Source organism: Berghia stephanieae, chromosome 6 (genome assembly GCF_034508935.2).
Source record: "Berghia stephanieae isolate SIO BIC M18660-M18661 chromosome 6, UCSD_Bste_1.3, whole genome shotgun sequence".
Taxonomy (NCBI): Eukaryota; Metazoa; Mollusca; class Gastropoda; order Nudibranchia; family Aeolidiidae; genus Berghia; species Berghia stephanieae.
The window spans coordinates 29,920,122-29,992,210 of record NC_088365.1 but is presented as its reverse complement, the minus strand read 5'-3'; the positions used below and the strand labels follow the sequence as shown (position 1 = coordinate 29,992,210).

The following is a 72,089-nucleotide window of genomic DNA, read 5'->3' as shown; positions in this document are numbered from 1 at the left end:
TTCCCATATGAAGGACATGTTCATCTACACTTCCCATTTTGTTTTAAAACTCGCTCTCCACTGATTATCACAGGTATCTGAAACAAATAATATAATCATTCAGACATGACGTTGGGGATATCAATATTAATTATTTATTTTAAAATTTATTGGTCATTGAACATTTAAGAAGTAAACAATTTAAACCTGTGCATACAAAACCGGAAAAAAAATAGAGAAAATCTGATTCTGTGATTATGACACTCTTCTGCAATGAAGGGCCAAAGAGAGGAGGGTAAGGGATATAAAAAGGCAGAAAAAAGTACAGCAAAAGTACTTGTATTTCTCTTCCATCCCAATCGCCATTGTTAAAGAATCTTTGTTAAATGTATTGCACATGATCTCAGGTAGCACAAATGCATGGTCTTTATCTTCTATATACCCATCGTAATGTGTGGTCTGAGCAAGTGAGCCTGCCCTATCCAAAATAGTGTTATTGGCTATTCTCATACCCAGACAGTGTGATGCGCATTCTTTAAAATATTCCAATGGAATTACATTAATTCATCACATCTTCTCTTCTAAAAGGCTAACTAGGATAATATATATTTTCAATGCCTTATACATGACATGATATTGAAACAATCTGAATATATTACCTTTGTTTTTGATGACAAACTTTAATCATATTCATATTTTAATAAATTCAATTACTTGTCAAACAATTTCGTACTAGAACTAGCATTTTTTGTTTCAAATATACAGTCTACCCCGGATAATCATGACTCAGTTAATTGCAACTTTCAGTTAATCGCAACTTTTCCCAATAAATGGAATTAATTCTATATAAAAGTCACTGGTTAATTGCAACAAATTTTCGACATGAAAAGGGGCAAATTCAAGAAATCAATCAAACACAATTTCATGATTAAATTTCATCATCGACGAAGCCATAACAGGTTGAAGAACCAAGAGTGGGCGGGGTTTAATGCTACAGTAGTGTGTCACCACTCTATAAGAGGCAAAAGAGGGCGGGATTTTGCAGTATTGGTTTGTGCAGTCATCTGTGACCACTCGATAGGAAACTAGGGGGCTGGGAAGAGTCTAGACAACAGGTAGACAATGACAGTTGTGTGGAGAGACTGAGTGATATCCTTTGTTTTGGGATTGACAACTGTGCATAGTGACCAGTGGGTTTGGTGAGAGTTTAATGTTTCTCATCACAGCTTGTGTGACTCTTACAAATGTTGAGAGTGAAAGTTAATCCAATCTGAATAAGAAGTCGGCTTGCATAAAAGCTGCCATTGTTTGTGTTTGTCAAAATCTATATAGGGCTGCCTTATGGTTTTTGTTTCAATCAAATTGCTCAGTCTGTGATTAACTAAGAACAATATTTACATCAACCGGTTTGAGTTTACCATATAATATAGTTGGAAGCTGATAAGTGGTCAAATCAAATTTGTAATAAAAATTAAAAATTAGTGGTGGTGAAAACAGTGTCGCATCATTTTATATGAAATCGACCAAAGATACCGCAGCTTGGAAAAAAAAAAAAAAAACACAAATAGGAACGATATCACATTACAGAAAAAAAATTAAAATCATCAATGAGTTCAATTCGATCTCCTAAACCAACTCCGACAGACCTTGTCATAAAACACAGCATCTCCAAAAATGTTGCAATAGTGGACAGGAAACTCAACTTCAGTTAATCGTATCTTCAGTTAATTGCAACATTTTCGCTGATCCCAAGGTGTTGGGATTATCCGGAGTGGACTGTAATGCTATTCCAAATATTAACAATATGAACTAAAGAATTTTGTCTCAATTTAGTTCTAGACCATGAGATATAAATTTTAAATATATTCATAAACATGAAAAGGGTTTTAAAAGGTACTTCTGTTTGTTGTTTTGTTTTGCTTTTTTTTTTTTTTTTTTTTTGGGGGGGGGGGGGGGGGGAGGGGATGATAAGGTTGTATTACCCGAGGTCAAGTTGTTTCTTTGAATAGATAAATCTTTAATTCGTGAGTAACTAGAAATGTATAGTTACTGTTTGCCATGTAAGTGGAGGACACATTTGGAATTTTTCAACAATTAAATTAATTTTTTTAAAAACAATGGATCACGACTGGTTTATTTTGTTCCATCCAACGTGTACTTATTGCAGGTCTGATGAAAGAACGCAATTATGGGCTTGATTAAATTATTGCTGTCATGGACAATATTTTGTGTTGGTGTGAGAGAATTTCCATTACAAAAATGAGCCAATAACAAGTTGGGTTATCAGACCTGCAAATAGCTACACGTCGGTTCCACCCGGTGTAAATTTATTGAGGTAGGTACCTACCTACCCACCAGCAATCTAAGTGATGTTTCGTTAGTTCACGTTAGTTCAAATACCAACTCTAGATAGAATAACAAAATTTTTAAAACATTTTTTTCTGACGGGTTTATTTGAATATTATTTTTTAGCTCCAATGAAAACATGAATATAGACCAATAACTATGACTATGACTGTTTTCCTTGATCTATAAATTATAAAATGCCATTATAAAGATTTACAGCTGATGTTAAATTGCTTAATGTTTTCATTTTCATAATAAAAAAACATGAGGGCCGAGTGCTTATTCAATGATTTCAATTCTGCAACATGTCTGATGATTTGTTTTTCTAGGGCCGAGGCAAGGTCGTCAAAACAAACAAAATCAATCTCTTTTCAAATTAATAGAATGAAAAAAAAATGATACTGAAAAAAACATGTCTATGAACTGTTTTTTGACCAAAAAGTTTACCTCTTCTTTTTTAATCTTAACCAAGCGGTTGTGTTCTTGTTTGTGCTTTGACCTTCGCAGTTGTAAGTTGTGTAAATGAAACGAGTGTTAGAAAGACAGTGGTTGAAAATGAACTAAGTTAGCGAACGGTAAAAAGCAAACGAAACGCTAACACTAACACACACTCACAATCAACCTAATGTCAACGCGTTATTATTCAACAGTCAACACATACACATACACCGCCTATACATGACCTTAGAATAAGGTCATTGCACACAGCAGCACACAGCTGACTATTGACCCCTGACCTACTTGCGAATACAATTTAATAATAGAACTTTATTGTCCAAAGAATTGGAAATCCATTTAGACCTCAAGGTTCATATTGATGCCAAAATAAAATACAATTATTTATCATATAAGCCTAGGCTACATACACATGCACATACAACCACACACATGCACACACAACCACATACATGTACAATTGACTTGAATAGAATGTAATAAGTCCTCAATCAAGTAGATTTTTGTTTTTTGTTTTTATAATTTAATATCATCATCATCATCATCATCATCATCATCATCATCATCATCATCATCATCAGCAGCAGCAGCAGCATTGTCATAATAATAATAATAATAATAATAATAATAATAATAATAATAATAATAATAATAATAATAATAATATAATAATGATGATGATGATGATGATGATGATGATGATGATGATGATGATGATGATGATGATGATGATGATGATGATGACGACGACGACGACGACGAATATAATAATAATAATAATAATAATAATAATAATAAAATAATAATATAATAATAATAAAGAAGAAGAAGAGAAGAAGAAGAAGAAGAAGAAGAAGAAGAAGAAGAAGAAGAAGAAGAAGAAGAAGAAGAAGAAGAAGAAGAAGATGATGATGATGATGATGATGATGATGATGATGATGATGATGATGATGATGATGATGATGATGATGATGATGATGATGAAGAAGAAGAAGAAGAAGAAGAAGAAGAAGAAGAAGAAGAAGAAGAAGAAGAAGAATCAGCAGCAGCAGCAGCAGCAGAAGCGGCAACAGCAGCTTCATCATCGTCATCATAATCATCCTCATCATCACCATCATCATGAGCGGCAGCAGAAGCTTCATCATCATCATAATCATCATCATCAGTGTAACATGTATGGTAGTTGTTTGGCTGTGTGTGAATGTAGTTGTTTGGCTGTGACTGTGAGTGATTATGTTAAGAGTTCTTGGAAATTATAGATTAACACATTTTGTGTTGTGCATGATTTGCATGTGAGTATGAATGTTGACGGTCGAAGTTTAAGCACTCTTTGTTCCTTAGGAACATCGTAAGACGAATGTTTTTGTTAGTTACAGAAAGAACCCCGTACGAGCTGGTCGCTGTATATATTTATTATAAAATTTACTTCATCATTGATAATAAACAAGTTGAAATAACGGAGTCGGAGCTTAGTCGTTACAATCATCATCGTCATCATCATCATGGTCCCCGTAGTAGTCATGATCATCATTACTACCGTCATCATCTATGTGTGGCTATGTGGTCTAGTGGTATGACGCTCGCTTTCGGATCGGAGGGTCATGGATTCGAGCCTCGCGCTCGGCGCATAGTTGAGTCCTTGGAAAAGGCTCCTTACTCACATTCTCTCACCGTACTCAGGTGTAAAATGAGTACATGGCCGTTAACAGCGTTGTCTTTGTCCGAAAAATTGCAATATCGCCTAACAGGCGTCATATCCCGTCCTACATGTTTAATGTTGCATTGACCAGGGACCCCTTGTAAAGCGCTTTGAGCACATTTACTAGTGGATATTGCCCTATATAAAGCTCAACTTTTTAAAGTTCAATCATCTTCATGATTATTTGTTTAGTTTTATAAAATCATGTTTTCTTCTCTGCTGCGCAGACTCGATTGATGATTTTAATCAGGAGTCAATTGTCTGTGTGTGTGTGTGTGTGTGTGTGTGTGCGTGTGTGTGTGTGTGTGTGTGCTTGTGTATGTATCATCATTGTATTTTATATTGGCATGGGAGTGAACCAAAGTGAATTTACATTTCTTTGGACTATTATCATTATTATCATTATTATTATTATTATTATTATTATTATTATTATTATTATTATTATTATTATTATTATTATTATTATTATTATTATTATTAATAAATAAAAAATTTATTATTATAAAAAGTCAAAATAATTTTATAATAATCCAAGCATATGAGTACGCGTAGACTTGACTAATTTGAGGTCGCCTCTTACGAATCTGCAATTTTTAAAAAAATTTTAAAGTAAAAAAAAAAAGAAAAATATTTTAAGGAATGTCTCCCAAGTGAGCCACGAATACCGGAAATGTCAACCATCCGACCTCGACGATAGCAGGTGAAAGTGAAAGGGTCCTTGAGTCCTTGGAAAAGGCTCCTTACTCACATTCTCTCACCGTACTCAGGTGTAAAATGAGTACATGGCCGTTAACAGCGTTGTCTTTGTCCGAAAAATTGCAATATCGCCTGCAAGAAATCAAGCACTACATTTGTTCTCCCTCGACACTCTCGTTCTTCCCGTTGAGCAAGCGATTATTTTCCCTGTGAGAGCCCATCGTCCGGTCCAAACGCCACGTGTAAATGGCCCATTAGCATAATCAAGATAGCATTGGCCATTAGACATTGACCTTCATTACACTTTCTCTCCAGGAAAATGCCACCGCATCCTCATTTTTGCGGACATATAGTTTTGCCTCCCACGTCTTTGCCGCATATTTCGTCTTTTTATATTTCAAAAAGCATTCTTTTATTTTTAAAATTGGAGTTATAGTTAATAGAAAAGTTTTGTAAACACCTGACACGATTCGTAGCAAAATCCTAGTGTGGATGGTTAAATTACTGGGTGACAAGCATGGTGACGGACAGTCAGTAAAAAATCCGGCTGGTCCAATATTTTCCTGAGCGATCGACGATCGGGGGATAGGATGGCAGTATAACAAAGTGGACAATTTTTTTCTCGGATTTTCGCTGTTTTGACTTCAGATTCTTGATCAGTGTCAAATTTACAAATTGGCATGGCGATTTTTTGTTTTTGTTTTTTTTTTCTTTTTCATCGCTTGCGGTTGCGTTGCAGCTGCAAAATACGCAATTTAAAAAAATTCCCTGATTTGCATTGCGGACACAAAATCTGCAGCTTTTTGCAATTTCTTTTTTGCAAATTTTCGAGATTTTATAAGTGTGTGGGAGTAACTTCCGTCATTTGTGCAGTTACTATAATTTATTTGTTTTTTGAAGGGACTTTTTTATCCACTGTAACTGTAAGTAACAAGGGAAATAATTGCACAAACATCATTATAAAAAAAAAGTAGCTCCATATTCACCATACTGTTGCAACTGTATGGGTTACTTATTTTCTGATCAGCCGATTAATAAGAGGCGGGGCCCTCGTGTTACTCACTAAAACAAATCGGAATTTAAGTACGGATTGACAGAGCACCAGTGGGGATTGAACCAGAGACTATTTGAGAAGGAGATTCGTGGAGATAAAATCCATGATAATGGGTGGTCGATATTAGCGGGGAGGAAACCTTGTTGATTCTGGTTTCTACAGTGTGAAATAGACAATAGCAATTGTTTGTTATCCTTTGAATAGGACACTAGTATGTGGCAAAGTTTGTTTGTTTTTAAGGGTTTTACGGTGCTTGCAACACATTTTAGGTCCTAACAGCGTCAGTAAAAAGGAAAAAATGGGATAGTCAATTAAAAAATAAATTCTTGAATTACAATTAAAGCGCCCAAGAAAAAGCAAGGCAAAGGGAAACAGTTCAAATAGGGAACAGATGTAGATTCCAGGAGTACACAAAAGGCGTCCTTAGTTTGATATCACCCAAAAGTCTCATCCACGCACACTAAGAGGATTTGACTCAAATGTTTACTAACCAGTATATATTCAAAAGAAAAATATTAACAATACAGAGAGATGATTTACAAAGAAAAAAATATCACCTAAAAAAAACTAACACTATTCTTTTGACTGTTTCCCTCTTAGCCAAGGACTCCAGCAATGGCACAGACAAAACCAAGTAATCCCATTTCAACACAAAGACAGAAAGCAACTCAGAAAACATATATATATAAGTGACCTCCTGCCCACCATGGGTGATCAAAAGACCCCATCCAGCTATCGCAAAGTACTTTCCACCAGATCTAACAGACCCAGCAACTTAATCACTGCTGGGTGGACAGGGAGGTCATAAAAAAAAATTGGACTCCACCCGATTCGAATAATAATACTCCCTTTGCATGTGAAGCAGGTGCTTTATCAACTGAGCTATCAGGACCTCCAAAGTTTTAAAAACTATCACTAATTTTAACTTGAAAAAAATGTAGGTAACCCTATGCACTTGTAATAACATGAAACGAATATCCAATGTGCTATATCTAAAATTAAGGCTTCAATCTTAACTTATCTTCTTTTTGTCAATAGATTAGATGGTTACCTACACCATGATTGGTTAGTTAGGTCAGTTAGACTTGATAGAAAGTACTTTGTAACAGAAAAAAATCCCTATCCAAAACACAGCAAGCTCAAAGAGGATTACAACTTTTTTTGGGGGTCTGAATTTGAAGAATCCACTGTTAGAAAAAATATTATACCAATGTGCACTCACGTATCAATATTTCTTTTTTTTCCCCACAAGTTGCTGCTGTGATTTACACTTTTCATTCACAATAAAACATTTCAACTCAATCATGTAACAAATCATAATCATTTTATTCATCTTGCTATGAGTTTCCGTGAGGGAATCACTTTAAAAGCTTCAGGCCATGATTTCGCATTCTTGACAGCGGACAGGATGGACATGATTTGATTCAAGGTCAGGGCTTTGCTTCCAATGTTCCATCTGCAACACAAAAGTTGTAATAATAATAATAATAATAATAATAATAATAATTATTATTATTATTATTATTATTATTATTATTATTATTATTATTATTATTATTATTATTATTATTATCATTATTATTATTATTATCATGATAATCATTAATAATAATAATAATAATAATAATAATAATATAATAATAATAATAATAATAATAATAATAATAATAATAATGATGATGATGATGATGATGATAATATAATAATAATAATAACAACAATAATAATAAAAATTAAAATAACAACAATTATAACACTGTTGATAATAATAATAATCATCATCATTATCACCATCATTATCTAAATCATAAAACCAATAATTATAAAAATAATAATGATGATGATAATTATATCAATAATGAATGAATATGGCTGCGCAGTCTCTATGGACGCTTGCCGTGAATTTGTGCGTCACTTCGACTTTGTCAAGTCAAACTGTTTCTATTATCCAGTTAGTAATTTGCCTTCATAAATCTCTGTCTAGTGCAAGTGTTCTTAGCTTTAGAATGTCGTCATGTGTGTTAAGGTGCTGTGGCAGTTGGATGTTTCCTTGTGTTGTTGAAATCAGTTCTTCAGTTGTTGTTTCTAATGTATTTGATATTTTTTGAGATCTTGATTCAATGTTGTTGGAAGTGAAGTTGGTGTACGCCCTCTGTATTTGGCTCCTTGTTTGAGGTTTGTGCTGGAATATTTTCATCTGGTCGGAGCACGTGTCTGAACAGTTTTCATCTTTGTTTCTTTACACGCATACTGACTGGTTGTATTCTGCATCTGTCATATAGCTCCTCATTACTGATTTTGTCTGGCCAATGTACCCCAATAACTCATCTCAATTATTTGCGATGAAGGGAGTCCAGGGTGTCCAAATTCGTTTTTGTAAGATTCCACGTACCACAGTTGTACATAAGGATTGGCAGTACTAGTGCTTCGTAAAGGCGTATTCTTTTAATCTCATTAATAATGTTCGTCATGTTCCAAACATTGTGTAGTTCTCTGAATGCAGTTTTAGCTAGCATTTTTCTCTGTTTGATGCCGTCATTCTCATTAATCAAGTTTCCGAGTTTTCTTACACTTTTCCATTCCGCTTGTTTCTTGTTAACCAATGTAATTTCTGTTTTGGATTCGTTGACCTTAAGATTCCAATGTGCTGCTTCGCCAGGTATGCTGTATCAAATATGATATCAACATCATCTTGCGTAAATCAGTTCGTGGGTAAGGATTTGAGGAATCGGGAGTTTTTTAATAATAATAATAATAATAATCATCATCATCATAAAATATCTTTATTGTCCATGAAGGCAATTTTTCAGTTGCTTACAGTATATACATAATATACACAAACAGACATAATGAAACAAAAAAGTGCAAAACCACACATACACACACACACACTCACACTTAAATAGGCTTCGTGTAAACTATCTAAAAGGCATATTAATATTTTTGTAAAATTTTAAAAATAAATATTCCATAATCAGGCAATGTCTACTAACACATAAGATATTATATACATTAATTCTTTTCATTTAATACTCTTACCGCTGTGGGTATAAAAGAGCTTTTTGTATCTATTAGTTCTAGCTTTAATGTCTTCGAAACATCTACCAGATGGTAACAACTTAAATAAATGATATAGGGAGTGGGATGGTTGGGTTGATATAGAATTTGCTATTCTGAGGATACTTTTGAAGTGGAGTTCAGATGCTCTTAAAAAATTACAACCAAACGATTTTCCCAGCAATATTTATTGTATGTTGGATTTTATTCTTCTCTTTCACCCCACAGTTACCGTACCACATCACAATACCAAAGGAAATTACACTTCTTATAAGTTATACATTAGGATCATTGTCTTTTCACTAATTTCAAAAGATCTGAATTTCCTCAAGAGATGAAATCTCCTCCCCACTTTTTGGTTAATAAAATCTATCTGTTTTTTGAAAGTGAGAGAGTTGTCAATATTCACTCCAAGGGACTTCAATTCATCTACTACTTCTACCTCCTTGTTTTTGATATTTAGTTTCACATGTCCATTTTGTTCTTTAAGTGCAAAGTCAAAAATCTGTTCTTTAGTCTTTGTGATATTTAACTGAAGCACCATTTAGTGAATAAATCAACTTGATCAAAATATTTATTTATGCTATCATCATAATGGTTGAGAAGACCTACAGTCGCTGTGTCGTCAGCTTATTCAATTAGTTGGCAGTTTGAATGGAGTGGTCAACAGTCATTGGTGCATAGAATGTATAGAAAAGGTGACATTACACACCCCTGGGACATCCGTTTGATAGTGTTCTCTCATTTGAATACTTTGACCCAAGGAGGACTCTTTGAGGTCTTTTATCAAGGAAGTTTTAAATCCATTTCAAAATCTTCCAATCTCTTGTAATTTGTTAATTAATAATTGTGAGTTCATAGCATTAGAGGCTGATAAGAAATCTACATAGAGGATTCTGTCATAATTTCCCGATGCTTTGTTTAGGTTGGATGTTAAGGTCTGTTTAGAGTCACAAGTGAATCGTCAACTCCTGGTGAGTGTTAGTAGGAAAATTGGAGTGGATCCAATGTTTTGTTAATTTCATTGAGAAGAACAAATTTTATTATTTTCTTCAGACATTTCATGGTGATGCAACAAAGCAACAAGTCTGAAATAATTTAATGTTGATGACAAGGGGATTGGTGATGTTTTCCATATTGTTGGAATTTTGCCATAATCCAATGGATTTTTAAATATTTCTCTAAAAACTGGTGCTAATTGATCGGAATTTAAGCCTTTGGGATAATTTGTCTAGTGACACAAGAAACTCAATTAGAGCTCACAAACCAGTGATTTCCAGAAATCGTTATTTAATCATCTGAATCAATTTTTAACAAGTTCTGACTTTTGCATGAATTTATGTTTAAGAATCAATAATATTTTGATTTTCTAATTAAAATTTACTTTTCACATAAAAATAATGGTAACTAGACAATTTAAGCTTCTGGCTCCAACTTTTAATCCCAATTTTCTCAATTTGTAGACTGTCTATTTCACGACAATTGAATAAAATCACCCGTTCTATTGATGATCATGTGATAATCTCTGTGACTGATTCCCCTTTCCACCCACACATTGCATTTGTAATTATGTTTTAAATTTCTTATTTAGCCCCCTCCCTATTACTACTAACAAACTGCAATTTATCACTTACTGTAGATATCGATCCAAGGGAAGCCTCTGACATTGTATGCCCTGTTCCTTCGCCCTTGCATAGGATATGGGCTTTTGAGTCGTCTTATCGTTGTAAGCCCCAACAATGTACACTGCATTAGGATCAAATTCTCCCATGACCTGGTTTGATGAGATCAAACTTTTATATTAAATTATTTCGTCATGCATAAAAGATAATTCAATAAATGAACAGACACAATACATGAAATAGATCTCATCCTTGATAGGGATGTTTAAAAAAGAAGAAGAAAAAAAAAAAAAGAAAAAAAAATAAAAGGAAAAAACGCCAATAAATAAATAAAAATACAAAGGACTTTTTCTCTGGGGGGGGGGGGGGGGGGGGGGGGGGGGGGGGGGGGTCAATTGCTCATAAGTAATTAGCAACACAATCAATGTAAGTTGTCTCCCTTGATCACGAATCTGTTGACTTTGATCTGTTTTAAATTCAATATTAAGAGGTCATTTACTTGAGGGTTTTTTCTTTCTTGCATTTTTATTTTGCTTTTTTTACTTTTCAAGAAGTTACAAGAACAAAACAAAGAAACAAGTTGGGGGGAAGAGAGTACAGAAAATAAGCGAAATTATTGTTTTTTGTTTTTGCTTAGTCTCTCCAACAATTGAGGTTATATGAGAGACGCTGAAACATTAGCTTGATGTAGCCTATAATGTTTCAGTGTGCTGCACAAATAATAAGGCACTCAATAGATCTAAATTTGCAACATTTTATAAGTTAAAGCGTGAATAGTACACATACTCAGATAAGAAAAGAAAAAAAAGTTGATGGCCCTGCCGTTCGATTCATTGAGAAGTTGAAGAGAAATATGATTAAATGACTTAACGCAATGCACCAAAAAATAAGATTCATTAGACATCCACATTAACGAAAAAAATATTATATAAATAGTGCACATGTGTTGTGTTTGTTGCTTTAGTCTCTTCCAACAATTGAGGTTATATGAGAGACCGCTGAACAAAAACAAGCAATTAACAAAATATACAATGTAAATCAAAATCTACCTAAAGATATCATAAGCTAATTATAAATAACCAAGAACAAACAGGCAGAAGATTTACAGAAAAAAAATATCCTTCAAAATACAATCACAAACCAAAGAAGCAGGATAGGCTAGTAAAGAGAAGAAGAAACGACATCACTATCGGATCGTACACAGATCGAATGACATAAATATAGATATGGAGGATAATCTTGAAGTATGCTGAGTTGAGTGTAATGCAAAAGCTTGAGCAAAGTTAATTTTCTAAAAATCCTTTGGCAAAAATCAGCCTTAACTTCAAAGACTAATTTTTAAAGATCCAACTATTTTACCATATGTTGTATCACCATCACCATGTAAGCATCAAGTTTATCATCATCATCCTCATTGTCGTCAACATTATTGTCATCGCTATTTTTATAATCATCACTATCATCAAATTGTCATCATGTCATCCATCATCACTACAATCACCATCTCCTTCACCATAGGCATCACCAACAACAGCATTATCCATATCATCATTGTCATTTCCATAATGGTCACCATTACTGCCACCAAATGTTGATTCCATCATTGTTGATATCACCATCAACACTTCATGGGGCGGGGAGTTCATCCAGCCAATGGTTTGAGATGCGATAAGTTACAGGCTGCTTTACAACCCTCCTCTCAAACCTACTTACTTACTTAATCCTCATCAAGCCATGGGGTGCATAGGGTATCGACTAAAGACTTCCATTTCTGTCTGTCAGCTGCCTGTCTTGGCCTGCCTCTCCATCTTTTAGAGTCTTAACCGAGTGCATAATGGAAACTCAAAGGGAAATTTAATTTAAAACATATATTGGAGCTTAGAGTAACTCAGCATTAAAAAACCGAATCCATGTATAACCTCTGTCCGACTATTGGTGTTCTTCATGATTCCTAGGGTTTGTGCTTATGAACTGAGACTGTGCTGTACTTGCCTGTTTTCCATCAGGAGACAAATAGATCAATTTATCTTTATCAAACAACGATACATGAGGGCACAGTGCTGAAATGAGTTGATCTATTTCGTAAACTAAAACTGCTTGTGAATAACTATTAGACAGTAGAGAAAACAGATCTTAAGAAGTATACCATTCATCAAAAGAAACGTTGAGCCAATCAGCACTGTCTGAGCTTAAATATACAGTGGTAAATAGAATTGGGTACAGTCAGGTAACTTCGCCAGTAGGTAAATTTGACCTCGTAACTCTGGCACTGTAGGCAGAAAAGACATTTGAACGTATTGCACTATTATCGACTTTGTACTGCATTAACTTCCCACTTTTAAAGCAACTGAGATGATAAACTATCATCATTGATACCCTAGCTTACTAGTGGAGACTGGAAAACTGCATCCATTTGTTCCAACACACAAAAAGTTGATTGGGTGACATGAAATTTTTTTAAAAGGAGGCAATTCCTCAGCTGACTCCAAAATCACAGACTTCCGCGGATCCAAGGAAAAACATCAGCACTGTTAAAAAACAGTCAACATTTTGATGAAGGGGGCATTGGAAATACTAGGTTAAGTCCATTTTTTCTTTGATCTTACAAATACTTTAAATATTATTTATTTTCATCTGAAATCACAGATTTAAAAAGTATATTGGCATTGTATTCTGCCACAAACAATATAACTAAAATACCTGTATATAGGGTTATTTTCAGGACATCCAGTGAAATGGAGGTGAAATGGCAATTGCTCATCAGACCTATTGAGACAGTACAAGTCTAGAAGTTGATCAGCTGTATTCTTTATATCTCTGTTTGGCATGAGATCTCCATAATTCATATCAATTACTAATGGGATTCCAAACTGTAATGATGTAGACAGTCGGTGATTCAACCATCTGGAAAAACCAAAGAGATATATAAATAATAAGAAAACAGCTAGATGAAAGAAAAATTGTTAAATCAAATGCAATTCCAATTTATTTTTATTTCTCTTCATTGTTATTTACTAATCAACTTTCAGTAGGTTGAGGTGGTGCTGATTTGAATTTTTTAAAGTGCAGGAATTAAAAGGGCCTACATGTCCTTGACACTATGTGTGCTGAACTTATTGCATTATTCAAGGTTCATATATTGTACGCTACTGTTCCACTGATAATTGATCATTTGAGAGAGACAGAGAGACAGAGAGAGAGAGAGAGAGAGAGAGAGAGAGAGAGAGAGAGAGAGAGAGAGAGAGAGAGAGAGAAACAGAGACACACAGAGAGGGGTGATAGACAGATAATTAGAAAAATCAGAGACTGACAGAACACAGACAGACAGAAAAACAGACTGAACACAATGAAAGAAGCAACCAGAATTCAGGGTTTTGTTTTTCTTGACCTTTCTGTCAGTTGGGCGTAATGGTTTAAGGAATATGAAGACTCAAATATGCAGCACATAAATTAATTGAATTAATATAATATATACTGAACCATGAACTGACCTTTTTATTGTTGAGGTATAAACTCGTAACAAGATTTTGTTATACTCCATGTGTTTTACTTCTTCAATTTCACTCGGCTCAGTGATTCCAACCTTTGTTTTGAGCAGGGATTTCTTCTTTTTATTATTGACCTTGAATGTTTTCTTCTGACATGCAATATAATACTTCAGTCTTCTATTCTTTGAGGAAAGGTTAAGTGCCTCTAACCAATTTTCACTAGTCATTTCATTGGAGCTCTGAAAAATTCAATCACAGATTATGATTATATATGGAAATAAGTGTTTATAAACCGAAATAGAATACTATATTATATAAAATGGAAATAACTGTTTATAAACCGAAATAGAATACTAAATTATAGAGAAAAAAAAGTCTGTCGATGATTCTTAGTTGGTTTTGTTTTGTTTTTTACTTCAGTACCTTCCTGATTTTGAAAAATTAAAAGCAACATTTAAAATTTTAACGGGAACTGGTTCGTAAGTTTTTAAAATTTTAATTTTAATTAATAATAATAATAATATAGCAATAATAATAATAATAATAAGTTTGTGAGTGTGCGACGGTGTGTGTATCAAGGAATTGTCAAATTGAAATTCTTTTTGATTCAGTGGTAATTTTACTTCAGTCTTGATTTCTATTCTACAGAATTCTTTCATGGCTCTCCTCACTATCACTCTCATCTCAATCAGACCTATTTTAGTCTCCTGCTTAAAAATGGTCTGAATGTAAAATTCACATAAGATAACTTCTATTATGATTTAAACCTCTTCAAGAAAGGCTCCCCCCCCCCAAAAAAAAAAACGCCTATAAAAGCAGAGTCGTCCATATTGAATGCAAGGACATCTAGCTCATATGTCTTGAGGGACAGATTGTCTATGTGTGTGTGTGTGAGAGAGAGAGAGAGAGAGAGAGAGAGAGAGAGAGAGAGAGAGAGAGAGAGAGAGAGAGAGAGAGAGAGAGAGAGAGAGAGAGAGTGAGAGAGAGAGAGAAAGAGAGTGAGAGAGAGAGAGTGAGAGAGAGAGAGTGAGAGAGAGAGTGAGAGAGAGAGAGTGAGAGAGAGAGAGAGAGAGGAGATGAAATTGGGGGATAGAGAGAGAGAGGGAACATGAAGTAGGGAGAGAGAACAAGTGTTTGCTATGTTTTTTGTGTGTGTCTGATTGTGATCATGGCAAATGAGAGCAGGGGTATAGAAAGGGATATATTGAATTAACTTGGAGAGCAATAGAACAGAGTGATTATCACCAACTCCAAAACAAGAATTTAAATGCTGAGTATGAGTAACACAACCACATCATACTAGGACTTTAACACAATTTTTACACATAACTATTATTATTATTATTATTATTATTATTATTATTATTATTATTATTATTATTATTATTATTATCATTATTATTATTATTATTATCATTATTATTATTATTACATTACATGGACTCCTGATAAGACGATGCTTAGAGAAACCTGAAAAAAATCGACTTTAAGCGAAAATCAATTTAACCGGAGTGTAACCAAATGAGCAAAAATGCAAAGGAACAAAGCAAGCCAATCTAGAATAAGTATGGCCCTTCATGTTGCATTTTCCGCTGACATTGCTCAGTCGCAATCGAATTGACCAGAGAAGTAGAGGCCCCTGTAGTGGTCATGCTTCTTGTAAATCGTTTAGACTGATTTGGCTGGTATGCCAATTTCCTCTGTATGATTTTCTGTCGCATGCCAGACTTTCAACTGCATCGATCAGTTTGATCTGTCTTTTCAGTGATAGGGTTGTCATTTCTGTTTGCCATTGTACTTCTGTCATCTGCATTTTTTGCGGCCGCAAATATCAGGGTGATCCGCAAATTTTGGCAAATTTCCCAAAATTGGCAAATCGCGTGGCAAATTTTGGGGGGAAAAAGGAGCGAAAACAAAATAACAAAAAATAAAGTTCGAAACTTGAGAAATGTTGCAGCTTTGCCTGGGCCCAAACCAAGGGAAGCTACTCTCTACGGATAATGATCCTTTAAAATCTTTGTAACAACGCTATTCACAGTCATTTCATTTCTCAAGTCAAATAAATCGAGTCACTTACACTTTCAACTTCAGTCATGGATTAGTTTTCCTTTACTACAATAAGTTTATCGATGCCTCTTTTTTGAGTAGTAAAAGAAAACTAGACCTTTGATGAGTCTGACTGAAAGTGTACGTTTGTGTGTGTGTGTGTGTGTGTGTTTGTGTGATTGTCTGAAAGTTTGGGCGCATAATCGCTTTACATTGTGTAAATTAATAAATGTAGCCTCTTTAAATGTAATAAATTGTCTTTTATATATATTTTTTTCTGTATCGCATGTTAATTTTTACTGAAACGCTTAGTTCTCCTCTGCAGATTTTTGGACAAATTTTGGTCTTTTTGGCAAATTTTAGGTCCCAATTTGGCAAAAAATGCAGATGACAGGTAGTTGTAGACTTGACTTGAATTCTTGATAAAATTTATATTGATTAAGAGGGTCCTTAGATAGGATGGCCTGGGATTAGAAAAATAAAAATCTTGACTTGAAGTTGCGACGATGTAAAATGTGAGATGGATAGATCAAAGCTATTCGATACTGCTTATGTACATTGAGCACCTATGTCACATCAGTGTGCACCAATCGGACATGGTATTTTTAGCCAATGAAAATTCTTACTGATAGCTTTTTTAACTTGTTTATTTGTGATTTTATTGTGGTCATGAGTGATAAGAACATCGACTTATGTGGAGTGTTTTTTATTTTTGACGTGTGTTTTATAGGAAGAAGGGGGAGGGACCAAGAAAAAAAATCCAACTAGGGTAAAATTTGACTTAAGCAACCTCGATGTATCCAGAGTGCACTGTATATATCATTATTTTAGTTTAATTTCATGTTGATATTGTTAATTCAACTTCACGGACACAGAAGTGGTAGATTTGTTCAGCCAGAAAAATAATAAATACCTTTATTTTACGTATTTTGTGTATGGAGAATAGCTTCTGATAAAAGCTGTCAAAATAGCAAATCAATTATCTGATGCCGATTGACATCAAAATCAAATTCTAAATCTTTGAGATTCAAAATTTAAACTAGCAACTAGCAACAGTGTTCAAGTTATAATACGAACTGCTGTCAACTGCAAAGGTGTTATTCCCATTGCATTATTATAGACTTGGGGTGTACAGCATTTGATTTTTCATTTGCAAATGTGTCTCTTCATTTTCCAAAACACAAGCTAATAAATGGATGGTGACACCATTGAGCAGCGATTCAGCAGTGAATAAATGACTTTAATAAATGTCATTATTCATCAGTAGTGATTTGGTAGTCAGTATTGTCAGTCTGAACTTATTTCTTTTATTTTTAGACTAGCTTTTTTAAGGGGGGGGGGGGGGGGGGGGGGGGGGGGGATAAGGAGAGACTTTTTAGAATAAAATTTCAAAATAAGATTTTTTTTCTACCTTTTAACTTTTATAAGTTATTTTCTCCCTTCATGCTGACTTGGTACTGCTCGAGACATTTGCGTACAAAAATCATTGAGCATCCACAAGTCTGGCGTTGGAATAATTTGCTGGGCCTACTGTTCAAGCAAAGATTACAAACTGCTAACAATTAACTCAACCCCACCTTACATATTTACCACCACTCCATCAAAGTTGTTGACAATTTAAAAATTAATTGTAAATCAGTCAACGTGCACCGTTTATGAGATGACACTATACTGTAAAGCTTTACTATACTCAGTGATGATAATGGCAATTTTACAAAAAGGAGGAAAATGTATTGTCAACTAATATTAACAGTCCTTTTCAAGACCACAACATTCTAATGCGGCCACAGGCAGTCCCAAGCCTGTATAAATGCAGAGGGAAATGTTGCTAAATAAAAAAGTATGAATACTAGGGGGGAAGTCCCCCCTGAACCCCCCCCCCCCCCACCCACCAAAGTGTTGGTAAATAAAATATTATGAATACCAGTAAGTCATAATTGTCATTGACTTGTCGGAAATTTTGTGGACCCCCAAAAAACTGTTTGGGCCATCTTGCAGCCCAGCTACTACTTATGTCCTGCCTTATAACACACAAAAAGGGGGTTGGGAACAAAAGAAATCAATGGCATACGCTAAAGTGCACAAATCTTACTGCCCCCTCGCCCCTCCCAACCAGTGTTGGGAACAGTAGAATTTAACAATATATTCCCAACCGATGTTGTGAATAGTAGAATTGGGCTATTCCCAACCAGTGTTGTCTTTTGTAAGCTAGCCCACGACCAAGACAGCGATATTTTGTTTAGTCACGTGATCGGATTTCATTGTTTCATTGCAACTTCGTTGTAGCTCCTCGTTCTAGCATTTCCTTCAATTTGAATTTTCACCATGGAGCTTTTGTCAGGCATTTATTTATGGAGCGTCCATGTACATGGTAACCAGACATCTAGCCTCAGGATATAGTAACATCACGGTCACCTTGTATCGACTTGGCTGTGCTTATTCCCAACCAGTGTTGGGGATAGTAAAATTTGCCTAATCCCAACCGGTGTTAGGGAGATTGTAGTACAATTTGTGTATTCCCAACCAATGTGGTGATGATTAAATTGGCCCATTTTCAAATGGCTAAATGGAACACTTTATATTCTATACTGATAGAACTACGTATAATAAACAGAAAAAAGTTTTGGAAAGGATGCATCATTGATGCCCGCTTGGCATTTTTAATTCCATTTGTTTTTGAAATTCTTTGGAAAGTGATGCCTAGAAATCACAAACTTGTAATGCTGGGAATAAAAATTTAATTTTCAGTGTCTTTAAGAACAATTTAAATAATTTCAGCCTAGCCAGTGCTTTACTTTTCTCCTTTTTCCCATTGATAGGCGAAGCAGATCAGGATGGGGGTTGGTTGTGGGAGGGTGGTCAATTTGTGCATTGTTGTGCCAGGCAAAGTGACATAGCCCACAGGCCTCACTTAGCCACGGAACATGCCAGTTGGTAATTGGTAAATCGTCAACTCTTAACTGCCACAGAGTATGGAGTGATAAGTTAATAACTGGTACTTTCATTCTCTCTCTCTCTCTCTCTCTCTCTCTCTCTCTCTCTCTCTCTCTCTCTATCTCTCTCTCTCTATCTCTCTCATATTTCCTCTTTTTGACATGGACCATTCCAGTTGGTAAATTCTCAACTATCTACTATTAAAAGCCACAGACTGATGTTGTGCGTGATTTGTTCCTTATGTGCTAGGTAGTAAAAACACACACAAAACCTTGGACAGAGTACAAAACCAAGCCCTTCGCTTCATCTCCGGTGCCCTGAGATCGACACCCACAGCAGCATGTGAAATACATACTAATGTGGACTTTGCAGATAATCAGCAGTGCTTGAAATGGTTGAAAGATACAAACGAAAAGAGGAAAACAATCCAAACAGAATTCTGGCAGAGAAATGGAAACCAAGAACAAGATTAAAACAAAAATCCCTGCTAAACATTGCTAACAACTTGAATGAAAGACACAGACTCCCAGAAAACAGAGAAAAATCTATTTTAATCAGTCAAAAACCTCCATACGCCCAACTAAAACTTCCAAAAATCAAGACTAACCTCGTAGAAGAAACAACAAGAAATAAAAACAAATCAGATATACAAACATTAGCAATGAAGACAATACAAGAATACCCAGACAACTGGATACATGTTTACACAGATGGATCTGCCCACAAAGGAACTAAAAATGCTGGATATGGGTTGTAGTAGAATACCCAGATAAAATCTGTGATAAAATCCACAATTCTTGCGGAAGCTCCTGCTCAAATGACGAGGCAGAGGCAGTTGCAATAGAAGCCTCACTGCGACACCTCTCTTCTGTTTTCCAGCTAAACCCTTCAAAACTTCAAAACACTGTCATCTCCACAGACTCCAAATCTGTTCTCCAAGCTCTCAATTTAGATAAACTCTCCTCAACGTTCAATAGTTTAAGATCTCAACTAGATGAATTCCTTACAACACACAGAGTAGAATTATGTCTCCAGTGGATACCGGGACATTCAAATATACCAGGAAATGACAATGCAGACAGACTAGCCAGACTCGGATCAACACTTTTACAACCATCAATTCCAGTATCCTTAGACACAGCAAAACAAATAATCAAAACAAATAAGAGAGAAGAATGGATGAACAGTTGGGCAATGAGCACCACGGGTAGATGTATGTTTTCCCATATGACCACTCCTGTAAAGACTGATTGCCTAAATAAGCTCAGAAGACACCAGCAAAGCATCATCTTTCAACTAAGAACACAACACATACGCTCAACAACCATTTAATTAAGCAAAATTACAAAAGACACATCCCCTTCCTGCCCCCAATGTCAACACCCAATGAAACAGTAACACACCACTTGCTTGAATGTCAACCTCTTGAAGACATGAGATGCACATTCCTCCCACCAAATCCAAGCATCAGTAACACACTTTATAGTCACCAGGAACAACTACAAAAGACGTCTAACTTCTGCGTCATGGCACAAGACCGAAGGGCTAGAGCTCAGGTGGTCGCTGGTTCGGATAAGTAAGTAAGTTCCTTATGTGCAGTGTCTTTAAAACAAAGGAAATCCTACTTTTATCTTTAATCTATCAGAAATTGGCAGGGATTTGCCACTTTGTTCTTCTGTTTGTGTTTATTGTTGAATCCGAAAATAACAGTAATTTTTGTTTTGATATGATTTTAACCCGTTTTTTTAATTTGTGAAAAGCAAATGCCGACGAGTGTGGACTCAAACTCAAACCTTTCCACGATTGATAAGAATTTCTGACTTTGGCTTGAACCGCCGTAACTACATTTCTAATCAAGATAGAAACAAAGACAAACTGTATTGTAATCAGTCTTGCTTGCTCTTTCATTAGGGAGTTTAATAGAAATTCTAAATCTACCTCACACACTTGAAACCAATGTCATATGAAAGAACTGGCAACACAGATTACAAAACAGTTTGAATTTTGTTTCTATCTTGATTAGAAATATAGTTACGGCAGTTCAAAGTCTGAAATTTCAGACCGATTTTAACCCCAAAATTACCATTGCAAAGTTGTGACCGAAAACGCGTGGTGTTAATAAAAAATGGTTAAAACAGTCAATATGGAGTTCTTATCATATATTGTATACCAAAATGTTCGTCTTATCGAGGACAATGCATTTACATTAATAAAGAGGAAGATAAACATTTCAAATTAACACATTATTACATAATATGACGCAAATGTTACATAATCTAAAACTCAGCTAGACGTAAGAAAGAATTTGCTCTATCACTTTTGGAGTTATCCCCAATATCTCACTGAAACAATTGCAAATAATTAACCTCTTTTAATTAATACATAGAGAATAAAAAAGTGTTTGAGAGTATTTAAATGAAAAGATATAACATGTTGTGTAATGACATAATGAGTTTATTTTTACCTATGGCAATTTAATTGCATATAAATAAAATGGTAGATTGAAAAAGTTCAAATAAATTGAAACAGATTCCCTATTATGATTAGAAGGAAAGTTCTGGCTTTTAATACTTTAAAAAATTCTGCTGAATCACTTTGGTCATTTGAACTGACAATTAATATAATTTTATCCCCCCCCCCCCCCCCTTCTCTCTCAATGTATGGGGGTGTCAAAACTAATAGAACTTCTTACCCTAATAATTATTAAGGCTAAGGCCTTTAAAATATGGATACAAATGATAAACATATCTAAACATATGGGAAAGAAACTTGATGACTTGATGGCATAGTAAAATAAAATTAAATTAAAGCAATTGGTATTCTTAAAATATCGATATTATTAATATCGGATTTCACAAAGAGAAGAAATATAGAGCAGTATAATTAGGTGCCCCAAACGTAAACAAAGGTCTAGAAGCACATGGCAAACCACATGTTCCTGTCTTGACAGCTCACGTTCCAATGTAAATTATAGAAAAAAATAACCTTTAAAATTTGGCTGTTAGGTGGCAAAAGAAACACATATTCATAATAACTCGATCATGCATCAAATAATGTCTAGATATGGATATTTTATGGAACAAAAGGTAAAATTTATCAAAAGTTACAGTCTATCTATTTTTAGACCAGAGCAAATTATTGCGCTGGTGTGAACAAAACGAAAATTATTCGGAGCCTGATTTTCAGAATAATTTAGCCTTATATTATTATTTCTGCAACTGTTAGATTTTATGTAAACATATTTTCAATACTGAAAGTGTATTGCCTACAACTCAAACTACAAAATTGGGAGACCTATATTGTGCGTAAATTTTTCCGGTCCCTAACGAAAATCACCAGCAACTTGTTATTGTTTACGTTTGGGGCACCTAATTATACTGCTCTATACGAACTTTTAAAACAAAAACTATAAAATGCCTATAAATAAAGTTGGAAAGTATGTATTCAAAATAAAAACATAGTAAATAATAGTACTGAAAATATTATGGACTAAATTTAACATAATACATAACTAAATTTAAAATATTGATATGAAGATCGATATCGCCCAGCAGCCATGATGAGAAGATAATGTAAACAAGGCATTTCGGCGCAGAGTTAAAAGGTGTCTGCGCATCCATATAGAGCCCTGAAATTTGGCATGAATAAAGTTTAGATGTTATTCTAAAAACAAGCGTTTAAATTTTAAAAACACACGCGGTAAATAAAAAAAATAAATGCATTTGAAAATTGCCACATTTTAACTTCATATAACTTCTGGAATTATTAATGGATTTTTCCTTAATTGGCACCATTTAAAAGGAAATTGAAAGACGAAAATAATGATACCAAAATATCTGCGATATTCCTCTTTATAACGAAGTTATGCATCTTTAATTGAACCCCCCAAAACGCGAACGGCATTTTCCAGTCACAACTTTCCTATGGGCGAGTTGGGTCAAAATTTGACTGCCACTGCTGCTGCTCACTAAACTGCCTACTTTCATATGATTATGACTAGAGAGCTGAGCCGGTGTTACCAATACTTAGCTTCTATAACCAGGACAAATAATTCGTTTGGACAGAAAAATAAATAAAAACTTACCGCTTACCGTCAAAAGCAGTTTAGATTTGAAGATACATTTGTTTTCTATAAAAAAACATTCGGTACTAGACAATCCTTGATGAATTTCAAAAGTTGTGTTTGAAATTATATCCTAAATATTTTCATGATTCATTCCTCGCTAAATCGTGTGTTTTTCTCGTCTGACCCATAGGTTGGTGCCCCTAGTGCCAGCCGCCTGCCGCGCAATAGCCGCGCAAAACAAAGGTTTTTTAAAAAGTTTATTGAGAAAAAGATACGGAAAAAAGTGTCCCTAGATAGGTATGCAATTTGGTGCATAAGTGCAGTAAAAATTGGTGCGCAAAATTAGTTCGTAGAGGATGCGAGACTGTGTGTGAGTATGTGTGTGTGTGTGTCTCTTTCTTTCTTCCTTTTTTTTTGGGAGTGCCTACGTACACGGTAACGGGGCATCTAGCCTCAGGATCTATGTACACGTAAACCGGTTTACCGTTGCAACATTCTGTCAGTGATGGTCCTCGCTGTCGTGACCGCGCGCACTCGTGTGTGTGTGTGTGTGTGTGTGAGTTGTTTTTTTTTAAATCAAACCAATTTTAACCATTAATGGCGAGATTCCATCTTACACTCCCCAAACTCCAGATCTTAGTCTTAATGTTATCATTAAAAGACAAGCTTTGCGATTTATAGTTTAATTGAAGCCCGAGTCGAAATATACTCTTACTACTGCTCTCTTGGTGGAAACGATTTATTCTGCATAAGCAATCTGGAGAAAAAAATCAGTGTCACTGTAAAAGGTTAAAATTTCACGAAGTACGCTCCGTGAACACCGCTGTAACAATCCTTTGATCTACGTCATCAGGCAACCCATTGTTTCTTTCATCTTTACCCATACCCCCTTACTATCCCCCCATCCCCCCGCCCATCCCCCCGCCCATCTCTCTCTCTCTCTCTCTCTCTCTCTCTCCCTCTCTCTCTCTCTCTCTCTCTTGTCATAATGTTATCCCTTCCCCTTCCCATCTCAATGTAAAATGAAAACGTTCTGTTGTTTGCAGATACATGTATGATTGTTTTGTTTTCTCTCTCTCTCTCACTAGGCTAGGATTAAAAACCAAGACATCAGGTAATGGGTGTCTAATGCCAAAGTATAGATTCTCTCTTTGGCCAATTTAGTCACGCATGTGGCAGTCCAGCTATTTACTATGTTCTGCCTATACCACACAATAAGTGGGATTTTGGGGGGTGGGTACGAAAGAAATCAAGGTCATAAGTAACCGTGCACAAGAGCTGTATAGGGAATTGGTTTCTGGGGGTCTTGCAAATACCAAATATTTTATGGAAAGCTTTTTCGAACTCCAAGACGTCTGGTTTGTTTTGCTATCTTGGAACAAACGAAACAGAGATGTCTTGATGTGTGGCCTAGTTGTCTGATTTTGTGACCTGGATGTAAGGTTTTGTGACTTAGATGTATCCTTTTGTGTGTGCAAGCCATGCGGGTAAGTACGGCGATAGCTTGTCAGTTGAGGAAAAAAAAAGGAAGAAGCAGTGTATCCGCATTTGAAAAACAAAACAAAAAAAAAAAAAACTGAAAAAACAAAACAACTTAACCTTTTTAAGGCGAATATCAATCTTACTTGGACCAAAAATAAAATCTTACCGTTTTCATCAAAAGACAAAAAACAAATTACAATTTAAAAACTTGAGCTTTTATATAGAGCAATATCCACCCAACGTGTTCAAAGCGCTTTTTATCAATATTCTTACTGCTCTTATGGTGGAAACGTTTGTTTTTTCTGCGTTAAAAAATAATATAAATGAAGACTATTATTTGAAAAACAAAAAATCAGTGTCACTGGCAAAGGGTTAATTGCAGTACTCCTGCATCCAGTGAGACTCCTACGGCACTTGCTAATCATAAAAAAGGAAATAGCAGCAATCAACAATACTAATGTGAAAAAAAAAGAAGAAAAAAAAAGGTGGGTAGGGGGGAAGAGCAAACCCAGTAGCAATGCAACCTTTTAGCGGCGAAATTCGATCTTTGACCTAACACCAAATCTTCTATCATCAAAAGACAAGTAACGGCAAAACTATTATAGACAATTGAAGTCCGAGTTGCGATAGTCTGACTACTCTCTTGGTGGAAACGCTGTATTCCCCGTTAACAATAATAAAGATAAAAGCAAACTACTATCTAAAAGCAAAAAATTAGCTTCGCTGTTAAGGGGTTAAGAACACCTGCAACTGCAAGCATCCTTGAGATGTCTACGTCACCAAGGTCACCAATCGACACGTCTCCCTCTCGTCGGCATGCACCCCCCCCCCCCCCCCCTCCACTCTCACGGTGGTGGTGGCGGCGGATAAAAAAGGCCTTTTTTTCTTTTATTCAATCAACTTGACTGCTGGTGGACCCTAGGCCTCTCTACAAGTCCAAGAAATAATACTCACTTTTTCTCTTCGCCAACGAAAATATCTACCCCCTACCGGTCTAATTATTTGTAGCAGACGACAAATTTCTCAAAAAGGTCACGTGACACTGTAAAAACAACACAGGAAGTCCATGAAAGCTTATTTACGACATTTCCTTTGAACCGTGTAAACAACAAAATTTCGTTTTCATTCGACTCAACGGGTCAGATTGGCCGGTATTTTCTTAACGAACTAAAGTTCTGAAAAATCAAAATGTTTCTTAGAAAGTTGAAAGATGCTAGTTTTTTAAAAAAAATCTTTATATTTTACGTGAATGCATGCTCAAGGCGAGTTGGACGTGCAGCGGAGGTTGGTCGGCCAAAGGCCCACCTCTCTATGACATCGGTTTTAGTTTTAAGTGTTGGAGTTAGAATTTCTGTTAAACTGTATTAATACTGACCGGTATTGCGTATCCTTCTGAAAATAGAAAGTCATGTTCCAGCTGAATGACTTTTAATTTCTTCTGATCTTCAGCACTCAAATTTGAAATTGCTTCATCACATTTTTCCGTTAATATTTCTTTCACAACGTCCCCTATTTGGAGATCGTTACCACTGATTCTTTGATCTTTCATTCTCTGTTCTCTCAACGCATCCAGGTCAATATCTGCACTGAATTTTGCAATGAAGTTCCCTTTGTAAGAACTATATCTTTTTACATTAGAATTATCTACAACTTTTGCTTCACGAGTGCACAATAATTTGTTACGATCTCCATTACCAGAACACATGTGGGCTGCGGTTGATGATGAAATTCGAGTAAATTTCACCAAATGTTGTGTAATTCTGTTTACAAAATTGAGCTCGTGTGGCCTGCACAGTACTGCCATTTTCATGTGAACAGTTATAGTTACAGAAAACGGAAAATGTTAACGTTGAAGTGATGAAAAACAAAAATTAAATTATGTCGAGGTCCATCTTTCCTTTGCCCGCTACGAACTTTCGTTTGTTGACTCAGGGTTGCCAGATTATTTTTCAACAAAATGCCAGGGGAAGACTCAAAAAATGCCAAAACACTCAAAAAAATGCCAAAGTCTGTTGACTCCCACCCCCACTAAGAAAACTACTCACTTTTGATAGACAATTTACTATCCTATCCTGGTGGCTTGCGTGTTTTCTTTTTTTTTTTTTTGAATTATACTAAATTTCCTGTTGGGGTAATTTTTTTACCTACTGACTACTAAGTGGAGTGCTAAACCACTACACCACGGTTGGATTTTAAGAATGAAAAAGAAATACATTAACATGCCGCGTTTAGAAATAATTAAGGAAAGGTGTCATTTGAAGTATAATATACAAGAAAAGAAAATGCCAAATGAAAATGCCAAATGCCAAATGATTTTTCTAATGCCAAACGGTTTTTAAAAATGCCAGATTTTTGGAATCTGGCATTTAAAATGCCAAACTGGCAACCCTGTGTTGACTTCATGCTTTATGAAAATAAGGGTAGGTTGTATTACAGTTTAACCACTCGTTTAAATTCTGAGAGAAACTCGTAGGCTTATATTTCAGATTCGCTTTATATATATATATATATATATATATATATATATATATATATATATATATATATATATATATATATATTATATATATATATATATATATATATATGTTGTTGTTTTTTGTTTTTTTTTTTATTTTTTTTTTTAATTATCTTTTCTATGGAAGAGACACTGTTAAATTATGCATTTCGTTTACATATGTCATTGTTTTCAATATGACAAGCCCAAGGGTCGCTTTTATTGCAATGTAGGAGCTATTGTAACGCAAGCTTCGATAAGTTCCAAAGTAATCCTTACAAAAAGTCATAATATTATTATTGTGCTGAGTACAAAATATGACTTGCTGCTGTCACAAGCGAACCGATTTCGAATTCGGGTGAAGTCGACGCCTTTGTTGACCCCTCTATCCACCATACAGTGATTGGGTATCTTGGACTGTTTGATCTAGCGGAAAGTATTGTATGATACACTAGAGCCTTATCCAAAGCAATAATACAATCAATTATTTCTGTCCTAGTAAGACTACAAAAATAAATCAATTAAAACTTAGCCTACTTGAACTATTCTATAAGTTGGTGTTATGACTTTAGGTCATAAATCTATTATGCCATTCGTTTGCTATCAATCAGTCCAGTGTAGGGAACGGAAAATAGGCCTTATTACGATTTACAATCGAATGTGTTCTTTATAATGTAATTTGCGCTGTCTTACATCAGGGTTCGTGTGATGAACTCGTGGCAACCATACTGCCGAAGTCCGACAAAACGCCTTTCATTAAGTTTTTGCCATTGGCTTTACAGACACCTAACCTGTCTAAAAGTCCTGAACTTCTTCAAAATAATCGGGTTAACCCCCTTCTTTTTACATATCACTGTCTTTCACTATTGGTACCGTATGTAATCCACTTGGATGGGGGGGGGGGGGGAAGAGAGTGAGAGAGAGAGAGAGAGAGAGAGAGAGAGAGAGAGAGAGAGAGAGAGACATCATTACATTGTGTGGCTATGAGGTCGTGTGGTATGACACTCGCTTTCGGAACGGAAGGTCCTGGGTTAGAAACTTTGAAAAAGACCCTTTATTCACATTCTCTCACCGTACTCAGGTGTGTCCGTTAATAGTGCTTGCCTCTATCCGAAAACAAATTGTAATATCGCTTTACATGTGTCATGTCTCTTCCTACGTGTTAATTACTGTTTTGTTGGCTAGGGACTTGTCAAGCGCTCTGAGCAAGTTTATTGGATATTGAGCTATATAGATGCTCAAGTACAAAAGTTATTCCTTTCTAATGTCCTTGTAAATGTCCAGAATTCGAATTACATGATCTGAGAATTTGAGTTGTCTGATTTCTGGACGTGACTGAGAATCGAGAAGACCTTGAACAGCTTTTGAATGTAGTGATGCAAAATAAATAACCAACAAGACGAGAGGTATGTTGTAATATTTAGATTCAGCCGCGGGGGGTTGTTGTGTTGAAACTTCGTGTTAAGTTTATCCCTATTAACATCGTACACACATGAGCAAACTTACAGTTCTCTACCTATCTATCTATCTATCTTCTTTGCTATCTAACCATCTGAACATAAACACACACACACACACATATATATATATATATATATATATATATATATATTTATACATATATATATATATATGTATAAATATGTGTGTGTTTGTGGGTATTCCTCATCTCTCTCTATGCATCACAGAAACACACACACACACACACACACACACACGCACATTCTCATAAACATGAACACGCCCCCTTCTCTTGCCCGCACATGCAGAGATAAAAAATACACAAAGCCCCCCCCCCCCCCCCCCCCCCCCCCCCCCCCACCACACAACACACCATATACGCACATATATATATATATATATATATATATATATATATATATATATATATATATATATACATACGTTATATACACAATGTAAACACACATACTCGTAAACAAACACAGATTGTACAGCACTTTTCAACAAGGAAGTATGAAACTACAAAATTGTTATGTAACACAATGGTATTATTTAACACTTAGCCTATTACTATTAATTATGAGTGTATCCAACGTGTACATATGTACAGGTCTGACATCCAAAGGCAATTATGAGCCTAGTTTAACATTGTTGTAATGGACTTAATTTTGCGTCATTTTTTTCCCCTTTAGATTCACATCACAACAATGAGCCCATAATAAACAGGGTTACCTACAAATAGGTGCATGTCAAGTGTATCCTATTCAAATGATTCTATTTTTCAACTACAATACAACACGTTTCTAGTAGGCGGTGTTTCGTGAGCTCTAGAAAAGTACGGCACGATTTGTGTCAGTGGTTCGGTTAGTTTGGTTTGATCTTGCAACAAGTCAAGCGATACCGAGTGTTGTCAGCAACGAGGTGGGTGTGATTGTTAAGCTGAATTTTTGACCCGGTACTGCGTTAAGACAAATAGGGTTCCTAACAGACAACTTGTATTGTATACATTAGAAACATGCTTGTAAAGTAAAGCAGTATGAAATACGATAACCCGGTGAAACAATGGATACGTTCAATAGACGTGTACATTTTACCATGTTAAAAAAAAACATTTAATTGTTCTCTCTCTCTCTCTCTCTCTCTCTCTCTCTCTCTCTCTCTCTCTCTCTCTCTCTCTCTCTCTCTCTCTCTCTCTCTATCTCTCTCTCTCTCAAAATCTTAAGATATATATATATATATATATATATATATATATATATATACATATAATATATCTTAAGATTTATTATATATATATATATATATATATATATATATATATATATATATATATATATATATTATATATCTTAAGATTTTGAGAGAGAGAGAGAGAGAGAGAGAGAGAGAGAGAGAGAGAGAGAGATGTTGGTAATTCGGAGTGTATAAGGTGATCAGACAACTCGGTCAATGGTGTGGTGGGGATGGGGTAGTGGTGTACCGAGGTTTCACTACATCCCCTCCACAGCATGACATTTTCATATAACTAAATTTTACTTCCTTACTCAAGAGGAGCACACTTCTAGTTGTGGAAATGGACTCTCCTCATTGAGAAGATCCCATGCTCTGGCAAAAATGACTCGTAATAGATAAATAAATAAATAAATAGGCAAATAGATAAATAAATAAATAAATAAATAAATAAATAAAATACTGGCCCAAAAGAGTAGTTAATTTTGAATTGTGACCATTTGTTAGGTCTATTGTTTTTCATTATTATTATTCACAACGCTAATATGCGTACATTCGGGGAAGCTTCGAATTCAGCTCTGTCTCCGAGGGAAAGGGGAAAATAGACAAAAGAAGGTTTTCACAACGACAGATGCCAGGGTAACAAGAACAAGAACAGGATTTGAATACTTAATTTTCGTACTCATTTGTAAACGACATACCAAAAGAGTTCCAGGGGTGGGAAAATGATAAACCCCTGGAGAAGATCGTCAATTCTAAAGATAAATATTCCCACATATTCTCTAACCTCTATGTTTCTTCTCATTTTGGTCATGTGCTGATCTTTATAGAGCAAGAATCTGTTCTGCGATACTCTGGAAAAACACGTAGTAAAATTTTAGGCCAGAAAACTCGTCCTTCAAGCATCAGTTGATTAAAATGACTCTCACATTGGCAAAAAACTCTCAAACCTCGAACTTCCACGAAGTCCCAGAATTGAGAGATTTTGCCAAGACGAGGGTCATTTTAATTGAATGATATTAATTTGAAGGATGAGTTTTATGGCCAAACTTTTAAATACGTGTTGTTCTTTATCTTTTCTTCAGAGTACGTCAGTTTTGTCGTCAGCTTGTCCTCAAGTTTGTCTGAAATTGAGTTCTATCGGGCCAGAAGGTATGTGTGTAATAACAAGAGATGAAGTGAGTAGGAAAGTGACAGAAGACAATTGAGAATAAAAATTTTTCGCGGCGGTGATGTGGTTAGCTCATACGGTGGAGTCACGCTCTCACCGGCCAGGCGGAGTTGTCGTACCAGTAAGGTCGCGGGTTCAAACCCCCATCACCGCCGCGAAAATTTTTTATTCTCTATTGTCTTCTGGCACTTTCCTACTCACTTCATCTCTTGTTGTTACCAACTTAAGTGCCTGCTCCACTCACTTTTCTGAATTATGTGTGTATTCTATTGGCGATTATACAATGGTCATCATTGATGTCAGGGTGGATGAAAACAATAAGGATACCACGGGCAGATATTTTCAAAAGTGGTCTCAACGAACTATAAGAATTGAAGATTGAATGAAATGTTTGGAATTTCAACTGAAGTAATATAAATTCCATATTGTACTGTAATAGAGTAAACACAGTAGAATGAAAGGAAAACGTATAAAAGTTGTTTGATCAATAATTCAATCATTAACTTTAATGGAAGCAATCTGTCATTGACCAACGATTCGAGGGTATTAAACGATGAGTTAATGCTTGATTTATGGTATAAAAACAACGACAACAACAACAAACCCACCAAAACAAACAGACAAACAACATAAAGAAAAACAACAAAACAAAAACAAAAATAGAAGAAGAAAAAAAAACTGTCAATTGTTGAAGCTTAGATAATCAATTATATATATATATATATATATATATATATATATATATATATATATATATATATATATATATATAAATGCACCCTTTAAACCTTAGCAGGCGAGATTCCATGTCACACTAACCTGTCACCATAATTATCTTGTCGATTTATCGAGAGAGAGAGAGAGAGAGAGAGAGAGAGAGAGAGAGAGAGAGAGAGAGAGAGAGAGGGATTCATTTGGTTCGACATGTACTTGTTATTGACCCATTGTGGAAATACTCTCAACGCAATGCAACATGTTATTGTCGATTACAACATTGTTAAGTCAAGCCTATAATTGCGTCCGGTTATCACACTTGCTTATATTATGTGCGCGTAGATTTTCCTTTTTTAGGTTCCTTTTTATTTTTTATTTTTTTTTTGTTCTTTCTTTCCTCATTTTCTCTTTTCTTTTCGCTTTTCTTCTTTATTAAAATGTGTTTTTCCCCCGCTCTTTAGAAAGAAAAAAATACGAATGGTAAGATTTATATATATATTATATATATATATATATATATATATATATTATATATATATATATATATACATATATTACTCGTATTATCCTCCCCCCCCCCCTCTTCATGAACCCACAACCTAATTAAATCCTGGATGAAACAAATTAATTTCTGCAGCGGAGCAGATTTAGCCATCCATTTTGTGGGGGGTCAGCTGTTTAGTTTCCATTCTGACTCTCTGAAAACAGAGTGAAGAAGAGAATCAGTTACTTGAACTGTTTGTGTGGAATACCGGTTTTCCCTCTTTAGGTAAAGTATGTGTGTTTTTTAAGACGGCATAAGAGGCGAACAAACACCCCAAAAAAAAATAATAAACAAATAAAAGGAAAAAAAAAAGAAGTAAGGAAAAAACAATACGTACGACTGATTTTGTCCCTCTGAAAACAGCATATGTTTGTGAGTACAAAGCGCTACCAATGTCGATTAGCATTAAATATGTAAGTAAATTCGGTAAATAATAATGAATGAATAAATAATTAAATAAGTAAACGATAAATAAATAAATAGATAAACATGTAAATAAATTAATCAATTAATTTTAAAATATAAATAAATAGATAAATAAATTGAAGAATACACTAACATTTTTTTTAAAAAGAAAGAAACGAGCTATATTGGTAGGTTTAAATCACGCATATAATCAATAATATTTTTGTATTTATCTTTTAATTACTTACTTAATTATTTCATCTTATTTCATTTTATCTATTTTATCTGTCATGTCCACATTTTTGTTTCATTGACATAGGAGTCTCGAAGTCTATTACTTTTCCAATAATAATGCGAACCTTAAAAACTATGAAGGCATCCTCCATTATAGTGAATTATGGGAATAATTCACCTACTTCGCAAAGTTTTTCAAGCTTTCGCTTCCTGGGTGTATCTATTCTTTCTGTTTCATGCCACGGCAACAAGAATACAAAGCATGTAAACTATTGTTTATGTTACTTGTACTCTTTCATTAGAAATATCAAGCAACGATATGTTATAAACATAATTGTTGTTTAATGTCTACCTTCGCATCTCATTTTTTTTCGAACCATGTTTACTTCCGTGTATTGCGGTTTCGATGTTTATTTGTGAGTGTGAGTGTGTGAGTTGACTCTGTTGTCACAGTAGTGGTGTGACTGACTGATAATGATAAGTGATATGAGGCCAATGCGTCGGTACCATGAATCATGGAATCATCCTTTGTTTAGCGTTAAGGATAAACACTTTTGGCTTTTGGTGCTTAGCATTATCTTGGTGCTTTTTTAAATTCTGTATGTTCCATACGAAAACTTCTGTGCTCAGCACTGACTACTATTATCTAATTAGAATGAATTGAGTTGTCAGATTCAGATTGCTTAGGCTTACGACTTATGATTACTTACTTAGACTCAATACTTAGTCTAGACCGAGGTCCATCATGTTCGATGAGAAGGTGAACGTGATGATGATTAAAATCAAGTTGTGAGTTGAGTGGTTGTGAAGGTGATCTGTGTCTGTGGATATTTTACTTACGAACGAAAGGGAAAGTTATTCTCTAACGTTGACGTTAACCGTTAACCGTTTCATTGTTGGAACAGACTGAGCATGTCAGGCAGATGGCCCACATGACAAATTACAATTATTAATTGCCCATCAGTTCAAATAATATTTTTATAGGGAGGACTTATTATATTACCTACTTACTCTTGTAGCCATTTTATGGACTTTCATTTAGTTGCTATGTCCAATAATAGTATTTTATTAATACTTAAGATATATTTCATTTTTATAATAAGTCGTTTGCTTTTTCTTATTTCAACAACAATTTGCTGAGTCGGCTGTCATTTACGACTCCGGCCGACTGTTTTTCTCATCAGTTTTGATATATGCTTGTGATGGCAAACATTATGTTTCACCAGGTTATAGTATCTTTGTTTGGGTTAAGGGGGATTCGGTAATTTTTAAACATCCCATCTTTTGGCATGCTTTGAAACTACGGATGTCCTTCCGCTTTGACTTTTATTTTGATATTATATAATGTAGATAAATTCCATTCAGAATATAAATAAATTAATATTTATTGGACATTGCACAGGGCTGAGAATCTTCCGCCTAAAGTAGGCAGTTTAGTGAGCAGCAGCAGTGGCAGTCAAATTTTGACCCAACTCGCCCATAGGAAAGTTGTGACCGAAAATTGCCGTTCGCGTTTTGGGGGGTTCAATTAAAGATGCATAACTTCGTTATAAAGAGGAATATCGCAGATATTTTGATATCATTATTTTCGTCTTTCAATTTCCTTTTAAATGGTGCCAATTAAGGAAAAATCCATTGATAATTCCAGAAGTTATATGAAGTTAAAATTTGGCAATTTTCAAATGCATTTATTTTTTTATTTACCGCGTGTGTTTTTAAAATTTAAACGCTTGTTTTTAGAATAACATCTAAACTTTATTCATGCCAAATTTCAGGGCTCTATATGGATGCGCAGACACCTTTTAACTCTGCGCCGAAATGCCTTGTTTACATTATCTTCTCATCATGGCTGCCGGACGATATCGATATTCATATCGATATTTTAAACTTAGTTATGTATTATGTTAAATTTAGTCCATAATATTTTCAGTACTATTATTTGCTATGTTTTTATTTTGAATACATACTTTCCAACTTTATTATTATTTATAGGCTTTTTATAGTTTTTGTTTTAAAACTTCGTATATTTCTTCTCTTTGTGAAATCCGATATTAATAATATCGATATTTTAAAAATACCAATTGCTTTAATTTAATTTAATTTTACTTTGCCATCAAGTCATCAAGTTTCTTTCCCATATGTTTAGATATGTTTATCATTTGTATCCATATTCTAAAGGCCTTAGCCTTAATAATTATTATGGTAAGAAGTTCTATTAGTTTTGACACCCCCATATATTGAGAGAGAAGGGGGGAGGGGGTGGGGGGATAAAATTATATTAATTGTCAGTTCAAATGATGTAATAGCAATAAACCCAAAGTGGTTCAGCAGGATTTTTTAAAGTATTAAAAGCCAGAACTTTCCTTCTAATTAGGTATAATAGGGAATCTGTTTCAATTTATTTGAACTTTTTCAATCTACCATTTTATTTATATGCAATTAAATTGCCATAGGTAAAAATAAACTCATTATGACATTACACAACATGTTTATTTTTTTTCATTTAAATACCCTCAAACCCTTTTTTATTCTCTATGTATTAATTAGAAGAGGGGAATTATTTGCAATTGTTTCAATGAGATATTGGGGATAAATCCAAAAGTGATAGAGCAAATTGTTTCTTACGTCTAGCCGAGTTTTTGATTATGTAACATTTGCGTCATATTGTGTAATAATGTGTTAATTTGAAATGTTTATCTTCCTCTTTATTAATGTAAATGCATTGTCCTCGATAAGACGAACATTTTGGTATACAATATATTATAAGAACTCCATATTGACTGTTTTAACCATTTTTTATTAACATCACGCGATTTCGGTCACAACTTTGCAATGGTAATTTTGGGGTAAAAATCGGTCTGAAATTTCAGACTTTGAACTGCCGTAACTACATTTCTAATCAAGATACAAACAAAATTCAAACTGTTTTGTAATCTGTGTTGCCAGCTCTTTCATATGACATTGGTTTCAAGTGTGTGAGGTACATTTAGAATTTCTATTAAACTCCCTACCTAAAGGCGGATTTCCGCCTAAATGGTAGTTTATCTCCGCCCATTCCATCACATTTCCTCCTTTTTCAAATTTGCCGTGTCAAACATTTTCCTCAAAACCACAAAATCACCATTATGTCATATTTTGACACCTGTGCTCAGTCTCGTGAAATTTAGTGACGGTCCCGTTTTTATGACGTTGGGCCAGACAGTATGGCACCAGATGTCACAATAGACACAGAAGACCAGTAGTGTTCTTTGATTAGTTAGTTGATGGTTGAAGGGGAAGGCATGGGTGAAAGTTGGCCGGATTTTTATTTTTGAAAAAGAGGTCTCGCCGTTTTTTTTTTGTCTGGCGGGAATTCGAAAATGAAAAAAACCGGCATTTATATAATTAACCGCACTTCTGTTTTTTCCTCTTATTGGTAGTTGCATGATTTTTTTTTTCTGAGCACCTGCCTTTGCAGGATTAATATCATTGAGTAACTTTCACCCATGGGGGAAGGGGAGGGACAATGGGTCTGGATTTTTTTCCCCTGTTGTAGGTACCTATTGCCTTTTAAATCTCTCTCTCTCTCTCTCTCTCTCTCTCTCTCTCTCTCTCTCTCTCTCTCTCTCTCTCTCTCTCTCTCTCTCTCTCTCTCTCTCTTTCTCTTTTTTTTTTTTTCCCTTTGCCTTTCTTTCTATTTCTCTTTTCTTCTTCTTCTTCTTTTTTTTTTTTTGGATATAGAATTCAAAAGGTCAATACATAAGTTATTCTGGTAAAGAAGTCTCTCCTCCTCTCCCCCCCTCCCCCTCTCTCTCTCTCTCTCTCTCTCTCTCTCTCTCTCTCTCTCTCTCTCTCTCTCTCTCTCTCTCTCTCTCTCTTTCTTTCTTTCTTTCGCAACCACATTAAATCATCTGGTATATAGAGATGATATATTAGAACAAAGCAATGGTGGTTGGCTTAGTCTAATCTTTTTTCTTTTTACCTTTTGACTATGGCTTTGAATTTGAGAGATTCTTAGGTTGTATTTATAAGCTGACTAACTACTAGGTTTCTTTGCTTGTGTTTGATCGATAGACCGAGAAATGTTCCTCCTTTTTGACAATTGCTATTATCATCACTGAATAAAAAAACACTCACCAAAACCACTACATCAACATCTCTACCACCACTACTATTACAATCACCACCACATCATCATCCCTACCACCACTACTATTACAATCACCACCACATCATCATCCCTACCACCACTACTACTACAACTACCACCACATCATCGACCCTACTACCACTACTACAACCACCATCATATCATCATCCCCACCACCACTACTACTTCAACCACCACTACATCATCATCCATACCACCATCACACCATCATCCCTACCACCACCACTACTACAACCACCACCTCATCATCATCCCTTCCACTACTACTACTACAACCGTCATCCCTACCACCACCACTACTACAACCACCACCACATCATCATCCCTACTACTACTACTACATCCGTCATCCCTACCACCACCACTACTACAACCACCACCAAACCATCATCCCTACCACCACTACTACTACAACCACCACCACATCATCAACCCTACTACCACTACTACAACCACCACCTCATCATCATCCCTACCACTACTACTACTACAACCGTCATCCCTACCACCACCACCAAACCATCATCCCTACCACCACTACTACTACAACCACCACAACATCATCCCTACCACCACTACTACTACAACTACCACCACATCATCATTACTACCACAGCTACTACAACCACCACCACACCATCATCCATACTACTACTACAATCACTACCACATCATCCCTACCACTGCTATTACTACAACCACCACCACATCATCATCCCTACTACAACCACCAAATGTTGTAATTACACTTTAAACTTTTGAAATTCCACCGAGTCATGTTAGAAATTGCTGCGAGTCAAATTTTGGATCGCATCTCAGTAAATTTTAGTGAAATTCAAATTTATAGGTTATGGTCGCATGGATGGGTCATGATCTTCACGATGAAAAATTTCCTCCTTTTTTGTGACCAGTCATTCTCACCCCTGATTGCAACTAAATGAAAGTGAATTGCTATCATTTTTCTTAATTTGGAATTTTATATGGACTTGATCTCTGGTTTTAACTGGCTCTAGTTGAAAACTTCCTTCTATTTAGTTAACTTGATTTGTCATAGAAAAAGATCAAAATCCAAATTTATTTTTATTGTTTTGTCTCTCATTTTCTACCATTACTAGCATTATTGAATCTTCATCATAGAGGTTCTTTTTTTTCGCTGTTCAAATTGGAGCTTTATAATTCTATTTGTATCTTCTTTTTTTTTACAATTCAATTTGTTTCTTCTCATTTTCAGAGGCAGAGGAAGTTGAAAAGATTGGATTCAAACCTCCTTACATCTGAAAGTTACCAGTAGCTAGGGAGTCACTATGCCTCTTAAGAGCATTTTTAGAAGGAACAAGAACTCCACGAGTTCCAACAAAACTGGTGCAGAGGAGGAGGCAGCCATGTCTATTGGAGAACCTTTCAACGTCAAGCGTAACTATCATGTTGGGTTTGACAAAGACAAAGGAGAATTTGTGGGACTGCCTGAATCATGGGAAAATCTCTTAAAGACATCAGATATCACGTAATATTATTATTTGCATTTAGATTTTATTATTATTACTATTATTATTATTATTATTTAATATAGCCCCGGTATCCACGAATAGTGCTTAGAGGTGCTTTTCAATTGTTTTCTGGGATCACACAAGTTCATTCATCTAATTACAATCAGATTTCCATCAATTTGTTAGAAGTGCGTTCATTATAAGCATGCTCTATTGTAGATTCGTGGCCATATGGATCACCCACTGAACCTAAACATATATTGATCTGTGTACACTGAATTATTAATTTTGAAATCTGTGTAAACTGAAAAATTGTTTTTGACTCCCTGTCCACCCACCAGTGATTAGGTAACTGATCTTTTGGTGAAAAGAACTATGAGAATGACCAGCATCCAATACAAATGGTAGTGTGCACATCTTATTATGTTTCACACAACAAAAATTGAGATACAAGTTCCAGCTCCACTATCTTAATGGCTCAAGGGAGGATTTCAAGAAAAAAATGATAAGCATTCATGTCAGACAATGTACAGTGATGTTTGCTGTGTGTGCAACATATAATAAGTTGTTTGAGTGGTACATTCAATGAGATGTTTAGTATCCTCAAAATATTCCATTCGTTTATATTTAATTCATTACAGAAAAACTGAACAGGAAGCTAACCCAGAAGCTGTGGTCAACTCCCTAAAAACATACACAGCTTCCATAAAGAAAGGGCCATCTTCTGGAAAGTTCATGTTAGTGGCAAATACTATACGAGAATCTGATGAACTTTTAGAATCAGGGACAGATGAGGAGAGGTCGTCATATGGCTCAGAAAAAGACCAAGTCGCAAGTGCAGAAGTGAGCGAGGAAACTAATGTATTCAAAGAAGATGGCACTAAAGGAAAGCCTGAACCAGTCGATAAAGTGGTGAGGATATTACTTGCATTGATTAATCTTTACTTTTTCTTCTGCTTGAAATATAACAAGAAACATCTTGAATTCGGTATTGGCTGTCCGGATATTCCTTGAAAATAAAATCGCTACAGCATCATAGGGCATTGTCTCCAAAGGGGATTTTTAATTAAGATAAAACAATGCATATGTTTAAACACATGCATTCTAAAAACAGGATGTACCATCGCATTACAATTTTAAAATGATGTCCTATAAAATGATTATAAAAGTGTTCAGTGCACATTTCTTAAAGTATTTCAGAATTGCGTGTGGTGTATTTCATCTGAATTTCATCACATAGGTTTGATTATTTATGTCATGATTCCTTTGAGAATTCACTTTGACGGCATTTTGAAAAAAGAATTGAAATACAGGAAAACAAAATCAGTGGTAACATTTTTTTATTTTTTTTATTATGGTTTCTGATGAAGCAATAAAAATACTAGGGTGGAGAAGGGGGTGATTTTTTTCTGTTTGATTGTTGTGTTTCTTTTAGGGTTTTTTTTTTCTTCCTTCCTTTTGTTCTTTTTTAAGCTTTTGTATTGTTTTTTTGTTTTTGTTTTGTTTAAGACTTGTTTTTCTTGTTTCATCCTGTTTCCTGACTTTTAAGATTGGCAGATCTGTTTTAGTTGATATATCAAATGCCACCAGTAATTTCTTGTCTAGACAAGATAAAGAATAAAGTTTATAATATATTGCTCACAGCCTCAATCATATATTTTTTATTCATGTTTCATTCAGGACACAACCCCTAAAGTAGCCCCCAAGCCAACTACCCCAGTGAAAACATCACCAACAGTTGAAAATGCAACAGATGGTGTGGCAGCCCTTGACACAACAGATGGAGAGGAGGAAGTTGCAGTCCGTAGACCTCGATCACAAAAGAAAGCCATGACTGATAGTGAAATTAATACAGTATTAAGTAAGTATTTTATCTGTTATGTTTCTCTCAATTTTATGATTGAGTGATATGACTTTCAGCTTGCGAGTTTGAGCCCAACTGTAGAAGCTCAGAACATTGCCAGCCAGATATATAAGTGACCAACACACAAAACTATGTGTAACCTCGAACTTTTATTGTCTAATTGATACAATTTATAAGAACTTCTCATAAAATATGGTGGAAAACAACAAAGACCTGAGTGATGTCAACTTCGTTCTATCTATATAAAGGCTCTTCAATCAATTTTCTTACCATACTTTAGTTTAAAATGAGTGCCTGGCATGTAAAAGTGATACCAAGCCACTAGGAGCTGTGGACTGTAAAAAGTAATAAACAAAATTGAATATAACAAAAAGAATGGTCGTTTAATCTGGTTTTTTAGTACTGTATTTATGTTTTCATTGTTTTGTTGTTGGATGAAAAAGGGTATTGAGCCCGAAACGTTCCATGTTAGGTATTTTGTTCTTTTTTGAAGATGTTATATTCATTTTTGTTTATTACTTTTTACCTGGTAGGTAACAGTAGTTGTCTGTTTAAAAAGTATAATGACATCCTAATTGTTTTCAATTTGTAAATGACCAACATTTAGCATGGTGTATATTTATTTGTGTCTTGATTGGTATTATATTACCATCTGAGTCAAGTGTGTTCCTCTTGGTTAAATCCTGTGCTGGTTTTTTGATAGGATTTTGAGACAATCTCAAACTAGAAATATGGATGTATTATTATTGAATTCACTTTTAGTCTCTATTGAATCTAGTCGTCTTTATCTTGCATTTTATTGGGTGCTTGTAGGTGCAGATCTGTTATTTTTAATTTTTTTTCCTTCATCTTTCCCTTTGCTTGTGTTGAAAGACTAAAATTGTGAGGGTTATTGATGGTGAAAAAGCAGTGATATTCTCACATTGTGTGCACCCATTCTCTTCTTTTTAATATGTTTATTTATTTTAATCATCAGAAAATATGTCCTCCTCTGGAAATGCTCAAGACAAGTATGACATCAAACAGAAGCTGGGCTCAGGGTGAGCAGTGTCATTGGTTTAAATGATTACCATATTTTCCGGATTATAAGGCGAATCGGACTATAAGCCGAACCATTTTATTTTATTTTTGTAAAATCAATTTTATCTTACCATAAGTCTCTCTGGGATATAAACTATTTACAAGGTTGTCAATTTTTCGTATATTTACAGAATTCACTATTTTTTAAAAACCTATATTTTCCAGTCACGTGTTGAACAGAAAATGTAAGAACTTAATGTCTTTTTACTGGAGAACAGTGTCCTGATAGGTATGCAACAGATATGTTTGCGTAAAAGTTCAGTAATTGTTTTCCTCCTGAATTGACAACCCTGCATTTAAATAATGTAAATTCTTGTGTCTACATGGCCGGTATTGTCATTAGTGTAAACAAAAACATTATGTTTTTGAGCTTCACTCAGACATGCTGTGTAGGAAATTCTGGTTCTGGAAAGGCTGACAGGAACCATTGTGTGATTTCAGTCATCATTTATTTCTTACATTGTCATGAAGCCACACCCACTTGGCTGACACGGACAAGGAAGAAAATAAAACAAACCATTAGCTATGTGTGATTTTCAGTCAGCATTTGTTTATTACAATATCATAACAACCACCATGAAAGTTACACACTTGGCTGGCATGGACTAGGTAAAATACTTCCATTAGTGATGTTTGATTTCTGTCGTTTATTCAGTACAATATCAAAACAAAATAAATGATGCCTACACACGTGGCTGACACGAAATACTAGTATTAGTCGCATCGGACTATAAGTCCCATGATCTGATAGACTGAAAATAAGGCGTATATGATTATTTCAATAGCCTAGACAATAGGAAACTCATCTTACATGCAAAGGCATAGCAGCCAACTGGCCTGATAAGATCAGGACTGTCCCAATTTGGCAATCTAATTTTAAATTACATGCTACCAAGTTGTATAGTCTTAGAGGAATTATTGCTGTCAGTTTTACATGTCACACAGTGCATGGAGGAAACATTAAAAAAAATTTTTACATGATTGGAAGGGATGATAACTGAATGTAACATGATAAAGTGACAGCAAAACATTGACATTGAAACATCTCTTATCACTGATAATGATATTGTTATCAGCTGGTTGCGGAAGTCATAGCTGCCAACCGTTCCGTTAAAAACGGATTTGTTCCGTATTTGACTGCCTGAGTCCATAAGTCCTTATTTTTAGTTCAAAATCCGTATTTTGTAATTTTTGACTAATTTGTGGTAAACAAGGCCTAATGAATTATTATAATTGATCCTTTATTATTACTATTACTACTACTATTATTGTTATTATTATTATTATTATTGGTGTCCAATGAGAGAGGATGAGCAGGGTTTAAATCAGCACAGCATAATCTCCATTCCTGTGTAGCTCTTGAATTTGAATTATGCCTCTATCTAAATGATTTTCAACTATTAAAAAAAATTCCAGTTGTTTATATGACGCTTGTTTTTTACTCAAACCTTTCATAATGTATTGGAGATTTGCATAGAATAGGATGTTAGCCTCGATAACTTTTATTATTCTAAGACAGTATTGATACTTTCACTATTTGTTACAAATATTATTTTAATTAAAAATAAAATTAAATCCACATCTTTGATTGGAAGGTATTCAATCAGAAAATCAATTGCTTATATAGATTAAACATGACAATGATTATTTCCCTTTAATGATTTACGAAATATAAATTTAATCCCTTTAAAAAGACATCTTCATTTGATTTTGAGTTATTTTTTTTCAAGCAAGCTTTTTTAACGGTTTAGGTTCAAGAAAAATAAGTGTACTCCATTTTTAGGTGTGTTTATCTTGTCAAAGTAAAGAAGTAGGAATTCTCCAATATTTAGAGGTGCATTTTACTATAACTACTATTATTGTGTACTACTTAAAGACCATTATGTTGCATGAAAGAAAATCGCCTACTTTTTAGCGAACTCACCTATTTTTTAAACCCAAAACGGTTGGCAGTTATGCATTTCTAACCATCCTAAGTTATTTCATTTATTTTACAATTGTGCTTCTTGTGTATTGGTCCTTATCAAAGTTGAGGCAGTTGAATTCTTTCTTTATATTGTCTCTTCTGAAATCTTGATCTCATTGTGGAAAGTGTCATTGTAACGATTCAAATGTGCTGGTACTAATTTGGACTAGCCTCTGTTATCTCAAACTTGTTAGTAATAGTAATTAAAAAGGCTGACTTTTATATGTTGCGATTCGATGAGGGGGGGGGGGGGGGGGCACACGTCGTCACCTCATCCCCGGCCAAATGAGCGTTCCTTATTTTATTTTTGAAAAGTTGACAGCTATGCGGAAGTGCAAAATACGAATAAAATGAATTCATTGCTCAATTTTTAGGTCACCTGTACGAGTAATTTTGAATCAATCGTATATGATCCTTTGATGACAATGGCGGCCCCAATATATCTCAATTGGTAGGAAATTTGAGTCATGATGGACTGGAATGTGGCCTTGTTGAGTCTAGATTTTATTCTAACTCCTCTTTTTATCCAGCAATGTGGTCTTTTGGTATGACACTTGCCATCATCCCACTTTTGAGCAGCACATAGTTGAGTTCTTAGAAAATTTTCTATACTCACATTCTCTCATCGTACTCGGTTATAGAATGAGTACCTGTCCGTTAACAGCTGTGTCTTTATTGGAAAAAAAGAATTGTCATACCGCGTAACAGGTGTCATGTCTCGTCCTACATGTTAAGCGTTATTGTTGGCTAGGGAGCTCTTGTAAAGCTCTGTGAGCTTATTTAGTGGATATTACGCTAATTGAGTAATAGGACTTTTTAGATTTGGTGAAAAGCACTTTGCAATAGACTGGCATTCTATCCAATGGGTAGCAACAATTTATCACATCCTTTTAGCACAGAGGGCTCTAAAACTGCTACTAGTTGAAGTTAGGAGGATATGGTTTTTATGTACAGTTTAAAAATATCCTTTTTTAAACATTTATTTATTGTAATTCTAGATTTGTGGGTGGCTGTTGGGTCTACTAGTAAGAGGGTTTTCCTATTTTCTTCCTGTACTTCGGTGTTGATATGTTGTCTTTTTTTTTTTTTAATGAATCTGTGATGCCGTTATTTTTAATGTTACCATAATCTCAATTTAAATTCTTTTTTGCCTTGACAGAGCATCTGGTATGGTGTGCATGGCCAAGTGTATCGAATCAGATGCAGTGGTCGCAATCAAAATGATGGATCTCAATAACCAACCGAAGAAGGAACTCATCATCACAGAAATTGAGGTCATGAAGTCATATCGTCATGATAACATTGTCAACTTTCTGGATTGTTATTATGTCGATCAAGAACTATGGGTTGTTATGGAGGTAAATTGAAGTTGAGTCTAATCATCTGCTGATCTGTGAATTTTACAATCAATCTTATTTCATTCCACTTTTTCTAAATATATCTTTTCAAGTGATTTTTTTTCTGTTTCTCTTATGCTGGTTTACCATGTGTTAATTTCATTTCTTGTATTTTAATTTATTTATTTTTCATATATTTGATTTGCATGTATACACATCCAGTTTATGTTTTTATTCTCTCTCTCTCTCTCTCTCTCTCTCTCTCTCTCTCTCTCTCTCTCTCTCTCTCTCTCTCTCTCTCTCTCTCTCTCTCTCTCTCTCTCTCCTCCTTCTCCCCCCCCCCCCCCCAACACACACAATGACATCAGATTTTCATGACCTTTACCTTTTCCTTACTACCTAAACCAGTACCTCGATGGTGGGGCCCTGACAGATGTAGTGACAGAAACTATAATGAAGGAAGGGCAGATTGCTGCAGTATGTCAAGAGTGCCTCAAAGCACTCGAGTTCCTCCATAGCAGAAGCATAATTCATCGAGACATCAAGAGTGACAATGTCCTCCTTGGCATGGTGGGTGCTGTCAAACTAACAGATTTCGGCTTCTGTGCTCAACTAAGCTCAGAGAAGGGCAAGCGTGACACAATGGTGGGAACCCCTTATTGGATGGCTCCAGAAGTTGTCTCAAGGTGAGTGTTTGAACTTAGATAAATTCTAGATTACCTCGGTCATGTACAATGACTACAGTGGCAAATGTTGGTAGTATATAAGTATAGATAGTCAGAACTTAATCTAGACATATTGTCTTGTTATATATATATATATACGATATATATGATCGATACAAAAAAAAAAAATAAATAAATAAATAAAAGTTTTCCAACGTGCATATATATATATATATATAACAAGACAATATGTCTAGATTAAGTTCTGACTATCTATACTTATATACTACCAACATATATATATATATATATATATATATATATATATATATATATATATATGTTGGTAGTATATAAGTATAGATAGTCAGAACTTAATCTAGACATATTGTCTTGTTATATATATATATTATATATATATATATATATATATATATATATATATATAACAAGACAATATGTCTAGATATAAGTTCTGACTATCTATACTTATATACTACCAACATATATATATATATATATATATATATATATATATATATATATATATATATATATATATATAATATATATATATATATATATATATATATATATATGCACGTTGGAAAACTTTTATTTATTTTTTATTTTTTTTTGTATCGATCAACTCTCTCCTCTTCAACCGTTTTCAAGATTTTTACTAAAATGTCATTCCGACTCAACGCACAAATTGAATTTTAATCAATGAGGAACTGTACTATATATAATTTTGTTGAGGAAAACAACTATTACAGAACGACATTAAGTATTTTGTAAATATAATAAAGATTTTTCTTCAAATTTTGTGATTTATAAAACAAATCTTAATAAGAAAACTGTTGTTTGTATCGTAACAAATGTGACGATTTTCCTACAGTTGGTAAGGTGAGGGTTAAAGCATTGAAATCTTAACCACTGTATATTGTGAAAAACAAAAATGCCCAAGTGGTAAAATCTACCTGCAGGGATGATTAATGGCCGTTTCTCTTAGTCTTGTATGTTATCATTTACCCAAACAATGGTCTTCCCTTCATTGGTGGTGGATTGTTTACTTTAATTAACAGTCAGGAGTGAGAGGGAAGGAAACTGGAGGGACAACATTTAATGAAATATAGGACATTGTGTGGGCACAAATGAGACTGGAAAGTTGTGTGAAAAAAAAGTGAATGTCACAGCTTGAAAAAAGAACTGAGTACTAAACACCTGAATGTTTTGGGATTAAAACCATTCTTCAGCAATAACAAAAACAGTATAGGAGTGGAGAAAAGTTCTTGGCATATCTAGTTGAGAAGATTGATGGCAACTAAGGTTGACTGAAGTGCGAAATTTGAATTATAATAGTAACTGTAAATTATAGAGCACAAAGAAATTGAAGAGTGGGATAAAAGAAGGGTCAGTGCTGATGCCAATGCTATGTGAAACCCATATTGTCGTAATGTAAATCTCTTTCCCAACCGAGGGATAATGATCCCTACTATTACAATACCAGTAAACAGAAATAATATGCAAATGTATGCCAATATGTGAAAGTAATCCAATAGGTTGGTAAAATCACAGGAAGGAGTATGAGGATTGAAAAGTCATTTTTTTAAAAATATATTGTCATGCACAATATGGATAAGATCATGAACTTAAAACGTCCATCTCCATCAGAAAAGACATAGGCTCACTGATCCAATTATGATGAATTCAATTTTCTAATCTTGACAATATTGACTTAAATGATGAATGAAATATCATAAACTGTAAAAACTGAAGAAAATAAGGATGCGATATGTCTGATTAATAATAATCCAGTCTAGTGTTGTGTCCACGATGGGTTAAACATCACCTTAAAACAATAAACACTGATTTTAAAAAAAAAGCTTGTGGTTTGTATTGTTGTTTTTTTTAACTTGTTTTTCTTTAAATGGTCCTTTAAAAATGTTTTTTAAAAATGTGTTTCCTATAGATTTATTTAATTTTTTTCTTTTCTTTCTGCCTGTTTTTTTTTTTTTGTTTTTTTTTAAGCTGTCAATGTTCATAATTTGGAATGCTGATTGTTTCGTCTGACTCAATTTGTACTTAAATTATGTTAACATTTTTACTTATTCTACAATATTTTCACTAAATTCTGCACTTACAGAAAACAGTATGGCAGTAAAGTGGACATTTGGAGTTTAGGAATCATGATCATTGAAATGTTGGAAGGGGAACCCCCATACCTGAATGAGACTCCCCTTAAAGCCATTTATAGAATCGCAACGAAAGGCAAGCCAGATATCAAAGATGAACATAAATTATCTGTTGAGTTAAAGGATTTTATTCATCGTTGCTTGGAAGTCGATGTGGAGACAAGAGCATCCCCAGCTGAGCTGTTAGAGCATCCTCTCATGAAAAAGTCAATGCCTCTAACAACGCTAAGGCCTTTGATTGCTGCTGCTCGACAGGCTATGGGCAAGTCGTGAATAATTATAATGTTTATAAAAATGGAATATGATTGGGTTGAATGTGATAATGATGAATAGGTGATATTTATGCATAAGAGGTAACAGCATTTTGTTGCACTTCTTTTGTGCACAGGCATGTGTTTTGTCAGAGTGCTTGCGTAAGGTTCTATTCTATGTACAAGAAGAGAGAAGGGGTGGGGTGTAAAGAGAGAGAGAGCGAGATGAATTTTGTGCATATTGTATGATCTAGTATGGTCAATTGAATGCTCTATTACAGTAGTCTCTGTTGTATTGACACTCTACTAAATGAAACATTTATTCCATCTGATCTAAATTGTAGCCCTGTGTCTTTGTCTGGTATTATGTCGTGGCGAAAGAGACTTCGAAAATCAAAGTTGAAATGATTTATTTTATTTTCTTGTCAATAAAAGTCAAACATCATGACTTAAAGCTTTGGTATTAATCTTCAGCATTGGGTTTCACCATGATATAATACCATATTGAAGTGGTGGGTTACAAATTAAAAATCTTCTCCATTGTCACTTTGCTTGTATTCTTTTCTCCTGACCAAAGAGTGAAGAAAAATATATTAGATATAGAAAACGAATTGTAGAAGTAACGCAACCATTGAGATAATGTGTCATGTGTAATAATTTTTCACTTTTGACTACACCAGTTGTTTTTTTGTTTTGTTTGTTTTTTTTTTTAATTTTTTCTTTTTCTGGTCAAAGTAAGAGTTGTCAGATTGATATATTAATGACTTTATATTTTTGGTTACAAAATGAATGTCTCACTATATTGGGAGTAAACATGACGGTGAAAGTTAATCTTTAGGTCTTAATTATGATATTTATATAAAATAAATAAACCTACTTTTATTGAGGGGAATTGGGGGGGGGGGGGGGGGGGGGGGGGGTAAACTGTTAAAAGCTCAAATACTATTACTATATTTCTGATCATTTTGACTGAAAATGTAATCTTTGGTTCCAGTCATCCATGCATAGTACAGACTGGGGCAGGAAGATGTGGTCACAAATAATGATTTTTTAATATTCTCTGTCACATATCTTTAATTTAATTTAACTTGAAGCATGGTTTTTGTTGACAAAATGATATGCTTTATTATGTACCTGTTATATGGTGTATTATTTGGAATAGTCTGTGAATTTAGATTGTGGACAACTTGTCATGAAAGTAGATATATGAGTAAGATAATGATAAGAACACTTCATTTGCCTACTTTGTGAAATATTTCCTCTGTCATGTCGTTCCACTTCTTTTATATATCCTATCAAAAGCATTCCTGGCACTTCTAGTACTACTGAAGGAAAGAATGAAATTATTATTTTTTAAAAATAAACTATGTTAATGCATAGATATAAAGAGTAAAAAATATCAGGCTTATAAATCCAATGTAATGATTAAGATTCTTTGAAAAGAGTTTGTTTTTGTTTTGTGCATATCACTGGTCTGCAAACAATATCAAGTGCATTTACTGATATTTTGATGGCTAAAATTGCCAAAGGGCATGGTTCAGTTATAAATCACTATACTGATTACCGAAGCCTCTTCATATATGCTGTATTTTTATTATGCAAACAGTGTCTCCAAGAAATACTTCAACTGATTCCCTCCAAAAGTGTGTGATGTATGACAGCTCTAAATGTCATTGTGGCATCAGATTCTGATGTATCTACAGTAGTCTTTAATGTGTTTGGTATTTCACTTAAATGTTTTTGTGGTTGAGGACTTCTTCATTTTTATTTTTTATCAAGGTGAAATGTTTGCCATTGTATCAGAAAATAGGTCATTGCATTCACAATATAGACAAAGTCAGAGGAAAGATAACTAAATCGTTGAGTAATAGAATCAAATTTGTTATTACTCAACTTTGCACATGGATTTTTTTTCTTCCTAATATAAAACTTTAAAGTCTGATAAGATTATATTTATGTAAGGAGTGATATGAGTTTATTCAGGAGCAATTGTCAAGGTATCATTGTTTCCTTATGAAAGTTAATGATAAAATATGCTTTTTAAAAGTAAAAGGTTCAGTCATTGAAATGATTGGTAACGATATTGGTACTCGATTTGAAGTTTTAGAATAAAATCTTGTCCCCTGTACTTAATCATAGAATTTTATCTGAATTGGTAGAGAAGAGAAATAAGTGGCAGAGATAATTAATTTAAAGATTGTATATTTTCTTTTATTTCTTGGATTCATATTGCATCACTGTTGATAAAATATTTATGTATTATCATCTCTTGTTTAAGTTTCGTTAATTTCTGATGGCCATTGTATATATTATTGACACAAGTTTTGTTTTTTTAAAGATGTTTATAATGTTTTGTACAATTATCTCAACTTATGTTAACTACTTGTTTATTCCATGGAAAACATTTAATTCATTCCCATCAATGCCAGTTTAAGTTTCTCAGTTTCCATACTATTTTGTCAACTGATATGGGTACGTTTTAACTCCAGCTTGCTGTGAAAGAAACTGCTCATGGGATATTACTGACATGGTAGTTTTTTTGCGGAAAAAAAAATCCCCAATTTTGCAAGCTAAAAACAGCAAAATTTGCAACAAAAAAAACATTCCAAAATTTGCTATAAATTTTCCTAAAAACCCATAATTTGTTCATGAAAGAGAAAGTTATTTGTTTGTTTTTAAGAGTTTTACAGTGCTTGCAACAAGTGTATGGTCATATCAGCACCAATAAAAAGGAAGAAAATGGGATAGTAAAAAGTTCTAGAATTACAATTAAAGGACCCAAGAAAAAGAAGACAAATGGGAATGAGTTCAAATAGGAAAGAGATGTAGATTCCAAGAACACACATCCAGATACTTATTTTGAGACTATCTAAATGTTTCATCCTGACACAACCACTAAAAGGAGTACACACAATTGTAAAACAAAAATAATACAGTACATAACAGAGAGATGATTTACAAGACTGAAAATGAACGTGGAGGCATTGGGCATCAATAGAAAAAGAAACACGAGAGCATAGCAAAGGGAAACTACTTTCGCGGCCGCAGTGCAAATCAGTGATTTATTGTGCGATTTTTTGCAGCCGCAAGCGATGCAAAAAAAAAACCTGCCATGTCAGATATTACATATTTTTGTAAAATCAAATTCAAGATGTTTATCCTTGAAATAATCAATAGCTGTATATGAAATGGAACTTTTCTTTGGAGTAGGCTTTATTAGCTATGTTAACTGGTAGTTGGTTGTACGATACTGTCATGTTTTTCTTTTTAGGATGGCTATATTATTGCCTGTTTTGTACTCAACCATAGTCAACTATGGGTCAAGTAAGCTGTTGTTACTGACTTTTTATCTTCCGGTTGTTCTCTTCCATGTATGATATGGCATTCCATTCTTGTCCTTGTGTAGGATAGTTTGGTTTTACTCAAACCCTAGGTTTAGGATTTTGTCGTTGAGGGGGGGGGGGGGTCAGCTTGTGTGTGTGCGTGTTTTTAATGTTTATTTTTTAATGTAATTACTGTTGTGTGTAGGTGTGTGCTGGAAACAGCATAGTCTGGTAGGTGGAATTCCCCTCAGAACATTGGCTGTTTTGGTCAGTGAGATTTACAGTTTAACATCATTCTACACCCTTCCTATCTCTTCTAACCCTCTACTTCATGTTGGAACAGCTTCTTAAGTCAGAGACAGCCATATGGAGCATCCAGAATAAAAGGTATATTTAAAGAATAGGAAGATGAGTTGAAAATGAAAGGAGACAAGCAGACAAGCTTAAGCTTATTTGTTATCAAGTCTCTCGAACTCGAGAGTATGGCATGCATTGACGAACTCTGGATCTATTTAGATATTCTGAGTGTTGTTTTTGGCTGTCTGTCGTTTTTAAAATGAAATGACGATGAAAAAATTGCAATATTTATCAAATTTAGGTTATTATCCTCAGTCTTGTGGTTGATTTATATACAATAAGGTCACAGTTTTCTTGAAACTAAGTCAACAGAATGTTTATTCACCTGCTTTTTAAAGAATATAAATAGACTGAGGATGAATCAACAGGTCAAATTGAAGAATATTAATGTAAATACTGTTTATCAACATGATTGTGTCAATGCATATTGACAGTAATACACGGTTTGACTGTGTCACTGGGTTATTTGAATAAGGAGAAGAAGATTATAGAGCAAGTCAGATTCAGTCACTGATAATTAATATTCATCAACAAAGCCATTTAAAAAATAAGAGAAACTGGGTGCCCATAGTGGGACAGGGAGGTCACTTACAGTGTCTTCTATACCCCTATATCTGTTTTCTAAGTTGCTTTTTGGCTCTGGCCGGAGTTCTTGACTGGGAGGGAAACAGTCTAATGTATAGTTACAGTTTTGGGAGATTATATTTTTTTCCTTGTAAATCATTTCTCTGTACTGTTACTTTTTTTTTTGTTTATTTTATAATGGTTTGTGAACAATTGAGAGTATTCCTCATAGTGGGGACCTGTATTTGTGTTTGGATGAGACTTTTGATGATCTCAAACTAAGTGCACTGATAGTCTGTTCTTGGAATCTACATCTGCTTCTTATTTGAACCCTCCTCCTTTGTCTTACTTTTTCTCGTGTGCTTTCAATTGTAAGTTTATAACTTTTTTGACTATCCCATTCTTTCCTTTTTGCTGGTGCTGAAATTACTTAAATGTGTCACAAATAAGACAAAGTGGAAGAGAATAATATTTGTCATGTCTTGTCTGATTCTGTATGTTTTTTTAAAAAACTAAGAAAGGATTGTTTGTAATGTCCATTGGCTAGATTTGTTCAAAAATATATTATCAATATTTATGATCTGAATTTTATGTTTCTTTAAAAGAGGTAGAGAAATTTTTGACATATATACAATATTCGAGACTCTTCAGGTCAACCATATTTTGTGCTTATGTCTGCTTTAGATTATTTTCTTTATGATAGTTTGAAACATGGTATTTTTCTGTTTTTACAAAAACAAATCTATAAAAAATGGAATTAAATTCTTTTTTTTTTTTTCATGAATTGGTTGTACTGGTGGGTGCTGAAAAGAATCTTGTATTTTATCGTTATGAAACACTTGAATTTAAACCTTCTGGTATTTTAACTCTTGTCATCAAATGTTACGGACTTTTAGTTAAACCTTTTTTCCCTGTTATATGTGAATATACCGCTCAAATTTTGTATATCAAATGTTTTTAAATTTAAAATCAGGAGTGGGAAAAATTTCCATATAACATTGATTTCTCTTAATTTGGTGCTTTAATGATCGCAGTTTGAATTTACTTCCATCAATTGGTTTATTCATTGAATTCATTGATTTGTAATGATCTTTTTTAATTAATTAAAAGTATTAATGGGTGACTGGAAAATATTTATAGATTCTTTTTGTTATGAATTGTATAGTTCACCATTTGCGGGTGGTTGGATGGGAGCATCACCCTTGAATCATATACCTATGATGTTCGCATGGGTGTACGATCCGATAGTGATGTCGTTTCTTCTTCTCTTTACTAGCCTATCCTGCTTCTTTGGTTTGTGATTGTATTTTTGACAGGGGATATTTTTTTTTCTGTAAATCTTCTGCCTGTTTGTTCTTGGTTATTTATAATTTAGCTTATGATATCTTTAGGTTATGATTTTGATTTACATTTGTACTATTTTTGTTAGATTGCTTGTTTTTTTGTTTCAGCGGTCTCTCATATAACCTCAATTGTGTTGGAAGAGACCTAAAGCAACAAACAAACAAACAAAAAGTTCACCATTATATTGGCGCTCTTAAATTTAACTTTGCTTTGAACATTGAAAAAGTAATGTTTAAAGGCAATGGTGTCATTACAATACCTACTTGCCAGTTTTTGCTATATATAGCCATGCCAGTTTGGATTACCTGAGGTTATCAAATAAAAATATTTTAAAATACTCAAATTTGAGACAGAAAATCATAGACCCTATGTCAAAATAAAAAGAAGAAAAAAAACAAAAGAAGAAAAATAGAATCATAGATCAATTTCAAAAGGATGCAATGGAGTTATTGAATGTTTCGGTTAGCAAAGGGATTGCTGAGAAGTAATTGATTTCTAGCATAAGAAAATATGAAAATTTGTGGTCACTTTTGTGGCACCATTAGTCTTTCATCACTCAATATAGTGTTTTGTATTATTTTTTTGATTTGATTCCAGCTCTTTTCTTTTTCATCAATCTTTTGTAATTGAATAAATTAACAAAATCAAAATTGCTCAACCACATAACATTTCCAGCCTAATTCAGACAGGTTTTCACTTAACCCTTTCATGCAGGATAAGATCAAAGCTGACATCACTTTATGATTTTTTTTCACTAAGAAAGAAGTAACTGCAATGTGACTTTGGCTTCTGTGAATCCCTATTTGCATTGCCGTTGCAGCTGTTTTAGTGAAAATCAACAGGTTTATTGTTATTACCAGATGAATAATAGGATTTATGATTTGAAAGAAATTGAATCCTGTCATTAAAGCTTAAAAAGATGTTGCAAATAATGATATGGATGTCTCTCCCATTGTGAATGGCAATATTAAATCTTGAAATATTTCACATGCTTGTTAAATTATTATGTGATTTTTCATTCTTCATTCTCACGATGTGTTTCGTTTTTGTTTTTCTTTGTATTTTGTCTTGCCTTTTTGTTTAGGTGATCTGGAGCATTTTTCCTTGAGATTAAACACTTTGTCTTATCTAATCCTCTTTCTTCAATCTGTTATTTCCTGAAGAGTTATTCTCCGTGATCTGGGATGGAATGCTGAAATTGCTGTTTTAACAGAGAGTTTGAAGGTGAAACAAGCTAACAATTTGGGAGATGTTCTTTTTCTTCTTTTTCTTCTTTTTTTTCTTCTTCTTCTTTTTCTTCTTCTTCTTCTTCTTCTTCTTCTTCTTCTTCTTCTTCTTCTTCTTCTTCTTCTTCTTCTTCTTCTTCTTCTTCTTCTTCTTCTTCTTCTTCTTCTTCTTCTTCTTCTTCTTCTTCTTTTTCTTCTTCTTCTTCTTCTTCTTCTTCTTCTTCTTCTTCTTCTCTTCTTCTTCTTCTTCTTCTTCTTCTTCTTCAGGGAGGTACATGCTGTGTCTTCTATCCCCCCATACCCGTTTTCCAATTGTTTCCTGAATTGTCTTGGAATGAGATTACTTAGTTTTGTCCTGATCCTTGCCGGAGTCTTTGACTGGGAGGGAAACAGTCGAATGTATAGTTATAGTTTTGGGAGATGATATTTTTTTTTCCTTGTAAATCATCTCTCTGTTATGCATTGTATTATGTTTAGTTTACATGTTATATTATATGATTGGTAAACATTTGAGTGTAATCCTCTTAGTTGGGACCTGTGCTTGTGTCAGGATGAGACTTTTAGGTGATCTCAAACTAAGTACTTTGACGGTGTGCTCTTGGAATCTACATCTGTTCCCTATTTGAACCAATTCCCCTTTGTCTTACCTTTTCTTTTGTGCTTTAATTGTAATTCTATAACTTTTTACTATCCCATTTTCTTCCTTTTTACTGGCGCTTATATGACCTTAATGTGTTGCAAGCGCCGTAAAACCCTTAAAAACAAACAAACATCTTCTTCTTCTTCTTCTTCTTCTTCTTCTTCTTCTTCTTCTTCTTCTTCTTCTTCTTCTTCTTCTTCTTCTTTTTCTTCTTCTTCTTCTTCTTCTTCTTCTTCTTCTTCTTCTTCTTCTTCTTCTTCTTCTTCTTCTTCTTCTTCTTCTTCTTCTTCTTCTTCTTCTTCTTCTTCTTCTTCTTCTCCTTCTTCTTCTTCCTCTGTTATTTGTATAATTATTTTATTGAAATGATAAGGCAAATCAATAAAATCCTTCAGTGACAACTTGAGAATGACAGTTATGATAATTTTTCATGCCAATTAGAAACCATTTCTATCACTAAAGTACGCAGGACATAATTATTGTTATATAGAGCCATAACCTGATACAGCCCACACCATCCAAATATTGCGTTTATCTTCTATGATGAAGCGACGGCAGTATGGCTTGAATTAGAATACTTGAATGGGGTCTTCTGATTTTCCTTGGTGAGCGAAGAGACCACTTTTCGCTCTCTGTGCTGTTCTCAGTTTTTGTCTGGATTGAGATTGCTAGTTTTTTCCTGGCAGGAGTCTGAAGCTCAGATGTAGGCAGTTAAATGTTTGTTATTTTGCGAGTTTTTTTTTTTTTCTTTGATTTCATTTCTCGATTAAGTGCTAAAATTGTTTTTAGTTTTGAATCAATTGTGCTTTGTAAACGTTTGAGTTTATCATTCATAGCAATATCCTTTGCTTGTGCCTGGATGTGACTGTTAGGTAATATCAAAATTGGCATATCGATGGATAGCTTGTGGAAGCTTCTGTTCCCTATTTGAACCAGTCCCTTTTGACTTACTTTTTTTTTTGGTGCTTTTAACTTCAGATCTACCTTTCCTTTATCACCATCCTTTTTACTGACGCTGAAATGACGCATTATGGTTTCAAACACCATAAAAGTTTGAAAAACAAGCATTCCCCAAGTACCATCTTTCCATTTCATACAGTGAAATGCATATTGGGCTCTTTTTTATGTTCTAGTTCTATACCATACTTGCTACTACCTATAGGTAGTTACTTGCATTAAAGTCAAGTGGGGAAATGTTAATAAAGTGTCTTTACCCTGGACAACTCCAGAACTAGAGTAATGCAACTATGGTCACCTATGCGGTAAGCAAAGGTTCTTAAAATAAAAAAGTACCTGCCTTTGTTGTGGGGCGAGTCATTTGAGTTTCAAAATAGACACTCGGCTGCATTGTTACAATTGTCTTTTTTGAATATTCTAGTTTAGTTTTCTTAATTGTCCTATCATCTTTTTTCTCTTGTTTCACCTAAGTGAATTTGTTACCAGCACTCCTCAAAACAAAGCTTGCCATTGATTTAAGTTAACTAAAATGTCGGGGGGATTTATAATAATAAACATTTTTTAAAAGACTAATATATATAAATAAATATATATTTCTAGTGAAAGTAATATCAAAACCTGCTAATTAAGGATTAACACAAACTGCAGTGAAAGTATTGTGTAAATTGCATTGACATACTAAAGGAATGTGTTAGCCTCTCATACAGATAATAATATGATGCACATATAAGTGAAACATATGGGAAAAGCCAAGAGTAATTCCTACTATCGTCTCTGACTTTGCCCTTTACATGTGGCTTTTTGTATTTTTGCTCTTGAATGAGGCCATTCATTTGTTTTTGCCTAAACCCTTTTTGCTTCAATTGTCTGAGAAATCTGGGAACAGTTATTGGCATTCAGTAAAAATCTGAAATAGTGTGCACAATCTATGATGGATAAATCAGAAAAAAAAAAACGCTAGAAAAAGTCATCCATGAATAATATAAAGTTCAAATCCACCTGTTGATAAAATTGTAATTATACAGGGTTAAATGTCAAGTGAGAGTGCTTCATGCTATGCTTATCTTACTATGAGCAAAATTGACACTTGAAAAGATGTAATACAGACTATCAGGAAAGTATTTTTATTTTTTGGATATGCAACATTGACAGTAATGCACAATCTGGCTGAGTCATTCGGTTTAGATGAGGAAGAAAGATATCTTGAGACAGTCTCATACATTCCATCTGTACTTGTATATTTGTTAAAGCTTTTTGTCACGTAACAAATTATTGAACATATATATATTTTGAATTGTGTTGGATACAAATATGGTACGAATCGTGCTCGACATGTAACAATGGAGCGAATTATTATTGCAATATTTACGACGATGTTGTAGTAGTCTACATCGATGTTTCAGGCCTTTTAGCCATCGTCAGGTCCTGACTATGGCTGAAGGGCTGGAACATTGATGTAGACTGACTCCAACATCGTGGTAAATATTACAATAATATATATATATATATATATATATATATATATATATACAAAACAGCTGATTAATTGCATCTCAAAGCAATCTTGTAACCTGGAATATATTTTTTTTTAAAGGGTAAATACTATAATCTCACTTCTTAATAAATTCTGCTTCCATTGCTTTCATATTATTGACTGCATGTTTGCCCAAAGTGATGCATTGTGAGGTAGATCGATAAATCATGTGATCAGTATTGTTTGATTAGTGGACAAATTTAATAATAATAGTATTTGGATTTCATATTTCAATGATATTTCCTGTTGCCAGAAACACTCAGAATGAGGAAATTTATTATTTAAAGAGTAACAAATTAATTTTGATAGCTAATTCCATGATTTATAGTAAACATGCGAATGAAATCAAGACAGGAAATTTCTGGGTGTTTTTTTTTGGGTTTTTTTTTAAGGGATGGGGAGGGTGTACCAAGAAATTTATTGTTCACAGAGTACCAAGTTAATTTGATAACTTCTAAATTCATGATTCTAATTTCTATCTGCTCAATAATTTATGGTATTCATGTGAGTAAAATCAGAACAGGGTATCAGGATTGAACATAGCGTTTTTAAAAAGATACGTACAGAAACACACACACGCAAATATATATATATATATATATATATATATATATATTTTATATTATATATATTTTATATATATATATATATATAATATAGGGTGTCCCCAAGAAATTTTTTACACCTTTCAGCAGCTGATAATTAATCATCTAGAAAATTAAGTGGACCCTTCTTTTCTGACACTTCTGTGATTGGTTCTAAAGGACAGAGTTTTCCCTATAAAACCTACAACAATGGCTGAGTTAGAGCAATCATTGAACGCAAATGGAGGTAAATACCAAAGGAATACTATCTTGATATTATGTGCTTTTCCATTGCTTTTATTACAATGGAACAAAATGTACATCAGTTTGAGAACAAGCACTGACAAAACGATAGAAAGAGGATTGTTAATTCTTACACTTATCGAAAATTAAACAAATAACAATAAACAGCTGGTTTACAATTGTTTAAAATGTGTATACATTTTTATGGTACACCCTGTAAATATATATATATATATATATATATATATATATATATATATATATATATATATATATATATATATATATATATATATATATATATATAATATATATATTTGTGTGTGGGTGTTATAAATACTTTTTTTTTATCGGGATCATTGACATAAGAGTGAAGAGGGATTTTAGTTCTGTAAATTCTTGACCATTCCATTATTTTTTTCATTTTCCTGAAATGGCTGGAAATTTTCGTAAGCAAACAAGGAATATTTGATGTCAGGAATGTGAGTCATTGATTTTGTATTAATTTTTCGTTTTTGCTAATGTATTGCATATCAAATAGTGTTCTCAGTTGTATTTAATGAATTTTTTTTTGGTTTTGTTTTCTCGAATAATATTTCTTATCTTTGGGCATTGTAAAAAAATGGAATGAAATAAAAACTTTTTAATTTGTCATTTTCATACAAGCGAGTCATATTTGTACCCAATTACTTCTATATGGTATTTCATGTAATTGGTGGGTGAATTTGACCCTGGCAATTGAATTTAAAATTTAATAATGAATATAAAATGTGAACAAATTTTTACCAAAAAAAATTAATCTAATAATTTTTAAATTATTATAATTTTGACAATAAATAAAAATTTAGGCGTCTTGTTCACTTTGACTAAGAGGTGTTTAAGCCGTTAGTTCCAATTGTCAATGAATTTTAATCTTTGATATTTTTTGTTTTTTTGTTTGATATTAAAAAAAAAATTTTCTTATTTGTTGTATAAAGGCCATTATTAATAAAATTGACCATTTCTCCAAATGTTTTGCTAACTTAACAAATGTATTTTGTATTTTGAAAAAAAATATTTATCGTAATTTTATTTCTTTGTATATCTATCTACATATAATTCACTTTTCTTAAGTTATTTGTTGTTGTTTTTGGTGTTGATATTGTTGTTGTTGTTGTTGTTGTTGCAGTTGTCATTTTTATTATTATTATTGTTATTATTATTATTATTATTATTATTATTATTATTATTATTATCATCATTATCATTTACTATTATTTTCCTAATATCTGAGTGAATAAATGAAGAGCTTTGAAAGGAGGAACATGTATCAGTATATTTTGTTCATAATACGTACATTTGTAATACAAGCTTCCTTCTTAAATGTTAAGAAAATGTTCAGGTTCCAGTTTATTTGATCAAATAGATTGCCAGATTCATTGCAGTCCGAGCCTCATTGATACAACTGCTTTCTTGTTAGAAATGGTAAGGGTCTGCTGTTTTATTCAGATATATGTTTTATGAAAGAGTATATCAGTATTTGGTCAAGTTAGGGTAAACTGGAACCCTGACATTAATAGGTTAAGATATTGATTTGATTTTTCTCCACTCATCTTGAGAGCCATTTGTAGCGGCAATGTATTGCATAAAAAATGTAAGCTTTATCTCTTGGTGTGTTATGTTTAAATGTTGTAATTAATTGATAAATGACATGTTTACATGCGATCCTTGGTGTCAATTCAGTACTATGCAGGAGTGAACTTGATGGAGAAAACTGAATTTCATGTACATCAAAATAACTTGAATTAAGAAATTTAAGTGTTTTGTTTAAACTCTCTCGAGTTCATATATATGGGAAATCGAACAATTTTTTTTCGATTTTCAATGAGGGTGAACTTGAGAGAGATAAGAGGAGAGTTGGTCGACCACAGCAAACATGGACCATGTGCTTGTGTCCGGATGAGACTTATAGGTGATCTCAAACTAAGTACTTTTGTAGAATGAATCTACATCTGATCCCTATTTGTTCCCAGTTCCCCTTTGTCTTACTTTTTCTTCTGTGCTTTAATTGTAATTCTAGAACTTTTTACTATCCCATTTTCTTCCTTTTTACTGGCGCTGATATAACCTAGCTGTATCTTAAAACCCTTAAAAACATTTTTTTTTTTTAATAACAAGCATAAAATTCAATTTTAAGTCTCGGGTTCACTCAGACACAACACTGTTTTGACACAAATGATCACTGTATTTAACAGGGTACAACAGAATTGCTTTAAGTAAATGCTATATTATTCGAGTTGAATATGCATGTATGACAAAAATAAGTTTTATTTTTTGTATTATACTTAAGATGCACAAAATTTGATGATCAGAGTCAGCTGTCTGGGTGGGGATCCTGACCTCCCATAGCGGGCAGGGAGGTACATAGTGTTTCTTCTATCCCCTTATATATCTGTTATCCAACATGCTTTCTGTCTTTGTCTCGGAATGAGATTACTTGGTTTTGTCCTGGCACTGGCCGGAATCCTAGCTGGGAGGGAAACAGTCAAATGCATAGTTATTGTTTTGGGAGATGATATTTTTTTCTGTGTAAATCATCTCTCTGTTATGTATTATTATTTTTATTTGAATGTATAGTGTAAGCATTTGAGTGTGTTCCTCTTTGTTGGATTTTGTGCTTTGTGTCTGGATGAGACTTGTAGGTGATTTCAAACTAAGTACATTGGTGTTATGCTCTTGGAATCTACATCTGATCCCTATTTGTTCTCAATTCCCCTTTGTCTTACTTTTTCTTGGGTACTTTAATTGTAATTCTAGAACTTTTTACTATCCCATTTTCTTCCTTTTTACTGGCGCTGATATAACCCAAATGTGTTGCAAGCGCCGTAAAACCCTTAAAAACAAACAAACAAGAGTCAGCTGTATGGTTTTAAAAGATGTTTGTCTACGTTTAATCATTATATATGTATGATTACCCCCAGGGATTTCATTATAATCTTTGCACCTCTACTTGCCACTCTAAGTCTTCCATTGCACTTTTCTTGGTCATTAGTGAAAGAGATGGACAAATGATTATGTTGCCTCGTGGTGTGATACGTCCTTTTAATGACGAGTGTGAATCTCTTTGATAACATATGTAATTTCTCTTAACCAGCTAACTGCCGTACTCTGGAAAGACACACATTGAAATATTTGGCCAAAAAAACTCATCATACAAATATTGATAAATTTAATTGACTCTCATTTTGGCAAAAAAAACAAAAACAAACAACTCTCATACCTGAGACCTCGCAGGGTCTTCCTTCAGTCCCAGGTTTGAGAGCTTTTGTCAAGATGAGGGTCATTTAAATCAATCTATTGAAGGACAAGTTTTCTGGACAAATTTTTCAATACATTTCTTTCCAAAGTACTGCATTTAACTGGTTAAAAGTGATCAGATATTACCATTTTTTGCGAAGAGAGAAGTTGCAGCAATGCGACGTTGGTATGAAAAGAAGCTGAAGTCACATTGTTGTTGCTGCTGTCTTGGTGAAAAAGTAGGCGTGATTTGTTGCTATGTTAAATTAAAAAGGAACCTCACATGAAATAGGATTAATATTACAGATTTCAGTTGTAACCATTCATAAACAACGCAACGGGTGTATATCCGTTGTTACCATTGAGATGTAAAACAAAAACTGTAGTCAGTACTTTTATAGAGAAAGAAATGGGTGTCTTGAAAATATATGCTGCAGATCGATTATTCAGGAATGACTTTTTCTATTTTGTTTCTATTTTGTCCATGCTAACAAAATGAGCCTTAGAAATCATTAAAAAATGTTTATTTGCTATATTAATTCGCTCAAGGCTTCAATAATTTGTCTTCATTCCTTTTTTTTTAATTTTTGTTTCGGGATTTTGTTTTTTGTTTGTTTTTTTTTGTTTTGTTTATTTTTTTCATGTCTGTGCCTTTGGTACCAAATCATACTCCAGCGCTTTGTTAAGTACATACACACATTATTTAAAATGAACGTGCAATTTCAGATTCTTCCCCCCCCCCCTCTCTCTCTCTCGCTCTCTCTTTCTCTCTCTCTCTCTCTCTCTCTCTCTCTCTCTCTCTCTCTCTCTCTCTCTCTCTCTCTCTCTCTCTCTCTCTCTCTCTCATACACACACACACAATTCATTTCAGATTCTACTTCGTTACTTCTAAGTGTTGAACATTAAGTTATTTGCCTTTCTTGTTCTCCTAAACTCACCTAGCTGGGTAGGATCTTCTGACCTCTCATGGTGAGCGGGCAGAGATGCCACTTATGCTATGTCTTCTGTTCCCCCCATATCTGTTTTCTCTCTCCATGTTGCCTGGGTGGGGTTCCTTACCTCCCATAGTGGGCAGGGGGGTACATACTGTGTCTTCTATCTCCTAATATCTGTTTTCCAACATGCATTCTGTCTTTGTCTTGGAATGAGATTACTTGGTTTTATCCTGGCCCTGGCTAGAGTCCGAGCTGGGAGGGAAATAGTCAAATGCATAGTTATTGTTTTGGGAGATTATATTTTTTTCCTTGTAAATCATCTCTCTGTTATGTATCTTATTTGTTATTTTGAATGTATGATGTAAGCATTTGAGTGTATCCCTCTTTGTTGGATTTTGCGTTTGTGTCCGGATGAGACTTATAGGTGATCTCTGACTAAGTACATTGGTGGTATGCTCTTGGAATCTACATCTGATCCCTATTTGTTCCCAATTCCCGTATGTCTTACTTTTTCTTGGGTGCTTTAATTGTAAATTTAGAACTTTTTACTATCCCATTTTCTTCCTTTTTTACTGGCGCTGATATAATCTATATGTGTCGCAAGCACCGTAAAATCCTTAAAAACAAAAACAAAAACATCTCCATGTTGCTCTGTCTTTGTTCTGAGAGGAATCCTTTACTTGTGCCTAGCTGGGACTTTTAGGTATTATCAAAATAGGCACATTGGTGGAATAATTTGTTCCCTTTTTGAAGTAGTTCTTTTTGTCTTGGCTTTTTCTTCAGCGTTTTTTAACCTCAAATCTACAACTTTTACCCAATCACCTTCCTATTTACTGGCGCTGAAATGACATACAAGTATCGCTTGTGCCGTGAAGCCCCTTAAAACAAAAATAAAACATCTCACCACGCATATATTATATATATATATATATAGACGGAATAATATGCACAACGGCAATAAAAATAAAGGTTTAAACTAAAAGGGTATATAGTCCAAACAGTTACAGATTGAATTATCTCATGAAATTTTTCTTTCTTTCACTCTGCTTTTTTCATTGCAATAATTTTGTATATAATTATATCTGTGACATGCCGTCCACAAACAGACTTATATAATCAGTTTACTAACCTATTGGCTTGACTTCTTTGCATATTATGATGTATAGTGGGACTTTTAGACTGTATCCAACAGTGCACTCAGATTCAGATAGATTATTTTTGAATCTACCACTTTGTTTTCTGTTTAAACTATGTAGTCCCCTTTGTCTTACCTCCTTTTACTTGTATGTTCTGACTTGCTATCCTATGTCTTTCTCATCGCTTTTATTTTCAGTAGTCCTGGATTTATTGCAAGCGTCTTGAAACTCTTAAAACATTAAATCGTTTTTTTAAAGAAACGAAACACTATTTTGGCATTTAATCCGGAAATATGTAAAGATGTATGTGATAACATGTTTGTTATTAATTATGGTCCGTTTTGTCCAACACTAAAGATCAAAACTGTAACTGTCTCAAGATGTTAGTGTAACGAGCTATTGCCAAAAAATATTCCGTTCATAATACTAATACTAATACTAATAACAGTTAAATGACGTCAGATTCAAGGCTTTACTGGCACCATCATAGTTACTGGATTTAGAATATTTGACCAACTGTATTATACCGGTATTGTGTCGGGGTGACCTTGACAGGGAAAAATTAATTTAAGGCCAAAATTATAAGATTTAAAATAGAATAAATGTTTTCATTGAGCTGAGAGGGTGGAGTTTCAAATAATGAATAAATCTCAAAATTCTAAATATTTTAACTGCAAACGGTATTGTTTATATCTAGGTCATCCCAACAAAATACTGGATTGGTGGGGTGGGTAATCTTTGTGGATTTAAAGAATAAGGCTATTCGAGAATTGCCATGAAATACGATTCACTTTATGTTTTTAAAAAAGAGATGGTTTCAGAGCATTTGATTTTTTTTTTTCGCTGAACTCTTGTGAGTCTTATTTTCCTAGTGTTTTTCTATTCATCGTCATCATCATCATCATCACCATCATCATCATCATCATCACCATCATCAGCATCATTACTTTAAAACAAGAAGTATAGATGTACTTCCCATGGTGGGTAGGGAGGTCACCATTGCTTTGTTTTCTATCCCTCTTTATCTGTTTTCCTTTTTCCGGGTTGCTTTCTGTCTTTATCTCGGAATGAGAACTCTTAGTTTTGTCCTTGTTCTGACTGGAGTCCTTGACTGAGGAGGAAACATATATAGTCTTATTTTTTGGGAGGTGATATGTTTCGCCTTGTAAATCATCTCTCTGTAATGTACCGTATATTAATGTTATTATATTTTGAAAAGGATATTTTGTTTCCCTCTTATGTGGGGCCATTTGCTCGTGTCTGGATGGGACTTATGTTTTATCTCCAACAAAGTTGATACATTGCTCTTGGAACCTACTTCTGTACGCTGTTCCATATTTGTACCAATCTCCCTTTTCTTACTTTTTCACATGTGCCTTTGATCCTAAATCTATAATTTTTTTGACTTTTTGACTTTCTTCCTTTCCGCATAAAGTGTTACACCGTAGAATCCTAAGCTAAACTAGATTTATCTCTATCTTTTGTATCATTTTCGGTTATATTTTCCGCTTACTGTATTGGAATTTAAAGACAGTTTGAGCTAAACATAATTTCTTAATTTTTATTTGTTTGTTGAATATTTGTTTGTTTCGCCAATTGGAACAGAGACAAATCTGCTCCGTGACGCGTTCTGAAGCATTTTTGTTTGGTCCTGCTTTTAAAATATACTTGCCTTAATCTTTATTTCTACATCATTATAATATAGTGCCTGGATGGGTAGACAATTAATACACTTTTCTCGCGCGTGTGCGTGTGTGTTTGTGTGTGAGTGAGTGTTCGTGACAGATTTTAAGGACCAGTAGGCTATCCCAAAGTAGGTTTACCAAACGGTACATAGACGCCATTTTTAAAACTATATTTGGACGTCTTTTAATGAGAGATCATTCATTTTTTAAATAAATTAAAAGGGTTTGCACTAAACAGTGACATTGTATGCTGAAAGACACTTGATTTTGACATTCAAACAAATAAAGAGGAAGTGTAATTAACACGTCCTTACTGCCGCCCACTAAACCTCTTGTTTCTCAACTCCAAAATGGATTGTTTTATGTTCTTGATAGTAATGGATTTAAGTCTATTTATTTAATGATCTGTGCATGTTTCCAGTTAGTTCTATTTAAGGCTGTTTCCTTTCATTGTGAACATCTCTCTCTCTCTCTCTCTCTCTCTCTCTCTCTCTCTCTCTCTCTCTCTCTCTCTCTCTCTCTCTCTCTCTCTCTCTCTCTCTCTCTCTCCTCTCTCTCTCTCTCTCTCTCTCTCTCTCTCTCTCTCTCTCTCCTCTCTCTCTCTCTCTCTCTCTCTCTCTCTCTCTCTCTCTCTCTCTCTCTCTCTCCTCTCTCTCTCTCTCTCTCTCTCTCTCTCTCTTCTCTCTCTCTCTCTCTCTCTCTCTCTCTCTCTCTCTCTCTCTCTCTCTCCCTCTCTCTCTCTCTCTCTCTTCTCTCTCTCTCTCTCTCTCTCTCTCTCTCTCTCTCTCTCCTCTCTCTCTCTCTCTCTACTCTCTCTCTCTCTCTCTCTCTCTCTCTCTCTCTCTCTCTCTCTCTTCTCTCTCTCTCTCTCTCTCTCTCTCTCTCTCTCTCTCTCTCTTTTCTCTCTCTCTCTCTCTCTCTCTCTCTCTCTCTTCTCTCTCTCTCTCTCTCTCTCTCTCTCTCTCTCTCTCTCTCTCTCTCTCTCTCTCTCTCTCTCTGGGTGGGGGTCCTGACCTCCCATAGTGGGCAGGGAGGTACATGCTGTGTCTTCTATCCCACCACACCCGTTTTCCAATTGTTTTCTGTCGTTGTCTTGGAGTGAGATTACTTGGTTTTGTCCTGATCCTGCTGAATCCTTGGCTGGGAGGGAAACAGTCAAATGCATAGTTATTGTTTTGGAGATGATATTTTTTTCCTTGTAAATCATCTCTCTGTTATGTATTATTATGTTTGTTATTTTTAATGTATAATGTAAGCATTTGAGTGTATTCCTCTTTGTTGGATTTTGTCTTCTGTCCGATGAACTTATAGTTGATCTCAATACTAAGTAATTGATGGTTTGCTCTTGGAATCTGCATCTATCCCTTTTTTCCAGTCCCTTTGTCTTCCTTTCTCTGGTGCTTTAATTGAATTTAGAACTTTTTACTATCCTTTTCTTCATTTTACTGGGTGATATAACCTAATGTGTTGCAAGCGCGTAAACCTTAAAATCAAATAAAAATCTCTCTCTCTCTCTCTCTCTCTCTCTCTCTCTCTCTCTCTCTCTCTCTCTCTCTCTCTCTCTCTCTCTCTCTCTCTCTCTCTCAAACTGGGTGGGGTCTTTGACCTCCCGTCTTGAGCAGGAGGTCAGGCTGTGTTCTCTATCCCGCTGTATCTGTATTCCGAGTTGCTTTCTGTCTTTGTCTTGGAATGGGATTACGTCCAGTTTTGTCATAGTCCTGGCCGGAGTCCTTTACTTGGAGGAAAACAGTCAAATGTATAGTTTTAGTTTTGGGAAATGGTATTTTTCCTTGTAAATCATCTCTCTGTTATGTAGTGTTGATTTTTTTTATTTTGTTTCATACATATATATATTATATATATATATATATTATTATATATTATATAATAATTATATTAATATAAATATATATATATATATATTAAAAAATAATAATAAAAAAAAATAAATTAAAAAAATAAAAGAATAAAAAATAAATTTAATAAAACAACACTATATATATATATATATATATATATATATATATATATATATATATATATATATATTATATATGTATATGTATATTGTTTTGTGAACATTTGAGTGTATTCCACTTAGTTAGGACCAGTGTTTGTGTCTGGATGAGACTTTTAGGTGATCTCAAACTAGGTACACTGAATCTACATCTGTTCCCTATTTCAACCCTTCTCCTTACTTTTTCTCTTGTGCTTTCAAATTGTAAATCTAGAATCTTTGACTATCCCATTTTCATTCTTTTCTGGCGTTGAAATGACCTAAATGCACCATAAAACCTTTAAAATCAAACAACATAAAGCACCATATATTAAATATATTATATTATTATATATATATTTATATTATTTATTATTTATTATTTATTATTATATTATTATTATTATTATTATATTATTTTTATTATTATTATTATTATCATTATCATCATCATCATCATCATCATCATCATCTTCATCATTTGTTTTGCCATTTAAAAAAAAATATAAATACATTTGCTTCCTCATTCTTTCTTGCTGTTGCCTTGTTTGGCTCAATAGAAATCTCGTGTCATATCCTCATCGAATCGAACCTATTTTTGACTACTTTTATATAAATTCCAATGTTGATGAATTGGCGCATTGCGTGTCATAAATTAAAAGTGTTTTAGAAATGATAACAGGACGAAGATAGAATTCTATCAGGGCTTGGAACTCATTGTGCGCATCATTAATCAAAGTGTTTTAGAAATGATACACAAGTTAAGTACGGTAAGGACACTTATATTGCAGGATCATCACGTGAACTAGAATTAATTGTAAAACAGTCTTTAACTTCAATTATCTTAGTTCAGTAAAACCTCTAAAAACGAAACAAAACAGCTTAGTTTTGCCCAGACCCTGGCTGGATTGAATATCCGTGCGTTGAGGGAAGCAGTTGGAAGTGAACTTATGACTGAGAGTGTATTGGAGACCTTTCGATGTTTATCCCAAACCACCGTCTGAATTAGACTTTGTGTAGCTTCAAGCTAGCCATTCAGTCTCATGTGACTGTGACCCAAGGATGTTGCCAATTAACTGAGTTTTACTCTTCAATCACATCGGTTTAACTGTCCAAGATCCTACGTATGTCATGTGTCCCGTCCATGGCGTACTAAAAGTATTATAGTCCTTTTTCCGAGGCACTGCAATCTCTTAATTAAAAGTAAAAGTCTTTAGCGTAAACGTTTGAAAGCAAAGCTTCCAGCCCTGACTACCGAATAGCTTTCTTATATATATATATAATATATATATAATATATATATATATATATATATATATATATATATATATATAATATATATATATATATATATATATATATAATACATCTTATTTTTTTAACAGTTTAAAACATTAATCGTCGCTATAAAACACATTAATGTTGAATTTAAAGTCGTGCCTATTATTTTACTCATCTTCCAGTATCAATCAATGCTCAGTTATTTGTTTTTTTAATATGATAAAATATTGAAAATGAATGGGAGAAATTTGTTATGACTTTCTTCCTTCCACCACTAAAACAGTTAGATTTCAAGAGTCCTGTTTTAAAAATGTTACATCAATCCAATAGCAGAAAATAATCCATTCAGCAGCTATATGTTCACAAGATTAATTTAATATGATCTTTTTTTTCATTAATGAGTTTGCTGATTGGGGTGTAGTAACATATTCGGTTTTTTCATTGTCCTTCTCAATTCTTTGTTCCTTTTTAGAGCCGTTCAAAAAGTGAGGTGGGTTTGTGGGGAACTTGTTTTCATGTCAGAGATTAACTCTTTTTATTGTGGAATGAGAATAGTTTGTGTCACAATATGTTTGATTGGTTCTCTCTGATCGTTACACAGCATATTGTACAGATAATAACATGCCTATTAAAAAAAAAAAGATATGCATTATTATTATTATTGTTGTTGTTATTAATATTATTATTATTATTATTATTATTATTATTATTATTATTATTATTATTATTATTATTATTATTATTATTATTATTATTATTATTATTATTCATACACTTTTAAAAAGCATTCCATGCTTTTCTCTTATTTTGTTTTGTTGGTTTTTTTTTGTTTGTTCTTTGTTTTTTGTTTTTCTGAACATTTAAATATTTTGTGTATCAATATTGGTGAATAAAATTCCATTAAAATCATGTATTTGAAAATGTCACTATACCAATTGTTTGTGTACTGCAATCTTTTACAACTGTGTGTGTGTGTGTGTGTGTGTGTGTGTGTGTGTGTGTTCTTATAATAATATTAATAATACCTTTATTTCGATATGATAGTGCCTAAGTATCCACTTGCGGGTGGTTGGATGGGAGCATCACCCTTGAACCATATACCTATGATGTTCGCATGGGTGTACGTTCCGATAGTGATGTCGTTTCTTCTTCTCTTACTAGCCTATCCTGCTTCTTTGGTTTGTGATTGTATTTTGACAGGGGATATTTTTTTTCTGTAAATCTCTGCTGTTTGTTCTGGTTATTTATAATTTAGCTTATGATATCTTTAGGTTATGATTTTGATTTACATTTGTACTATTTTTGTTAGATTGCTTGTTTTTTTGTTTCAGCGGTCTCTCATATAACCTCAATTGTGTTGGAAGAGACCTAAAGCAACAAACAAACAAAAAAAGTATCCACTTAAAAGTGCTCCGAGCGCCTTACAATTAATTCATATGCACACAAACACACACTTACATACACACACACACACACACACACAAACAAAAACAGGTTCACATAAATGCATATATATATTCTTTTAAAACACCAATCATAAATGCCCTGAAAAAAATTATTCAGGCTTAAGATGCTTCTTAAATGTTAGAACACTAGGAGCATATTTGTTCTAAAACTGAGAGGGATATATAAACACACTAGAGTATCTACTCTTTAATTTAATATTAATTCTCCTTTACGAGGAGATGAAGTGTGGCAGGGCTTTTCAGTACAAGATTTCCCAATGGTGTCGGAAGTAGTATCAAATTGAATAATGGTAAGTGTAGAGTGCTGAAATGTGTTGGTCCACATAAGTTATCAAGAATATACATACATACACAATCATAGCTATCCGTTCATAAGGAACGTGATGATAAGTCGATCAATTCATAATTTATGATTCAATTGTTGTTTTTTTTTTGTTTTTGTTTTTAAGGGTTTTACGGCGGTTGCAACACATTTAGGTCATATCAGCGCCAGTACTCAGTTTGAGATCACATAAGAGTCTCATCCAGACACGGGCACGGGTCCCCACCAAGAGAAATACACTCAAATGCTTATATTATAAATTCAAACCAACACATATAATAATAATACCTACATAATAGAGAGATGATTTACAAGGAAAAAAATGTCATCTCCCAAAACAATAACTATACATTTGACTGTTTCTCTCTCAGTCAAGGTATCCGACAAGGGCCAGGACAAAACCAAGTAATCTCATTCCAAGACTAGGACAGAAAGCAAGTTGGAAAACACAAAGGGGGATAGAAGACACAGTTTGTACCTCTATGGGAGGTCAGGAACCCCTCCCAGGATTCGATTGTTGAATAAAATTCGAACTCAATTTCTATTGTCTTATAGTTAGAGATAATACAGTTATCGATTCGTAAAAGAACTCCACTGAACTTTTTATTTGGACACCGAGAGATATTTTCTGCATATCTTATATATTTCGCTCACATGTCGTAGAATTCTTTCCCTATGTTAAGAGCGGGAAATGGTTTATATAAACTTTTGAAAATGGTTGTATTCAAAACAATTAGAGCTGGATGGGGTTCTTGAGGTCCCATAGTGGGCAGGGAGGTACTTATTTAATCTTCTTTTCCCCTATATCTGTTTTCCATTAGCTTTCTGTCTTTGTCTTGGAATGAGATTACTTGGTTTCGTCCTGGCCCTGGTCAGATATCCTGGCTGAGAGGGAAGTCAAATGTATAGTTAGTTTTGGGAGATAATATTTTTTTCCTTGTAAATCATCTCTCTGTAATGAACTGTATTATGTTTTGTTTACGTATTATATTTAATTTGTAAACATTTGAGTGTATTCCTCTTAGTGAGGACCTGTGCTTG

At 34.0% G+C, this 72,089-nt stretch overlaps 3 protein-coding genes across 5 annotated transcripts in view; 1 reads left to right on the top strand and 2 right to left on the bottom strand.

The window, feature by feature from the left end:
- Positions 1-3,039, bottom strand: part of LOC144974826 (alanine aminotransferase 2-like) — a 22,939-nt gene extending 19,900 nt beyond the window's left edge. Inside the window, exons 1-2 of the mRNA XM_078918149.1 lie at positions 2,773-3,039; positions 1-77 (exon numbers count right to left, since the gene is read on the bottom strand). The exon at positions 1-77 is cut by the window's left edge and continues 908 nt beyond it. Of these exons, the coding sequence (XP_078774275.1) occupies positions 1-37 (37 nt within the window). The 5' untranslated portion in view covers positions 38-77; positions 2,773-3,039. The remainder of the gene's footprint in view (positions 78-2,772) is intronic.
- Positions 3,040-7,540: 4,501 nt separating this feature from the next.
- On the bottom strand, positions 7,541-26,857 carry LOC144974829 (mitochondrial ribonuclease P protein 1 homolog). Its single transcript, XM_078918150.1, has 6 exons — positions 26,304-26,857; positions 14,404-14,639; positions 13,605-13,816; positions 12,905-13,008; positions 10,925-11,064; positions 7,541-7,689 (listed from the first exon to the last, which is right to left on the bottom strand). Exons 1-6 carry the CDS (start codon positions 26,736-26,738, stop codon positions 7,563-7,565), a joined length of 1,254 nt encoding a protein of 417 aa, XP_078774276.1. The 5' UTR covers positions 26,739-26,857; the 3' UTR covers positions 7,541-7,562.
- A 6,483-nt stretch (positions 26,858-33,340) lies between these two features.
- LOC144974821 (serine/threonine-protein kinase PAK 1-like) lies at positions 33,341-54,279 on the top strand. 3 transcript variants are annotated; one of them, XM_078918142.1, is made up of 8 exons: positions 33,341-33,451; positions 38,575-38,841; positions 39,466-39,736; positions 40,505-40,685; positions 41,665-41,728; positions 44,894-45,092; positions 45,480-45,757; positions 47,883-51,189. In XM_078918142.1, the coding sequence occupies exons 2-8, from the start codon at positions 38,642-38,644 to the stop codon at positions 48,202-48,204; spliced, it is 1,515 nt and encodes a 504-aa protein (XP_078774268.1). In that variant the 5' UTR covers positions 33,341-33,451; positions 38,575-38,641; the 3' UTR covers positions 48,205-51,189. The 3 variants fall into 3 exon arrangements, with proteins under 3 accessions (XP_078774268.1, XP_078774269.1, XP_078774270.1); XM_078918143.1 differs by having other exon boundaries at positions 33,343-33,451; positions 38,569-38,841; positions 47,883-54,279; XM_078918144.1 differs by having other exon boundaries at positions 33,353-33,447.
- Positions 54,280-72,089: the final 17,810 nt, after the last annotated feature.

Coding starts and splice junctions, on each gene's coding strand:
- LOC144974829 (XM_078918150.1), bottom strand. CDS start 26,738: ATGAAAATGGCAGTACTGTGCAGGCCACACGAGCTCAATTTTGTAAAC. Junction 14,640..26,303: donor CAGAAGGATACGCAATACCG/GTCAGTATTAAT, acceptor TGAATTTTTCAG/AGCTCCAATGAAATGACTAG. Junction 13,817..14,403: donor TATACCTCAACAATAAAAAG/GTCAGTTCATGG, acceptor TGGTTTTTCCAG/ATGGTTGAATCACCGACTGT.
- LOC144974821 (XM_078918143.1), top strand. CDS start 38,642: ATGCCTCTTAAGAGCATTTTTAGAAGGAACAAGAACTCCACGAGTTCC. Junction 45,093..45,479: donor AACTATGGGTTGTTATGGAG/GTAAATTGAAGT, acceptor TACCTAAACCAG/TACCTCGATGGTGGGGCCCT. Junction 45,758..47,882: donor GCTCCAGAAGTTGTCTCAAG/GTGAGTGTTTGA, acceptor CTGCACTTACAG/AAAACAGTATGGCAGTAAAG.